At 38.6% G+C, this 71,584-nt stretch overlaps 4 protein-coding genes and 1 long non-coding RNA gene across 18 annotated transcripts; 2 read left to right on the top strand and 3 right to left on the bottom strand.

Annotated features, from left to right (window-relative positions):
• Window positions 1-17,963: 17,963 nt before the first annotated feature.
• Window positions 17,964-29,727, top strand: LOC147870821 (uncharacterized). 4 transcript variants are annotated; one of them, XM_087341881.1, is made up of 6 exons: window positions 19,944-20,152; window positions 21,950-22,117; window positions 25,999-26,150; window positions 26,557-26,740; window positions 28,095-28,182; window positions 29,683-29,727. In XM_087341881.1, exons 1-4 carry the CDS (start codon window positions 20,150-20,152, stop codon window positions 26,624-26,626), a joined length of 393 nt encoding a protein of 130 aa, XP_087198007.1. In that variant the 5' UTR covers window positions 19,944-20,149; the 3' UTR covers window positions 26,627-26,740; window positions 28,095-28,182; window positions 29,683-29,727. The 4 variants fall into 4 exon arrangements, with proteins under 4 accessions (XP_087198008.1, XP_087198009.1, XP_087198007.1 ...); XM_087341882.1 differs by lacking the exons at window positions 19,944-20,152; window positions 29,683-29,727 and adding an exon at window positions 17,964-18,062 and having other exon boundaries at window positions 28,095-28,262; XM_087341880.1 differs by lacking the exon at window positions 29,683-29,727 and having other exon boundaries at window positions 28,095-28,262.
• LOC147870819 (ryanodine receptor-like) lies at window positions 28,455-43,899 on the bottom strand. 8 transcript variants are annotated; one of them, XM_087341867.1, is made up of 12 exons: window positions 43,664-43,899; window positions 43,184-43,369; window positions 42,990-43,095; window positions 41,414-41,579; window positions 40,118-40,288; window positions 39,501-39,671; window positions 38,038-38,162; window positions 37,049-37,249; window positions 36,164-36,333; window positions 34,892-35,082; window positions 34,042-34,185; window positions 28,455-29,385 (listed from the first exon to the last, which is right to left on the bottom strand). In XM_087341867.1, exons 2-12 carry the CDS (start codon window positions 43,205-43,207, stop codon window positions 29,304-29,306), a joined length of 1,551 nt encoding a protein of 516 aa, XP_087197993.1. In that variant the 5' UTR covers window positions 43,208-43,369; window positions 43,664-43,899; the 3' UTR covers window positions 28,455-29,303. The 8 variants fall into 8 exon arrangements, with proteins under 8 accessions (XP_087197993.1, XP_087197994.1, XP_087197992.1 ...); XM_087341868.1 differs by having other exon boundaries at window positions 43,756-43,899; XM_087341866.1 differs by lacking the exon at window positions 43,664-43,899 and having other exon boundaries at window positions 43,184-43,657.
• LOC147870820 (uncharacterized) lies at window positions 38,605-39,779 on the top strand. Its single transcript, XR_015533150.1, has 2 exons — window positions 38,605-38,919; window positions 39,482-39,779. It is a non-coding gene; the product is annotated as an uncharacterized LOC147870820 (long non-coding RNA).
• A 520-nt stretch (window positions 43,900-44,419) lies between the features above and the next one.
• On the bottom strand, window positions 44,420-58,160 carry LOC147870818 (TBC1 domain family member 1-like). 4 transcript variants are annotated; one of them, XM_087341878.1, is made up of 7 exons: window positions 57,988-58,160; window positions 54,730-55,001; window positions 51,817-51,947; window positions 51,256-51,395; window positions 47,698-47,859; window positions 46,686-46,843; window positions 46,377-46,514 (listed from the first exon to the last, which is right to left on the bottom strand). In XM_087341878.1, the coding sequence occupies exons 1-5, from the start codon at window positions 58,006-58,008 to the stop codon at window positions 47,836-47,838; spliced, it is 588 nt and encodes a 195-aa protein (XP_087198004.1). In that variant the 5' UTR covers window positions 58,009-58,160; the 3' UTR covers window positions 46,377-46,514; window positions 46,686-46,843; window positions 47,698-47,835. The 4 variants fall into 4 exon arrangements, with proteins under 4 accessions (XP_087198005.1, XP_087198004.1, XP_087198002.1 ...); XM_087341876.1 differs by lacking the exons at window positions 46,377-46,514; window positions 46,686-46,843; window positions 47,698-47,859 and adding exons at window positions 48,796-50,505; window positions 50,599-50,755; XM_087341875.1 differs by lacking the exons at window positions 46,377-46,514; window positions 46,686-46,843; window positions 47,698-47,859 and adding an exon at window positions 48,796-50,755.
• On the bottom strand, window positions 58,123-65,950 carry LOC147870817 (ryanodine receptor-like). The gene is made up of 7 exons (XM_087341874.1): window positions 65,227-65,950; window positions 65,033-65,138; window positions 64,283-64,376; window positions 62,319-62,501; window positions 61,016-61,187; window positions 60,032-60,110; window positions 58,123-58,319 (listed from the first exon to the last, which is right to left on the bottom strand). The coding sequence occupies exons 1-7, from the start codon at window positions 65,248-65,250 to the stop codon at window positions 58,123-58,125; spliced, it is 855 nt and encodes a 284-aa protein (XP_087198000.1). The 5' UTR covers window positions 65,251-65,950.
• Between the last annotated feature and the right edge of the window lie 5,634 nt (window positions 65,951-71,584).

Raw genomic sequence — 71,584 nt, 5'->3', positions numbered from 1 at the left:
TTTTATCTTCGCGTTTCATGCCATTTGCAACCATTTTCCATTTTTTAAAATTTCGAAATTTTTTGAAATTTTCAAATTTTTCGAAAATTTTCGAAAAATCAAAAAAACGTAGGAAATCGTCCAAAAAGCGCACAAAACTAAGAATTTTTGAAAATTTTGAACTTTTAATTTTTTTCAGAATTTTTCGAAAATTCTTCGTTATGTGCGCTTTTCAGAAGATTTGCAGCGTTTTTTGATTTTTCGAAAATTTCGAAAAAATTGAAAATATTTTTTCTAAATTTGTCCTGACAATTATTCTCTGTCAGAAGTAGAATATGGCAGACCTCGACCCCGCTATTGTCTACTCCACACATTATCAGCCGTACTCTGTCTGTGCCTCAACCGGTATCTGCTTTACACGGTGTGATTCACCAGGTCTCGTCATGATTCCGTCTCTGGTTAACAGGGTCTCTGCGTGAATCGGCCTGTGCCTCACCGGTCTCTGCTTGATACGGTATGTGCATCAGCCTGTTCATGCTTGACTCTGTCTCTGCCTCACCCGAGCTCTGCTTCCCATTTCCTGTGACTCACCACGCCTTCGCCTTATTCTGTCTGTGTCATACTTCTCTCCTTGCTTTCGGTCTGTGCCTCACTCGGTCTCTGCCGAACCACGTCTTCCACAGACGGCCTGGCCTGGCAGATGTCGGGTGATACAGACGACGATTCCTGCAGAGAGCGAGTCCGTCAGACACCGCGTCCGACAGAGAAAGAGGGCGGCAGAGACCGGGACGTGCACAGACAGTCCTGGCCGGGATAGTGAGGAGAAAATTTTGATAGAAAATTTTCAAATTTTTCTAAAAATCAAAAACGTAGGAAACCGTTCAAAATGCACACAAAACCAATAATTTTTGAAAAATTCCGTTTTCAAAATTGTTGTCTAAAATTTCAAATATTCTTTTTTATCTTCGCGTTTCATGCTATTTGCAACCATTTTCCATTTTTTTAAAATTTCGGAATTTTTTGAAATTTCTCAAAATTTTCAAATTTTTCGAAAATTTTCGAAAAATCAAAAAACGTAGGAAATCGTCCAAAAAGCGCACAAAACTAAGAATTTTTGAAAATTTTCAACTTTTAATTTTTTTCAGAATTTTTCGAAAATTCTTCGTTATGTGCGCTTTTCAGAAGATTTGCAGCGTTTTTTGATATTTCGAAAATTTCGAAAAAATTGAAAATATTTTTTCTAAATTTGTCCTGACAATTATTCTCTGTCAGAAGTAGAATATGGCAGACCTCGACCCCGCTATTGTCTACTCCACACATTATCAGCCGTACTCTGTCTGTGCCTCAACCGGTATCTGCTTTACACGGTGTGATTCACCAGGTCTCGTCATGATTCCGTCTCTGGTTAACAGGGTCTCTGCGTGAATCGGCCTGTGCCCCACCGGTCTCTGCTTGATACGGTATGTGCATCAGCCTGTTCATGCTTGACTCTGTCTCTGCCTCACCCGAGCTCTGCTTCCCATTTCCTGTGACTCACCACGTCTTCGCCTCATTCTGTCTGTGTCATACTTCTCTCCTTGCTTTCGGTCTGTGCCTCACTCGGTCTCTGCCGAACCACGTCTTCCACAGACGGCCTGGCAGATGTCGGGTGATACAGACGACGATTCCTGCAGAGAGCGAGTCCGGCAGACACCGCGTCCAACAGAGAAAGAGGGCGGCAGAGACCGGGACGTGCACAGACAGTCCTGGCCGGGATAGAGAGGAGAAAATTTTGATAGAAAATTTTCAAATTTTTCAAAAAATCAAAAACGTAGGAAACCGTTCAAAATGCGCACAAAACAAATAATTTTTGAAAAATTCCGTTTTCAAAATTTTTGTCTAAAATTTCAAATATTCTTTTTTATCTTCGCGTTTCATGCCATTTGCAACCATTTTCCATTTTTCAAAATTTCGAAATTTTTTGAAATTTCTCAAAGAATTTGAGAATTTTCAAATTTTTCGAAAATTTTCGAAAAATCAAAAAACGTAGTAAATCGTCCAAAAAGCGCACAAAACTAAGATTTTTTGAAAATTTTCAAATTTAATTTTTTTCAGAATTTTTCGAAAATTCTACGTTATGTGCGCTTCTCAGAAGATTTGTAGCGTTTTTTGATTTTTCGAAAATTTCGAAAAAATTGAAAATATTTTTTCTAAATTTGTCCTGACAATTATTCTCTGTCAGAAGTAGACTATAGCAGACCCCGACCCCGCTATTGTCTACTCCACACATTATCAGCCGTACTCTGTGCCTCAACCGGTATCTGCTTTACACGGTGTGATTCACCAGGTCTCGTCATGACTCCGTCTCTGGTTAACAGGGTCTCTGCGTGAATCGGCCTGTGCCTCACCGGTCTCTGCTTGATACGGTATGTGCATCAGCCTGTTCATGCTTGACTCTGTCTCTGCCTCACCCGAGCTCTGCTTCCCATTTCCTGTGACTCACCACGTCTTCGTCTCACTCTGTCTGTCATACTTCTCTCCTTGCTTTCGGTCTGTGCCTCACTCGGTCTCTGCCGAACCACGTCTTCCACAGACGGCCTGGCAGATGTCGGGTGATACAGACGACGATTCCTGCAGATAGCGAGTCCGGCAGACACCGCGTCCGACAGAGAAAGAGGGCGGCAGAGACCGGGACGTGCACAGACAGTCCTGGCCGGGATAGTGAGGAGAAAATTTTGATAGAAAATTTTCAAATTTTTCGAAAAATCAAAACCGTAGGAAACCGTTCAAAATGCGCACAAAACCAATAATTTTTGAAAAATTCCGTTTTCAAAATTTTTGTCAACAAATTCAAAAATTCTTATTTATCTTCGCGTTTCATGCCATTTGCAACCATTTTCCATTTTTTTAAAATTTCGAAATTTTTTGAAATTTTTGAGAATTTTCAAGTTTTTCGAAAATTTTCGAAAAATCAAAAAACGTAGGAAATCGTCCAAAAAGCGCACAAAACTAAGAATTTTTGAAAATTTTCAACTTTTAATTTTTTTCAGAATTTTTCGAAAATTCTTCGTTATGTGCGCTTTTCAGAAGATTTGCAGCGTTTTTTGATTTTTCGAAAATTTCGAAAAAATTGAAAATATTTTTTCTAAATTTGTCCTGACAATTATTCTCTGTCAGAAGTAGACTATGGCAGACCCCGACCCCGCTATTGTCTACTCCACACATTATTAGCCGTACTCTGTGCCTCAACCGGTATCTGCTTTACACGGTGTGATTCACCAGGTCTTGTCATGACTCCGTCTCTGGTCTGCGTGAATCGGCCTGTGCTTCACCGGTCTCTGCTTGATACGGTATGTGCATCAGCCTGTTCATGCTTGACTCTGTCTCTGCCTCACCCGAGCTCTGTTTCCCATTTCCTGTGACTCACCACGTCTTCGTCTCACCCTGTCTGTCATACTTCTCTCCTTGCTTTCGGTCTGTGCCTCACTCGGTCTCTGCCGAACCACGTCTTCCACAGACGGCCTGGCCTGGCAGATGTCGGGTGATACAGACGACGATTCCTGCAGAGAGCGAGTCCGGCAGACACCGCGTCCGACAGAGAAAGTGGGCGGCAGAGACCGGGACGTGCACAGACAGTCCTGGCCGGGATAGTGAGGAGAAAATTTTGATAGAAAATTTTCAAATTTCTCTAAAAATCAAAAACGTAGGAAACCGTTCAAAATGCACACAAAACCAATAATTTTTGAAAAATTCCGTTTTCAAAATTTTTGTCTAAAATTGCAAATATTCTTTTTTATCTTCGCGTTTCATGCCATTTGCAACCATTTTCCATTTTTTTAAAATTTCGAAATTTTTTGAAATTTTCAAATTTTTCGAAAATTTTCGAAAAATCAAAAAACGTAGGAAATCGTCCAAAAAGCGCACAAAACTAAGAATTTTTGAAAATTTTCAACTTTTAATTTTTTTCAGAATTTTTCGAAAATTCTTCGTTATGTGCGCTTTTCAGAAGATTTGCAGCGTTTTTTGATATTTCGAAAATTTCGAAAAAATTGAAAATATTTTTTCTAAATTTGTCCTGACAATTATTCTCTGTCAGAAGTAGAATATGGCAGACCTCGACCCCGCTATTGTCTACTCCACACATTATCAGCCGTACTCTGTCTGTGCCTCAACCGGTATCTGCTTTACACGGTGTGATTCACCAGGTCTCGTCATGATTCCATCTCTGGTTAACAGGGTCTCTGCGTGAATCGGCCTGTGCCTCACCGGTCTCTGCTTGATACGGTATGTGCATCAGCCTGTTCATGCTTGACTCTGTCTCTGCCTCACCCGAGCTCTGCTTCCCATTTCCTGTGACTCACCACGTCTTCGCCTCATTCTGTCTGTGTCATACTTCTCTCCTTGCTTTCGGTCTGTGCCTCACTCGGTCTCTGCCGAACCACGTCTTCCACAGACGGCCTGGCAGATGTCGGGTGTTACAGACGACGATTCCTGCAGAGAGCGAGTCCGGCAGACACCGCGTCCGACAGAGAAAGAGGGCGGCAGAGACCGGGACGTGCACAGACAGTCCTGGCCGGGATAGTGAGAAGAAAATTTTGATAGAAAATTTTCAAATTTTTCTAAAAATCAAAAACGTATAAAACCGTTCAAAATTCACACAAAACCAATAATTCTTGAAAAATTCCGTTTTCAAAATTTTTGTCTAAAATTTCAAATATTCTTTTTTATCTACGCGTTTCATGCCATTTGCAACCATTTTCCATTTTTTTAAAATTTCGAAATTTTTTGAAATTTCTCAAAGGGGTACCCTTTTGAAAATTTTCAAATTTTTCGAAAAATCGAAAATCATAGGAAATCGTCCAAAAAGCGCACAAAACTAAGAATTTTTGAAAATTTTGAACTTTTAATTTTTTTCAGAATTTTTCGAAAATTCTTCGTTATGTGCGCTTTTCAGAAGATTTGCAGCGTTTTTTGATTTTTCGAAAATTTCGAAAAAATTGAAAATATTTTTTCTAAATTTGACCTGACAATTATTCCCTGTCAGAACTAGGCTATGCCAGACCCCGACCCTGCTATTGTCTACTTCACACAGTCTCAGCCGTACTCTGTCTGTGCCTCAACCGGTGTGATTCACCAGGTCTCGTCATGACTCCGTCTCTGGTTAACAGGGTCTCTGCGTGAATCGGCCTGTGCCTCACCGGTCTCTGCTTGATACGGTATGAGCATCAGCCTGTTCATGCTTAACTCTGTCTCTGCCTCACCCGAGCTCTGCTTCCCATTTCCTGTGACTCACCGCGTCTTCGCCTCACTCTGTCTGTCATACTTCTCTCCTTGCTTTCGGTCTGTGCCTCACCCGGTCTCTGCCGAACCACGTCTTCCAAAGACGGCCTGGCAGATGTCGGGTGATACAGACGACGTATCCTGCAGAGAGCGAGTCCGGCAGACACCGCGTCCGACAGAGAAAGAGGGCGGCTGTGACCGGGACGTGCACAGACAGTCCTGGCCGGGATAGTGAGGAGAAAATTTTGATAGAAAATTTTCAAATTTTTCGAAAAATCAAAAACGTAGGAAACCGTTCAAAATGCGCACAATACCAATAATTTTTGAAAAATTCCGTTTTCAAAATTTTTGTCCAAAATTTCAAAAATTCTTATTTATCTTCGCGTTTCATGCCATTTGCAACCATTTTCCATTTCTTTAAAATTTCGAATTTTTTTGAAATTTCTCAAATTTTTCGAAAACTTTCGAAAAATCAAAAAATGTAGGAACTCAGATAAAATAATTTAACCACCAGGAATATTTTGGTCATAAAATCTTCGTTGGGATGAACAAGTTTATTCGCTGTATCAAGTCAAAACTTGAACGTGGCAACGAAGGGCCGGATAAAGTTGGAGTCTGCAGTCGACAGCAAAGGCAACTGCACATCATCGACTTGCCGCCAGAGGCGCTGGCTCGCATTTTCGAAAACTGCCCTTACGACGTCTTGGCTAGACGAGTGAGGCCCTTGTGCAGACGATTCTGCGACGTCGCCACTTTAGTTCTCCATCAGGGGTTCTTGACCTTGGGTTCCAAGATTGATCGAGCTATGGTGGATGCCGTGTCTCGTTCTGAAGAAGGTCGAACATTGGGAGAACTGGTGGTAACGACTTTTCCTTTCACTTCAGCTATGGTGGATGTCGTGCCTCGTATAAGACAAGGTCGACCAACTGAACAACAACTGCTGATGGATTAACATTGCATTGCGCTGATGATGATGAAAGTTGAGGTAAGAGAGCGGGGAAGGGCCGAATCTTTGTGACGCGCGCTGAGTCACGAACAAACCCTTGATAGTGTTGACGAGGGTCTAACATTTCTGCTTCTAAAAGAAGGGCGTAACTCCTGTTGTCTGACGCGGACTGAGACGGGGCAGAATCAGACGCGTTCCTGAAAACTGCTCTAGGCCGAAGACTGCTCGTTACATCAGCAACACGAAGCTAAGAGTGCACGTGGTTTAAGACCACAGTCAAAGCGACGTCGAGCTCTTAATCGACCAGAATAAATTGTCAGCGACCTAGAAACTGGTCGACAATCAGGTTACAGTTCTGATACTGTTACTACATAGGCGTCTTTACGGAACAGTGAGACAACAATATTCATATGTTTGAGAATCGGGTGTTGAGGAGGATATTTGGGCCTAGGAGAGAAGACGATGGGGCGTGGAGAAAACTGCATAATGACGAGCTTAAAAATCTGTACTCCTCCCCCAGTATTGTGAGGGTGATTAAGTCGAGAAGAATGAGATGGGCTGGGCATGTAGCGCGCATGGATGGGACAAGAGGTGTGCACCGGGTATTGGTTGGGAAGAAAATCCATGAGGAAACAGGCATGCCTCCAGGCAAACAAAAGTTGCAATGGGAGGTACGTATGTGCATTACCAGTGAGATCTCCGTATTTGTTATCAGTTTATTAATGATTCTGGTCTCTAAATGTGTTTTTTTACAGTGAATGTCTGCAGTAATTGAGGGTTGACGTAGCACAGATGATTACAAATAATGGAAAATCCAAGAATTTATGCTACATTCAGCCCTGAAATCCACTTCAGTATGCTATAAACTTGTGTTCTTCTGACTGTTTTTCAAGAAGTTGACAGTTTCATCATTTTTTGGTTTTATAAGCTGCTGGTAGAATCAAAACTGCTAACAAAATATATTAATTTATTTTAAATTTCTGCTGTTCGTATGTCAATTTTGTATTTGTGGTGGAATTTCCTTCCTTGGAATTCTGTTATAACGTGTAACTAATTTCCTTATTTTGGACTTCATCCAACATCAATTGCGAGTTTTTAAAATGCCTTAAGAGATCACATTTTGAAGAAAGGTGCATCCTTCAAAGTATGATTTTTTAAATTATTTAAAAAACTTACAACAGACAATGGATAAGGCCATAAGAGAGAGATTAGTAAACAGTCATGTTCACAGAGTCTGCTGCACTTGAATTTTACATGATTAATTCTGTACATTGACTGCAGATTGCTGGATAGATAATTTATGTAGTGCAAGACATTGATTTTGGCAAGAGACGGAAAGTAAATAAATTCTGCCAGCCTCTAATATGTAGAGTTAGTAATGGCCAGCTGCACTGATGTCCGAGCAGTGTAATGTCATTTTTAGCTTGAAATTGTTATGATGACTGAATCCCATTATCCTAATTCTTGCTTTGCTTCCCACTTCTGTCCAGAGAAGAAAGTGTCTACAGTAACAATTAAGTTTCCTTGTACAATTCTGTGTTGCAGGGTTTGTTTTTTAAAAGATTCCAATTCCTTGGCATATTATATCATCGTGCCTGGTACAGTCATCATTTTGCAACTGAAGGAAAGAGGTGGCAGGAAGAAATAAGCACCACAGATCATTTAATTGGTTACTATTCAGTACCTCTAATTTCAGATGCTCAAGCTTGGTAGGTTTCATTCATACAGAAATCACTGATTACCCCATTCACATAATTTGATAAGGTAATCCAAAATTCGAGTAGTCGTGGGCACAGAAATTGGAAAGGAGTGATGGTTTCATGAAGAAGCACCATTGGGATAGCTGTGATGTGGTGGCACGCTAAAGTGTTGAAATGCAATGTGCTGAATTCTCCATCGATCGGGCGTTCTCCTCGTCGGTAGTCAAGGCGTCGGCATTGTAGCTTCTTGGCGGATGCCAAGGTGACAGTGCTCGTTGTCTTGCCATCCGGCTTTAACCTCTTCAGGTTTGTGAAATCTCATCTGAAGGGACGGGCAAGGTGAAGGATGCTGCTCTGAAGATCATTCCAGGAGATGGTTTTGAGTGGTACTTCCAAGAACTGTACAGCTGATGGCAAAGTGTATAGTTGCCCAAGGACAGTACTTTGAGGGCAGTGTTGTGTAATCTCAAATTTGCATTATCGGTTGGTGACAATAAATCCACATCAGAATTTTCTGAACCAACTTTATTAATGGAATGCAGCATTCCCTTCACAAATTGGATCCAATTTCTTAATTGTCTTAACAAAAAAATATAAGGTGAGATAAGAAGATATCTGTCTTCTGGGTTGTTGCGCTGTGTAGTCTGGTTAACATCGACCAGACTACACAGCGCAACCCAGAAGACAGAAATCTTCATACTCACCGCTGTGAAAACCTTTCTTTCTGAGGTAAACAGGGTTACAGTCTGAACGGGATCATCACTTGGTCTGTGCTGTGCATAGAATCAAAATATTGCGTACAGTAGCAGACCTTTCCTTTTTAGTACGCATATTTCCTAGTTCTCTTCCTAAATTATAAAAAGGAAGCACGGCTATGTATGAATTCTCTTTAAAATCTTTTTTCAAGTTCATTTAAAAAGTGAATTTGTACAATAAATGTAGGTGCATGATGGCAATAAGAAGTCGTGGAAAAAAACATCTGGGATGATTACAGTCGGATTAAGCGTGCTGACATGCGGACAGGCTGATTGAAGAAAACAGGTTCGCAGATGCGCCTCACTATTGCTTTCTGAAATGTTACTCTATCAGAAGCATTTAAATTAATCACGGATTTTTCTTGAAAAGTTGATGTCTATTCAGCTGTCAAATAATTCCGTACTAATGGAACCTCTACGGCCAGTACTGTCAACAGCCCAGTGCTTGATCCTAACTATAATGTCCATGTTACATTCCCACACACATTCCAGTATGAAGCCGTCATCTGTGCCCGACATAAAACAAAATTACTGCACGTGATTGAGTTTATTACCAAGTCACACTACGTTTTTTCCAGTGCCTTCTTAGTTCCTTGTCATTCTCAATGCCTGAACATATGAAGATATTTGGATTAATCAAATTAACAATTTAGTTTTTTAGGAAATGGTCTGTCCGATAACAATAGTGAATGAATAGTTAGTAACGTGTGTTCGCTGAACTGTGCAGGTAAGCGTGAATAATGAACTGAGCAGAACAAAATTTCAAGTGCACCTAAATCATTTCCACTGACTTCAAGTCTATATTCACGTTATTGCTGCATGAGCTGGGCCTAGCGGGAAGGAGCGTTGTCAGATTCCTGTTTTAGCAGCTGTTCACAGAGATGACTAAAGGAATGGCTAATTCAGGCATTAGGTGGTTCTCAGGTGCATTTGCAGATAAAAATCATGTGCCTATCAGCTTGTCTGCATGTAACAACCTAAGAACTGCTGAAGAGGTTTTCATCACATCAGATGCTCGGCAGGTTTTACCAACATTTGTCTAAATGTGTGAAACTGGACAACCATTACAGGCAAATATCTAGATGCCTTCCTGCACATGAAAATGATGGGAAATCCCAGCCAGCCAAACAATCACACGAGGAAATTCTCACCCAGCAAATGTGCAGATCAGAAAAAGGGTCGTTGGTGCCTTCCATTCACAAAGGGCAGATTACACTGAATATACCAGAATTGGTAAGAGTGAATTTCCTGTCTTGCTCAGAACATATTTTCCCTTCCAAATAGCGTCGAATGAGAGGGCCATTGTGAATAATGAATTGAAAAGGATGTGCAAGGAAGCGATTGTGCCCCAATTTAAGGTATTCCGGAATTTGCCTGAGGGACTCGCTCCTTGTGCATGCCAGCCTTAGAAAGTGCAATGTTTTTCTTTCCTGAAAGTAAACACATTTATTTTATGTAGATTATCCTATACAATATACGAGTATGTGAGCAAATCTAGATCATAGACTGGAAATATTAAAACTATTCCTTGTCAAAGACCAAGGCATGGAGGGGGGGGGGGGGTAAATACTTAGCTTCAAGCCAATGGTATCCATTTGATGGCCCTAGGGCCGGAGTGGACCAGCAACTAAGATAGAAGACTTCCTGCGACAACAAACTGAACGCCAATCTATTCAGCAGCACAACCACTACAATGAGAACCTGTTTTTCTACCACACACATATTTTAACATGTAGCAGTCTGTACGCCCGTCCTTTGAGGCCGATAGAATATTATATCCCCCCCCCGTAATAACAGTGAAAATAAAAACTGACCAGTGTTTCATACCAAATATTTAGGCGCTCATATGCTCTAATCAGTGATAAAAGGTAAACCTTGACGACAAACAACTACTGAAGTTGCAAGTCAGAGTCAATCTGGCGGCGGCAGTTTAAAAAGAAATTCCCTCGCTCACCCGGTTGTCTCGGCTGCAACTTAGTCTCTATACAGGAAGAGCCAACTGGCTCCATATCATGGTTAGCGCCATTCACCAAACCTGAAAGGGTTATAAAACAAAAGCAAAATGAAATGGTTGGGGCATAAAGATAGCACTACGCCACAAAGTCGTACTCTTAAAACTCCATATTACGTGGATAAGCAGTGCTTCTGGGGACCACTGAATTGTTACAAAGTGTCAATGGCAAGAATACAAATTGCCTAACTGGAAATTGAATCTGGGAGTAGTGAACATCCAGTCGATTTGTAAGTAATTACTAGCATCCACATTGAGGAACAGAGGGATAACAAGACATTATAATAGCTAAATCCTATCTTTCCTAGCAGTCTCTACAATACACCTTACTTTCTGATTCACTAAAAGTGTGCGAGAATATTATCTGTCAGGCACCGCCTAATAACTGATAAAACAATTTAATCCCTAATCATATTCTCTATGAAATAGTAGTCTCTTCACTCTAACAAGAATAGGTGTGTCGGTCTAGTAGTATAACTTGTTCCTTGCTGCACACAGTCAACTTTATGCTCCGAGCGGAAAGACCTCCGAGCACCACTTGCATAAAAAATAATCTAATCGACATGATGAAGTAAGGCATCCTGGCTTCCTTCTGTCTATAGCCTTTCATAATTCAGAGCTCAAGTAGCTATAGTCATTCTCTGAACCATGCAATATATGACAGCTTCCGAGGATTAAATTTGTAGGACTGCATTCATTAGGAGCTTTGCCAGTAAGGATAAGAGAAAAGTGTACAAGCCCATACATAGAAACTGGTTTATTGAACAATACAAACTTATATAATCACTTACAATTTATGGCTACTGATCGTTTCCTTCTGTAGACTGAATGTGCTGATAGACTCCCATTTCCTCAAGCAATCCGTCATCTCCCAAGTTCGCTGCTTATGCCGGTTTTCAAATATCTATTGATATCCCATACACACGGCCAAACAAATGTTGTCCCGAAATTCACACAAAACAGATGTATCATGTATTAAACAACTTTAAATGTACGCCCCCTCTTTGGAGGACTAGCAATGATGAGCAACATCTTAATTGTCAGCCAACCAACAGGAAGTACCTCACCAGGCAAAAGACGAACAGAAATGGGGTTCTTCAGCACAAATTTTGGTGTTGGGATTTCTGCTGCAAGTGCAGGTCCCACATCACCTCTCAGTCTCTTCAGACAAAGGAAGGAATTGAGTAAAAGTCATGCAAAGACAACAGCTTGGTCAGGGTGTGAGAATGCTGAGCCCAGGACATCATGTAAGCTCCTACAGCCTGTTCTGAAATAAATGTGACTCCTTGGGGCAAAATAAATACTCATACCAACATAAAAAAAAAACAAATGCCCAACACGTGACTAACAGGAATGTGTCTTCCCCCAAATTCCTAATTTTTCAACCAAATGAAACTTTACAATAGCATTTACCATACAAAGTCATGATACATTGTATTACAACAAAATCAGTCCGATTTTTGTATCACACTCTCTTTCACACATCCAAGATGCAACACTGTGTTGTAACTCGATACATCCATCTTTTCAATTTATCTCTTGTTGGCTTACGGGTTTTCACACCACGGCAGAGGCCATGTAACATCTTCTTGGCTTACGGGGTTTTATACCGCGCCAGAGGCCATGAGCACTCATTCAGAATCATTCTCTTGGGTTTCAGTAGGGAAATAGTAAACCAAATATAATAATTTCAGATTTAGATAAAGTCACAATATTAATACATCTCCAAAACCCTAATCATGGCCAAAATTCGGCTTGAACTGACTGACAGCTCCTGGTCAACATTCTCACTTATGTGAACACACTTTTCCTTTGTCATAAACAACTTTCTTTAAATGGCGTTAATTTAACTGGAAGGCTAAGTGACAAATAAAATTAGTATATACAGAGTGATCAAAAAGTCAAGCAACGTGTTCCTGGTACATGGTATAAAAATAAAAAACATTGAAATCAGAAAACAAAAACAGTTATATTGTGTGTCAGAAATATCCACTGTGCTCAGCGATTCACTCTTTAAATGTCTGAAAAAGCCAGTTAAGTGCAACTTTGTTATAGAAACGGTTCATCATACAATATTCTCGATTTCTCTGGCACAGGTGAATCAGAAAATGTATCATTCTGGAAAGTTAAGTTCAAGCGAGATGCCATATGGTGTTTGATGACAAACTCGTTACACTTGATAAAGATATCTTTGCACAACATACTGTTGTAACGACCTTACAACATGATGTGACCTCAGTGAACAATAATTACACATGAATTACTCTACATCATAAGGGAGGTTCACACGAAGTCGTGGACCGGGCGAGAACACGACCAAGAGCACCGGAGGTCGTGCTCACTACCGAGTGGGAACTAGTGGTCGTTGCACAGTTGGTAGTATACGACCTTGAAGACAGCGGTCGTAACCACTCCGGCATGTTGGAGTGATCAGGACCGAGTCAGTCGTGTGCCATTTTCAAACACCGCGACTCTGAAGGTGAGAAGAAGCATTTGCGAAGTCAAGTGGGGACTGGAGACCGGCGTTGTTAAGCAGGTCGTGTGACTCACTCAAATAGAGCAGTGTTCTCACCTGGTCCACGACTTTGTGTGAACCCCCCTTTACTCTCAACAGCTGCTCAAACCTAAAGTATAAACATATCAGGTAATAGTTTTGACATCAAAGAAACACTGAATCTTAATGTGACTTAAGAGTCTCCTTTGTTCCACAGTTTTGTTCTGGAAGGCTGAGGCAAGAAATATGAATAGCCCACAAAAGGCTGGTTCTGTTCCATCTTGGCTCACAGTGGTTGCTGCTTCTTCATCTCAGGTGAGTGCTTGGCTCATCCAAGTTGACGTCTGCCGATGCCTTCACCCCTCCATCTAGTCTGTACACTTATACACTCCTATATAACACAGATTGGTAACTGGTACAGTACACATTAAAACGATGGAAACTTTCGTCTAGAACTTGACAGTTTAAGGCTTTCAGTTTCATTTGTAAATCCTGGACATCTTTAAACTGAAATTCACTAAAATCCACAAAGCTTTCACCAAATTAATTAGTGATAATGAACTGCCGAGTGTATGAAATTCCTCTTTTGAAATAAGCACTAATCATATCAGGCTGATACTGACTGTAGGTGAAGTTTGTGATAATTTCTCCCTCACTAGATGGCAAAGTACTCATTGTGATAACAGTTGTGCAGTGAGTTTGTCAAGGCAAATACATTAATTTCTAGTCAATATTCTGCCAGTGTTCTGGTAGACCATGTGGGATTTGAGGTTTTCATGGCGGTGAGTCTGAAGATAGCTGTCTTCTGGGTTGTTGTGCTGTGTTGTCTGGTAGATGTCCAACATTTCAGAGGTCCATGCTGCCTCCATCATCACGGCCATGAATAAGCCATGCGAGTGGAAAGCGCTAGATTTATAGGAACAGGACATTAAAAGGAATGGCCTAATCCTAACCAGTGGGGACTGGTGTCAGAATGAGGCAGGGGGTGGGAACCAACAGGAAAGAAGGAAAAAAGGTCTAGGAGACAGCCCTTTTGAGGGCCTCAGGGAGTCCATCTGGTGGGACACACTGGAGTTGGGTCAAGATGCAGGGGGGAAGCAGGAGAGTGGAAGGAAACACTGGGCGGGGCCAGATTTGTCTGGAAAATGGCAGAGTAGCGGTGGGTGGGATAAGCAATGCTCTCTGGGATGGTTCCAGAGCCTTAGGAGGGAGTGAATGAGGGGCTTCCATGACCGGCTCAGGCGAAGTTCATCCTCCCTGTTGACGTTGGGATGCAATTCAATTTTGATGGCCTCCCTAATCATCCAATCCATGTAACCAGATTTTGTAGGCAAGGTAGATTTATAAGCAGTTTTCTTAGCTTCCACAAGATTATGATCCGTTGTTTTTTGGACTATGGCATAATAAAAGCCCATACACTGTTCAAAGTATGAAGGATGCAGTATGACTGATGAAAAATGAAGGCTGGCCACCTTACAAAAGAAAGTCACATGATACACCATGTTGCACTCTAAAAGACTACAAAAAGCATCCGGACGATCCTGCAAGTATGGACCTGGAAAAGACTGAAAAACCATTTCTAATCCTTCCAAAGTATGAAGTGGAAGCATAAGGCTGTCGGACTAACCATCAATCAAGTCAGATGGGCAGCCTACAACGTTATTGAAGCTGAAGGGATAAATTATCCATTTATATATGAAAGTCAATGGCTGGTTGGTATTGGTGGTTGAAGAGTTAATAAAATCCCAACGTCAACACTGAAGACGTGCCACCTGTGAGTAAAAAACAGTGTGAAGTGCCTGGAAACAATCCATCTGCAGAAATATTTTCTCGAACTAGGCCCACACCAGTAGCCTCCATCACCCCCCACCCCCCGGCGGTTCATGTGGTGGATTGTATTTTGACAATAAGAAGAATACTGTTAAATGGATTCAGTGATGGATCAATTTCACTTCTCACGTGTGATGGGTGCGAGGACTCAGAAGATTGAATAATTACAGCACGTCTGCAAAATTGGCGTAAACGTCAATTTTGAAATTAACTATACGACAATACGGTGTTACAGGCCAATCTCATTTATTAAACCAGGCCACATTCCTTCACGTTTTGTATTCACTGCCAAGACTCCTCAAGAATGCAATTAAAACTTGTACAGTAGAATTTACCTAACGACAGAATTCACAGACTTACATAAACATCACTAAGTTACCTAATTTTAAATTTTAAAACTTGTTTCAAATTTATTAATTAAAACAACTAAATTCTGCCAGCAGTATAAAAAATTATCACTCTTAATCTGACTCTAAAGCCAAAAGTATACTAATAAATTTGAGGAGATTGTCGATAAGTATTAGCATACAAAAGTAACCTGAACTTCGATTGAAGTTACTCCCAGCAGGGAGTCCAATGATGGCTGTCTTTTGGGTTGCAGCACCGTGTAGTCTGGTAGACGTTTTCTATGTTTCAGAGGTCCTTGCTGCCTCCATCACCACGGCGAAGAATTGCATGGTGCTAAACTCAGAAGACAGCCATCTTCAAATTACCCCATGTTTCCCCAGCCCTTGGTAACAGGCCATAGTGAAGTGAATAGGACTATCACCTGCAACTAACTTTTCAGAATGCCTGTACTTGAAACTGTTGCCACAGCAGTCTGTACTCTCAAGACACTTCCTCAGCAACTCTTTGCAAGTTTCTTTATTCCTCTGAAACAGAAAATATCCAGAAATGTTGGCTGGTGACCGCTGCGCCCCCAGACCTTCACGATCGCAAAGTTCCATGGCTACGCCACTTCTTCTCGGAAACAGCGCTGCTGGGAGGCTGAAACAAGAACAAAACCTGCGGGACACGAGGCTTATGCCTCACCGCTGCATTTGCTTATGTTAGTGGGATCTAAGAAAATTTAATGTCTGTCTGTGGTAACTACAAAATAAGGAACCAGTGCGATTAACTATATCGACAAAGTAGGAATCAGTCCTATGGTTTTGGTGAGTTGCAACTCTCGCACTTGGTACAACTCATGGTATCCATCGGCCAACTTCAGAGGCACGTCTGTGATTATCCAAATCTAATTTTGGTTCCTAATGCATGGACATTCACTGAAAAAAAGTTGTGAGCACATGGAAACCATGAAGGAAAGTAAATTTGCAATCAGTGGAGAATGTGTAGTGCCCAATCCATTTGGGTACAAGATTGCAAATTGTACACAACTACATGCTAATGCAATAATAGTAAAAGTATGGAAGTTGTTTAAAGTGGCGGCCACTATGTTACACGGGCTACATTACAAGTTGGATAATTCAAAATGGTGAAGATAAGAATTCAGCTACAAAACATATTGATGTAGACCACTCTTTCCCACAAATAAATGACGTGGAAAACGGGAAACCTATGTGAATTCTGTTTCCTGTAAAGGCGATTATTTCCATAGGAAGACTTTCAGCGAGGGACAGTGCGTTCATAAGAGTTACTCAGACCAGGTAATTGCTAAATCATATTTTTAAACAAGTTCAATTGAGGTGTAATTTCGCGTTCTACATAAATGTTTCAACATTGGACCTTCATGTCAGCCATATATAACACCTCCATCCATTACGTATTATCGCAAACTCAACAATATGAGTAGTCATGGTTAAGACAAGCTAGATGCTATTAATTAGAAATACGGTCCAAGAAATGGATACCTGTAACAATGTTCAAAAATATGTTTGTGTTAGTAAAAGTAAATATTAGCAAATATAAAATACTTAGTGTTAAAACTGGGATCTAAGTGAGGAGACCGTACAGGGCATAAACATTTCCCGCGTAAGCTAGGCCAAGATAAAGCATTTACTGTTAATAAATGCAAAGTTATTTGTCCACAAGTACAAGGTGAAACACAACGTTACCATTGGAAATTAACCCTTTCACTGTTGTCAAGGGAATAATTGTTCCAGGTGGGAAATTCTGCTCTACATCAATCCCGTATTTTATGTAGGCAACATTGTATTCAATTCCTGTTTAAATTCGCCAATAAGGTGCCGTGTCTTGGACAACCAATGAGATGTCTGCATTCTATGACACCAGAAATTCTACAGCGTCAGTTGTTTGCAAACGTTTGAAGTAGTAACTGTCTTGGACAGGAAAGCACGTAGAAAGGGCAGTTTTTGAGGACTCTGAGCCCACAGTAGTAGGTAGTACTTGGCCTGCACGACACTATACAGAGGGGATGTTGAGCCCCCGGCCACAAACACAATGAAGACGAAGCTCGAATTGAAGTTCGTCAGCAAATATGAAAATGCCTTCTTGGTTGGCGTCAACTCCAAGCCACCGACTGTGGTTCCTGGAGGAGACCTGGTAAAGGCAGAGCGTGCCGTATGCACATTGACCAACACAACCGCCATTGCCCCAGGTATGTGATGGCTTTATCAGCACATTTAACCACATGTACCTTAAAAGAGACCACGTTCAGGAGTTCCTGAATGATGCGGTTATGGAAAAAGTAGAGTTAACAGAAGCTCGTGAGGGCCTTGAAGCCTTGGTTAGGGAGTGTGTGGAGGCTGGCGGGAATTCTGTTTCAGGAGAAGGTTCACAGAAGCAGTAAATGTCTCCTCCACTTTTAATTTTGTGTAGTGAATTAATTTTAGTTAACATATTGTAAATTAGGAACGTAGAAAATTGAACGTAGTTAGAATGAAGTATAGTAGACATTTGCATGTAGGAATGTGTTGATTCATTTCCTGTCTAGAGGAAAGCAGCAAGGCTAGTTCACCTTACTCTCAGGGGAAATGCAGACGTAGTCATTAGGCAGTCAGCAGAAGGGAAAAGTTGACAAGGAAAGTTGAAGAGAGATCAAGAACAGAAGGGATGAAACTTCGAAGATAGCAGGAGGTCACGAGAGTCATCATGACCAAGGTGCAGCTCATCGGGCTACTTTTAACAGGTGAGCGCTGAGGAGATGAATCCACGTACAGTACGGGTGGATTAATAAATATTCAAGATTTACGTAATTAGAGTGTACTAAGGATAAAGTGAATTAGACTAAATTAAGAAGGTAATGTTTTAACTTAAGTGTGAAATTTATGTAGAACTTAGTGTTAGAAATAAATGTGATAGTCTTAGGGAACAAGCTGTAGCCTCATGGACGTATTATCATATTTGGTGAGCATGTTGAAGCTGACATCAGCATCCTTGGGAACTTGCCAAGCCACGCTACCACATGAGTAAGACTAAACCCAAACGAATCTATCCAAAGTAGAACGTTACAATTGGTTTGCAGCGGCGGGATTATTCATTACTTTGTTATAAACACTTTCGTTTGGAAACCAGGACTGAATACTAGATGAAGTGTTTAAGAAGCAAAGTCAAAATCTACACCAGCACAGTTCTCCTGAAATAAAGCACTCCACAGACTATAAAGTAAATATAATCTACAAAAACAAATAGATGTTCCACAGGATCTAACAAGCTGTTCCATCACTGTGTACTATCATAGTCACTGTTACCAATGCAACGATGAGCTGAATCACAGCCGCGACAGAATGCTAAATGCATGCTCGCATCTACTGTTTCACTGAGTAAGATCACATATAATTAAAAATAATAAAATGATTTTCAGAAACCCTTGAAACTAAACCATATATCTGCCACTTTCACAAATTCAGGTTTTTAATTTTAATTACACAAGAAAACATAACCACTATTACATGTTTTTATAATAGCTGACAATTTTTGGTTAAAGGTACAATTTGGCTGCACGCGACAGAGACAAGCGACCGAGACAGGCGACAGAGTTACGAGACCGAGACTGGTCGCTTCCTGTCTGCTCTCTGTACAATCGTATGAAGTACAATTACGAGCGCGAGACAAAGCACAGGAGACCGCTCTCGGACCAGTAGTGTCTCGCGACGGGCTCAGGCAGCACGTGTGTTGTTGAGTAAAATAATGGCAGAAATTAAATTTACTGGTGACCAAGATGAGCAATTGGTAGAATCAGTAGCAGAAAACCGACCACTGACCACCGACAGAAAGATCCTTCTTCACGTCTGGTTTTGAATATTGAACTCATAGGTTTTCTTTGTTTCTTTCGCAACAAATAACACAGCAACACATCATCTTCTTCTTCGAGTAACGTTTTTAGAAGCATTTTTGTACTCATTTTTTACAGAATATGTACACGTATGTCTCAACAAAACAAAGAAAACAAACACTTTGCCGCATGTCTCGGTCGTCACCTCAAAAGTGTGTGTCGACAAGCTGCGATGTGTCCGTCTGCCGTCTCTGTCGCCTGTCTCGGTCGCTTGTCTCTGTCGCGTGCAGCCAAAGTATACCTTAAGGCAGGGGTGACCAACCCGCGGGCCGCATGTGGCCCGCCATGAACATTTTATTATTATATTATCTACGTTTACATGTAAGAATAATAGTAAACACAATAATAATAACTCGTTATGTTTCAATTTTTCACTCCAAAAAAAGTCTATAGTGTATCTAAATCTAATATGGGGATATATAATTTTATATGTGGCCCGCGGAGTTATGATGCATTTCCAAAGTGGCCCGAAAGATCATTTGGGTTGGCCACCCCTGCCTTAAGGTAAATTATTGTGGCGTATACGGAGCTGATGCAACAGCGGCTATTCCATCATCTTACCCCACCCCAAATATTTTATGTACGCAATTTTGTAAAGCCGTTTAAAATAAACAAATATCTTGATTGATATTTGTTTTTAAAATGAATTGTTTCATAATAGATTATGGCTTTATTAATACTTTATGCTTTAATCGTTTATAGATTAAATTGCTGTACAAATGATTCCTGTTTAAATTCGCCAATAAGGTGTCGTGTCTTGGAGGACCGCACCCATACTAACCAATGAGATGTCTGCATTCTATGCCGCCAGAATTTCTATATATCCAATGCACAGCGTCATTTGGTTGCATTGTCAGTGTGTGTTAAGTACTTGGGTGCTGGAAACGCTTAACTATTAAAACTGTTTTTTGTTATCAGTCATCAAATTATCTATTACAACAATGGTGAGTTCTATATTTTGCTCATTTCAGATATTTTAAGGAATTTTTGTGATTGATTGAAATGGTTTTCACGAATGGATGTGCTACCTCTGTGAAATACGTTATTACGTATGATTAATAAAATATAAGTTCTGGCATCTAATTAATGCGAAAGTAATATGAATTTCTAATTTTGTGTAATACGTTTATCATATTATCTAAATTTAATTAATTTTGCTTCCACGTGGCGGTGGCTCGACAGAAAGTTCTGAAGTGTATGTATATTGTATTGTGCTTTCAAATGATGTTCAGTTAGACAAAGAATATGTGGTAATTTGGCACTTATCAATTCTTCAGTTTTTGGGGAAAGTCCTCTGATGTTCTGATGGAAAACCAGGAGATTTTCTTTCTGGGTGGTTTCTAAGTTTTTGGTTGAAAGGCCTCTAATGTTCTGATGATATAACATGAAATTTTCATTTTGATTGTGATCTAATTTTAGAACTGGCTTATTTACATTGACTTGGATATCTTTCAGGAATTTAGTGATACATTTGGGCCTTAACCTAAAAAAGGCCTAGGTCTTACACCAGTGATAACAGGAATCTTACCAGTATTTGGTTTGCTCCTAATCTCATTGGCAATGAGTTGCACAAGCTTCTCCTTACCCCTTGAGTTTAGGTGCAATCCATGTCTGGTGTGGTCATATTTATTCACAGATGGCACATCAATTAATCTAATGTGCGATCTGTCCGCATTCCAAAGCGCACGCTCAAGTCTCACATTTGCACTCCTAACCCACTTGCTCATATGAGGCCTGTCATGCCGCTCGAGAAGGCCAACATTAGTATGTAAGCTTTTCCTGGCAATGCTGTCCATATAATTTTCAATCTTGTAATTTCGGTCCATGTCAAGGCTATTTCCCGGTCCTCCCACTATAATTACATTATCATCCTTAGTGAAATCCTTGCTTAGTGTTTCTAGTTCCCCAACAACATTGCCAAGTGTAGCATTGGGTTTGAATATATTTGTAACCATATATTCATCCCCTAGGACTGATTGAAGACGTTCACATAGTCCCCTACCATGACTACTGCCTAAGAGCAGGACCTTCTTACATTTTTTATTCTTAACAATTTGTTTTGCATCTTTTTCCTTTAACTGAGCAGCACCTTAAGGTTCCGACACAGTCAAAGCCTCAAATTTGTTGCGCAGTTTAACAGTAAATTTTGAACCCTTACTGGAGCAAAGACTTTTGTTTCTGCGTTGCGATTTGGCCTTAAAATCAGTCCAAAGAGTGGACGAATAGTTACATTTAATATTAGAGCTGTTATCAGCTTTAAAACTAGCAATCTGATCATATGCCAAAGCCAACTCCCTCCGTAGATCCAAAATAGTTTTCTCCTGTTCCCTAACTAACCTGGCCTGGTTACACATCAAACAAAACCATGGCTTAGCTACATCTACATTATTAACAGTGATGTTGGCACATTCCCAGTGGAACCACCAATTACAGTTGTCACATAATATACCTTTACAGACTTCTTTCTGGCAGGAGCCACATTTACCTGATAACTCATTAGACCTATTCTTATCTTAAAACTTACTCAAGTTACAAAGGCTTAGACTAAAGAGAACTATTAATAACAGTGAACAGATTGGAGATGTGGATCTAACTTATGTCAAGTTATTATATCAGGAGCAGGTGGTAAGTCTTTACAAAGCAAGATTCTTCAAATTTAGTGAAATTTGGTGTGAGTATAAGTTCTATAAAAAACGTGTCATTGTAAAATTATAACTTAAGGGTTTGTGTTTCTTCTACAGCAAAACCCAGTACAAGACGACCCACCCCTATCATCATCACCACCACAAGACCATGCAAGTCCTCAGAAATGGGTTCTAGCATCATCTTCTGTTTTCAAAGCACAACAAGCACAAATACTACAAGACCTAAAAAATGAAAACGCAGTACTACAACAACAACGAGACCGAGTAAGTCCTCAGAAACGGGTTCTAGCATCGTCTTCTGTTTTCAAAGCGAGATTCTGCAATTTTAGTGAAATTTAGTGTCCGTGCATTAAAAAAATTCTTCTCTGTGTCTGTCTTGCACGCGCATGCACTTTAAACCTAACTTCTGAGCTTGAGCTTCTCACAAAATGTACTGTTTTCTGCAAAACATAAAAATTTGCTTCATATTGAGTTGCATTTCATGGATCCATAAGACAGTCAGATGACGATAGGATGTGGAAAAAGTCATAATAATACAATACATATTATAAAGTACAATTCGTACCATTATATAAATTTCACATAATACAAACTAAGGATTCACCTAAAGAAATGATAAGCTACAAATAGATCTACCCATTACACACAGAAGAAAATTTACCACTTATTTGTAAACAACATAAATTCATTGACAGAGTAAAAAGAATGCGTAAGTAAGTGTCTTTCTGACGCTGCCATAGCTATATATAGCTATAATCATGAAATCTGCCTCGCATTTTTATTTGACATTCTTTCATATCAAAGGCTGGAAGATGTCTCACTATTTTATGGACTGTGAATTGTGTAAATTCTTATGGCAACTATAATTCTGGCCAATCTCATCTCTTGGATGGCAAGAATGTCAATTTTATAATCATTTGTTACTTCAATTAATTGTTCCAGCGCCCCACTTCTATATAATGAAAGCAAATTACACGTTCCTAATCGGAGTTCCATGTTCTTGCTAGGTTGTCACATTTTTTGGGAATTCTCAACAGAATTGCTTTTTCCAAGGTGGGGGTCGTCAACCCCCAACCTGGAAATCCAGGTCCCCGAACTTACATCCCCCAGGCACTGGGTAGCTCATGAACCTCGGGAGCGCTGCTCCCCGCACTCCCAAGACGCGAGCCCCTGAGAGGGTGAATTTGGGTTATGTCTGTTTATTTGTGGTCGTGTGACTGACATTAAGTGAAATAGTTTTATTTGTGGATTGACATTAAACTAAATTAGGCTTTAGGAAAGCCACACACAAGAGCGTTTTATATTAAGAATTGTAAAATTGTGAATAATGTTATAAAAGGGGCTAGAAAGCAGCATTACAGGAGACTTATAGCAAAATCAGACGACGAAATAAAAACAAAGTGGAACGTAATAGAAAGGGAGACAGGAAAAATATACGAGGCGCGTCCCAAAAGTAAGTTTCCCATTCGTCCCACAGCTAGCAAACCTTATATTGCGCGAAGCGACTGTGCGTACGTGATAGAGCAATGACGTAGCATGGCGCATGCACTAACGGTACTTCCCGCGTTCTCACAGTAGCATCGTTGCAGCTGTTGAAGATGGAGATTCTTATTCCAGCTCCCGCCGACTGTGAAGTGCGGTCAGTGATAACGCTAGGCCGCACACAGCTCGACGGACAGCAAGTCTCCTGCAGGAGTTCAGCTGGGAGGTGTTTAATCATTCACCCTACAGCCCGGACCTCGCTCCCAGTGATTTCCATCTTTTCCTACACCTCAAGAAATTCCTGTCCGGTCAGCGTCAGCGTTTTGAGAATGACAGAGAGGCGGAGATGGTTGTCACACAGTGGTTCCAATCCCAGGCGGTAGACTTCTACGACACAGGTATTCAAAAGTTGGTCCCACGGTATGACCAATGTCTCAATTCCGGTGGCGAATATGTTGAAAAATAGCTGGACACTTGCTGTATCTGTTGCAATAAATATTTCCATGAAATTGTGTTTTGTTTCTGTAAACGGCCCCAGGGAAACTTACTTTGTGGACCAGCCTCGTATTTATCAGATCAGACGCCATCTCTTCTAATAAACAATGAAAAAGTAAAGGATCCTGGAAAAGTGGCTTAAGTTTTTGAATATCACTTCTGCCCAAACACTTTGTCACTAGTCGAACTTCACAGAGGCGACGGGCTTCAATTTGAGAAAAGAAAACTCCCGTAATATTTGGTACCTTTTCGATGACGTATCGACGGATGCCAAGTGGCGACTCTTGTGAACGCAATCGATAAAACAGATTCATCACTCTGACGATGCAGCAGTGTTGCCAAATGGGTATCTCATTTGATAAAAGCTGCGACCCACACAGTTGCCAAATTGGCGAAAGAATTTTTGTGCGCGTTGACGAAACCGCGTAGAAATGGATTAAAATTGACTTTCAAACTTTGAAGCTGTTAAGTTTGAAATGCAGTGAAATTTAAGCACTATGTGCGGATGGACGAATGCCCACATTCACAATACTATAAGTAATCAGCCGCGTTAACTGGTTACAGCAGTAAACCGACGTTTCGGGAACAAACTGTGTCCCAATCTTCAGGGTTCTGACGGGACTGGATCCTCGGAAGTCACCTGTGTAACTTCCTGCTCGGGACCAGTGCACGCAGTTGCACAGGCGACTTCCGAGGATCCAGTCACATCAGAACCCTGAAGATGGGGACAGAGCTTCCTCCCAAGAATCGCGAAGGTCCCGGCTAGCCTCCGAATAAAAGTGAAATGTAAAATTTTCTTCCGATGTTGCATTTACAGAGACAAAACTTGGAATCAATTGATGAGAGGGATGGGTAGAAATAACGCAGACTGTTCTATCTGATAGCAAAGGAGATTTGTTGCCTCATTAGGTTATTGCTCTTACATTTGAGCTATTATCTACATTTTAATTTTTAAAAACTCCGATCTAGTAATTCTGAATTCTGGATAATTCCATAACCAATCGTAGAATGTCAGACACTTCGACGCGTGTAGTCGACCTGCGCCAACTTGCCTGTCGATTAATTTCGACCAATGAAAAATGCTGAAGGCAGAAACAAAGCAAACGCTCGCTGCGTGAGAGCGATTCTGTTCTTTGTTTGCAATCTTTTTATCCTCTCATGTTCACATACAAAGTCGCGCAGTTGCGACAGTCACTGAGTTGAGTGACTGAGGAAAATCTGAGGCCAAGTAGTAGTTGGCGTGGCGGGCGGCCGACGCAGTAGGAGGTAACATAACGATAAGTCAACTGGAGTACAACAGCAGGCCTTCTTTTGCTAACCCTTTTTGTCAATGAACTTCGTTTTTCTCTGGCCTCTGCAGTGCGATAACTCACATGGAAAAATTAGCGAAGAATTAAACCAAAATGTGACAATTAAATCAGACAAACATCGACATAAACAAACATTGGCACGCTGTAAATAATGAAGCTTAAGTTACCAAAGGAACGAAATGATTGGTCAATTAAATGAAAGTGATCTTTTAATCCTAATTCTAGATCAGTCGGGTAGGTCATGGGTGTGGGTTATGCTATTCCGAATTGTTTACAACTAAAATACTTTTGTGTGGGCTCTACGTCGATTGGTTACTCTCAACATTACTCATAAGTGGACCTAATGGTACAGTCACGTGATTTTTCCCAGAGAAATTACTTTCTTTAATTTCGAAAAACTACGCTAGAGGTGGGAGAGTCGAATTTATGCAGATTGTTCGTCCTTGAAAGACTCCACATTCACGTAAAGAACTCGGAAGGCGTCCGGCATTTCCTTCACGAGCGAGAATGAGGCACGCAGGCATTCAACTGCGTATTTGCCCTTAAAAGACACGCACGGAGAGAGAAATTAGCAAATCAAAATGACCCGGGTCTGAATGTAAGCAAAAACTCGTCTAGAAAACCGGATTTTCCTCGGTTCTTCCGGGATAATTGCCGGATGTAGGCTGAGAAAGCGTTTTTTATGAACTGGATAATTTAAGAACTTCTTATTGTCAGAGACAAATATTATTCAAAGGTAAATAAATATCCCGTTCAGGGTGCTGGAGTGTCCCTAAGTGACGCATAAATCATCGATCAAGATACGTAATTGCAGATCTTGATCGCAGGGATCAAAATATTTGCACTTTCACTTTACAGCACCCGTGCCTGAAGAAATTTTCCAAGTTTCTGGCGGTGGTCGTCTTAATCGCTGGTTTGATTAACCAGGGAGTGGCGGTTTATGCTGCCGTTATGGATGGCCGCACGAACACCGCCGGCTTCATTCTAATGGCATCGGCGTATTATTCGGGGTAAGTGACAGGTAGTCTTAGGTTTCCGTGTTCATTGCTCGCACGCTCATTCTGTTCCTGTCTAAGCCTTGAACGATCTACGAGATTCTTTGCCGCGATGATCCTGCTTGTAATAAGCAGACTCCAGTTTAAAATATGAGGACAGGACCAAGGGATCTTTATCTGTTTTACTTTGGCCTGCCATTTTAAGCCGCTAATCTACTGCACAGAAATCGATGCTCGATTGATCTGTTTGGAAATTCCTTTGGTCACAATTAATTTGTAAGTACATAGCAATAATATAATAGCGTAATTTCGATTCACTCGCGTAACTTTAAGTCAACATTTAATTTCAGATGTGACGGGTATCGCTTTGTTGTAAGTTACGAAATGTAAACTGACTCGCCTTTGTTTTTATTTCCCACAGCTTTCACGCTTCTACATTTGCCTCAGTCGCCACGAGTGCTGCTGCTTCCAGTGGCCTTGTCCCAGGGTAAACATTGAAACGGTCCGCCTTTGGGTGAAGATTCTCATATATACAGTCGGCATTGCTGCCAACATAATTGGCACATGCCTCCACTGGATCGAGTCAACGCCCAACTTGTTCCCCGGTAAGATCGAGTCTTGAGCCAGACACAGCTCAAGAGTGCGACGACTAAGCCACGTCTTCACCGCCGTCAGAACCTCCAATGTCGCCAAAAATCTCATTTCAGGAATTGTACACTTTATTTTCGTAAATCGTGATTTTCCGAGGGGTGGCCCATGCAAGAGTAACCCCAAAACGCACGTTTTAACGGAGCCTCGTATTCGAAATTGCACTTAAAGAGCAGTTTCAGAGGCTTTTCATATTCCAATACATTTTAATTATTCTTCCTTGTTCTGGGCCCCGCAAGGAGTTTCCTCCCTTGTGGGTTCCTAACAAACATGTTTTGATTTATTTCTATTCGACGCGTGCTGTATGCCCCGTCCATCCCTCCATTCCAAAAGCAAAAACGTATTCCCCCTCCACTTTGATCCCTGTTACTTCATGCTGATTCGCATCAACTGAGTGAGATTTCGGGTTCTCACGGCGAGAAGCGTGAAGATGGCTTTGCCACCAGCAGCGCACTGAAGATGGAGGCAGGATTTACCACAGAAGAGTCTGTAATCTGATACCAAATTATCATGGTGCATAAACCCACAAGATAACCATTTGAAACCAAAAAACAAAGCGGGATCACTTTGGCTGATGGTCAAATTGTCTATTTTCTTCTTGGGGTGGGAGAGGGGGGAACTCGAGTTGAATTAAGGGGCAATGCGGGGAAGTAGAGGAGTTTCTTTACACAGAGTTGGAGGGAGGGAAGGCCGCTGAGTGGAGTCTGTTATTTCTACGCAAATATGAAGGCTGTTGTGTTTCAGAAATAAATGCTCTTCTAGAAAGTGGGAACCTAGAAACGTATTATTGAATTGACGTACGAGAATCCTCCTTGAGAAGCTGGTGGTGGCTCAGCTGGCTTAGACGCTATCTGCAATTTATTTGATCGAAGATTCCCTCTGGGGATTGTTCTCGGCCACGTTAAAACAGGCCCTGGTTCTTTAAATATACATAATGTATGGAAATAGTTTTTAAGCTTTTTATAATTTAAAATAATTACACGTTGAACGATGGATCTTGCAAAGTTGTGTCAGAATTACCATTTTTGAGCTTTCCACATCATTGAATAGTTATTTCAGATAATAAGAAAGATGGTAAAAGCTCTGATTGCAGTGACGTAACAGAAAGTGTTTGGAAGTTTCTTTAGTGATGATTCACCATGTAACATAAGAACCAGAAAATTATTTAAACATTTCTGATACATTTCATTACATTTACCATAAATCAGATGTAAATGCGGTACTTTCAGGTTAACTATAAAATATTTGTGCCAGTCTGGTTTTTAAACGTGACTTAATTATTAGGAAGTAAACTTTATCTTGTGTTTGCAGGCACCAACAGAGAAAACAACATTCTTCCATCCGGGCTGAAATGTAACATCAAAGTTAGCCACCGTGAAAGTATTTTTGGGTGCACTTTGTAAGTTGTAACTTAATTGTTTTGGTTGTATGCTCAAACGTGTTTGTCTTGTCAGTGCCTCCCTTCGTAAATAAGCTTCATCAGTTTCATTGGATGCTGCATTGTGCAGAAAAAATTATGTTCTCTTCACATTTGACGGTATTATGACATTTGTACCTCAATATTATTATTTAAACAAATAATTTAAAATAACTGCACTTGCAAACATCTGTAAATTATGCTGGAAGGAAAAAGAAGTTCCATTCGCATTGCCGACATTCTAAACTGTGATATATATTTATTTATTTATTTATCAAGCCAATATTTACGTAGGATTTGAATAGCAGATCTTTGGTCTCCTTCTTACGCAAGCAGAATTAAATCTTACGAGTGTTTAGGTACGTCAGTGCTAGTTGTCAAAACTATAGAGGACAATCCTAATGCAACTATAATGACTCAAAGGAACATAGTTTAGCTGTAGATACTTTCTCTTTTGGAGAACTGCGTGATGAGTCTGCTTGTATAATTCAAAAATATCTTTTGAAAAAATATTTCAAATATTCAGTGTGAAATAATGATAACAATTTTTTATACTTGTACGAGTAAGCGTGTGACGCTCCGTGACAGCATAGCTGTAAAGTTGTTGCTCCATATCATTACTGTATTGAAGTTAAAGTGTTAGAAAATTTAGCTTTGCAACTCGTCGTTGGATATTATATGGTTACGCCATTGTAAGTACGTGATTCTAAATGGAGGTCAGCAGCACATGAACTGATTCCAATATAGGGAAATAAATATTCACAATGGAAGTAAAGTTAATGGCATTGAAGAAATGTTATGCAAATGATGAGAAAAATTAACATGTTCCATATGGACTGCCCTAAGACTAGGATTGAAGCCAGGCCTCCAGAAACTAAGTCCCAAATTATAGCATAGTTTTGGTGCCCTTTAACTTGCTTTTTGATTAAATATGAGTTTTATCCTTTGTATATGAATTTAAATATTTGCATTTTGCGTGTAGAGTTTTCATTTTCGTCTCAGTGTCTCAACATATGTTTTCATCTTAACTAATCTGGAAACACTTGATTATAATCCTCATCAGCATCATTGATCCAGGCTTTTGAATTGTAGTATGCTGGTAATCACTCCTGCTTTACATGTGTGAGGTCCTGAATTTGCACTTCATCCAGGAGACAGACTATCAGGAATTTGCCAAAATACCACCTGAAAGTAGACCAGGACTTCATGTTCTAAGTCTTTAACCAATTCACTATTTGTACATAATCCATAATGTTTCATTTTTACATTAAATAATCTCTTTAGCTGATACCATTAAACATCTTACCTTGTGGCAGTTTTGTATGTGCAGAATAGATTAATGGATTTTGTAAACTTGCAAGTCTGCATTTTGTGTTGGTACATTGAAACATAATGTTCACTGTAATCGCTGAAGTTTGGCAGTTTTATGCAATTAGAAGCAGAATGGGTGATTTTGTGAGTGAAGATTTTTCTGTCATGCAGATTCAGCGAGCAGTTGGCAGTCGAATGGAAGTGAATCTGAAGCTTGAGCAGGATGGGATGGAGGGTGTTGATGAACATGAGTGGGTGAGTGTAGTGTTTCTGAACCTACTTAAGTAGCTATCGCAGAGAATTGCCACTTTGCTGCATCCAAAATCAGAGAGTTTGTTTGCCTCCAGTGGCACTGTTTGTATGACGTCAGTTTTCTTAATTTCTTTTATATCACATTTGGCTGTAATGTAATATTATTTCTTCCTTTCTGTATCTTCTTCCTTTTCTCCCTCTACTATTTATCCTTATCTTTTTATATGAATTTTCTGTAAGCAAGGAATTGATATGTAACTTCAGCTTTTGGGTGAGAGCCACATTGAATTTTGGAAAACATTTCAGTTGCCATTTTCAAGATGGCTGCGAGATGGGGCAAGGGCAAGTTCACGAGGCTGTATATAGGGAAGGCAGTGAGTGGTGATATAAATTTGATGGGGCTGGTTGGTGGAGTGGAGGAATGGGCTGCTGTCCAATGGGAGAGGAGCATGTGGTTGAGGAAAGGCGGCGTTGACATTTTGGAGCCGACATGGTTCTGGTAACCATGTGGGTGGGAAGGATTTGCAGGAATTGATGCTTGAAATTTTTCATATTATGCAGAATAGTCCCAATGGTCAGAATTGACAGAGAACTGATTTCTGAACCTCTCGCTGGGGGGGTGTTCCTTATAGTCTGATGCTGCTGAGCGTTATGTATATGACATGCGAGACAAGTGGTGACGTGATGACATATGAATACCCAGTGACAGATATGGAAACGAAGGTTTTAAATAGTGGACGGCGGATATAGAAAGCACTGGATTGGGAAGCAGAAAGATATTGAGGGCCTTCTGTAGAAGAGTGGAAGTACAGGGGTTCAGGAACAAAGAATTCAGAAGATAAATAATTTCTGTAGATTGAAACTGTAGTGATTGGGGAGTGTTAGCTTGTACTGACAACAGTTGTAACTGGATATATTTGAATTTTGTAAATTGGGCTTTGGAAAGAACAGTCCGTGTGATTGAAAGACAACTAGTGGAAAAGTTAATATGAATGAAAACAAACGAAATATGTTCTTTGTTTATTATCATATAAGTAAATTTAAAACTGTCAGTTTTAAAATGGAGGTGTACATAACAAGTATAGTCTGCAATATCAGGTCATCTTACTTTTTTCATAGAAGTGACTGTGGTCAGTTGTTGGTTGCTGAGTTTGCTTTTATGTCTGTGTATGCTGTAAATGTACTCATTAATTTGTGACTGTACGGTGAATTGTTTTTGGTTGGTGGGTTTGTTATAGAATTTAAGTGATAACTATGTTAAATTTTGGCCCGTGTCTCTTGTAATTGCCCTGAATAATTATTATGTGTGGCTGGTAAAATTTTTGTCTTTTTTACATTGTGAATGTTTTTGTTGTACGGTATTTAGCTTTGGGTATCTCTAGTTGGCTTCCGCCTGTGCCCTTTTATGAATTTGTAGATGTCAAGACTGAAGAGTCTGTAATTTATCATTTTATGAGCTTGATTCTCTTTGTAACAGTCGGGAGCTGCAGCTGTAGTGGTTGCAGGTCCCCCATCTGCAGTAACCGTGAGTCGTGGTTCTGGCAGAGCATCTATACTGGCAAGTTTTCGCACTCAAAACAGGTTACCTGTGTCAGTTCCTCCTCTGCAGGATGTGGAGGAAGAGGAGTCTCCCAGAACTCTTGGTTGGGGCTATGCACTGCTGAATTTAAAGAGGAATAGATCATCGTAAGTTGTGTTTGACCTTTGACCAGCAAACTTTGAACACTGGGTAAAGCAAACTATGAATATGTGTTGTAAGTCAATTTCAAAATTTCTAATGCTGCTGTGGGCTGTCACTGCCTATTCCCAAACTGACCCACTGCTAGCAAACTACTGAAGCCTGAAATAAACACATGTAGGGCTGCCCTTATGACTGAAGTTGAGAACATCTGATGCATTTGGATGTAATTTGGTATGGACGTTATGCAAGAGGCGACTACCCTAAAATTGTACCTTACAATTTCTTACGGTTGATGCTTTTAATTGGTACAAGAATAAGCTGTCTTTCTTAATTAGGACCATTGGTGTAATTATTTTAGTGAATCAGAATATGGGAAAATTTAAAGAAAGCTTAAATTTCAAAATTAAAAGACTCTGAAATTTGTTGACAGAGGAAGGAAAAACTAATTTATCATATTTTATAAATATGGTTACCATTTGATATTTAAGATATCCACCAAACTCTCATCCCAGACTCAAGGATTGCAGACTTTTTTTTAAAGAGGGATGTTATGTCAGTGCATTGTGAAAACGGGTACCTTAGAGTACAAGAAGATTTTTATTTGTGCCACACATGTAAGAGTGCGCGCAAGGAGTGGCTGTTTAGCAATCTCACCATTCTTGTTGAAACAGCAGAGAAAAAATTTAGCCTCCCTGCTTGAGACAGGTTGATGCTTTAAATGCTGACCGGACATTGTGAGCTCTTGAATAAGAGAAATTTTGAAATAATTAAGTACAAAACAATTTTGTTCACATGGAAGGACTTTTCTCTTTCGTTGCCACTTTATGTTCATATCTTTATACAACTTTTTCATGTTTTAAGATGTATAAAGTCTTCATTGTATAAGGTATCATGTAATTATGTTATATAATATACAGTGAAACCTCTATCCATCATTCCCGGAACTATCGTTTTCCCGGATGCATCGTCCGTTTTGTTCGGTCCCGAATACATCCCATATAAAATAATGTTACATTTTCCCGCTTCTATCGTTCCTCGAACTATCGTTTTATCGCATCGATCGTTCAAAAATCTTAGTCCCGCCCCACAATTTTCCCGCAATGATCGTTTCTGAGAATTTAAAATGCTGGGTTTTGAGATAAATTAATACCGAAAGACGCACAATGTTTTTGGAATACGCAGTAGCGGTAACCTGTTATGTCGCCCAACCAGCACAGATTCTTTTGGAATGAGGGGTGCTCATTGTCAGAAATTTTACGAGTTAAATTAGGGTGCACTCATATTTCGTTCCAGCGATGCCAGATGGCATGTGCAGTGTGAATTTCTTCACAAATGCTTTTATTACAAGTACAAAGGAAAGGCGGGCGGCACTTTTCATTCTTCTGATTCATCTCCTTTCCAGCGGTTCAGGGTCTTCTACAGCTACGTTTCGTTGAGTTCGGCAGTAATAGTATTTCCATTCTTCCTGTTATTGTCCGCAAAGGGGGTTGGAGTGGTGAGGAAGACGAAGACGACGAATGCGAGCCCGAAGCTTTGCCGAGTTTTGCCGAAGCACACGGTGCATTGGCAAAAGTGAAGACGTTCTTTTATGCGCGTAATATTAGTGAACGTGACGAGGAAAACATTTTGAACGTGGAAAGGGCTCTGTTTGGCCTAAAACGTGAAGTTTCGACAAACCAGTTGTCCATTAAAGACTTTTTTGGTAAAAAGAAGTAACTTTGAAAGAGAAACATTGTTTTTTTTAAAATTTTTAATGCTTTCCCGCATCTATCGTTTTCCCGCATTCATCGTTTTTATTTCCCACCCCCGCCGAAAACGATGCATCGAGGTTTCACTGTATTATCAGCAAAAATAATGAGCCTCATTACAGGAAATGTGACTTCTAACAGACCTGGTACTGCTCCAAGTGTTCTGAACAGAGTTATAATAATGAACAATACACGTAACGTAATGTGGTCCGCAACCCAAATGTCAAGTCCGAAACTGCAAGAAACTCTTATCACCCAGGGAGCAGCTTGCTAGAGGCGAAGGCGATGCTGCGTGCGTCTACGTATCTACGATGGTTTTTCATCAATACCATATGCGGACATATTCTCTACTGTCTGTAAGAACCATCCACCACAAACACCCCCACGTTGGAATTTGGGAACTACTGCCTCACAATAACATCGGACCAATTCATCAGTCTGCCTTCATATGGAGTTTCTGAACATTTTCTTTTTTCTTTTTCCATAACATCATTATTCTCCAGATCTAGTCCCTGCAAGTTACTGTTTTCAAGAATGAAACCCTCTTGAAGACATGTAAGTTCTATCAAGCACAGGAGGTGGCACATCAGGTCACAGGAATTCTTCCAGCAGTGACACAGTCACTCACTATTTTGAATGTGTGACCATGATAACTAGGAAGCTCACATGGGAAACAGTATATGAATTTTCTGACCATCTCCCACACACATATAAATACGCAGAAGGAAACGTACATTAAGGCACAAACATCACACAGATGAACGTCAATTCATGGACTAATACACGATATCTATATTTTCAATGTGTATTAAGAATACACAGAACACGTACAGTAATATTCACTCTTACCCAGCAGTGTTTGCCCAGCCAATCCTAAGACGTGGCATCATATGGGTTGTCTGTTCAACATGGTCCACTGTTACTTCAAAATACCACTTCTGGTACATTGAAGATCCTTTCACTCTTCCCACAAAGATGTTTGGTCTCCTCACACTGGAGGTACAAAAGGTTTCAATTATGTATCATAACCTTAACATAAAATTATCAATTATTAAACATTTTATAAGGAATTACATTTTATGTGGAATCATAAGTCTAACTTTTTGATCCATGGGATGTTGTTATTTTTTTATTTAGTGTTCTGTCTGACGACAGGTCCATATGAACAGGATCCTTCCATCCTTTTCTCGGACTGGGACCTGTTCATATACGTTCTTGGCAGATGATCCAGAAGTGGTTTGCCATTGCCTTCTTCTGTGTGTGAATGGAGTAATTGTTGGGATGCCACGGAGGAAAACTCCGTGTTGCCTAGACCACGGCCTTGCCCAACACAAGTTATAAATTCGGGCACCGCCGGGAGTCGAACCCGAGGTCCCAGGATTACAAGGCCAGCGTTCTAACCGCTAGACCACCGTGTATAGAAGCATATCTCTGTGTGTCCTTGTGCATGTGTCTCTGTATTTTTTCTGTGTGTACACACATTTGCATGCAAAATATTTCTTCACATAACATAACCTCTACACTGCCTTGTTGAAAAAACCCTCATATTTCTGGTTGGAGGAAATGGTGAAAAACCAACACAAAATCAAAGCACTGGCCTCCCAGGTTGGGCTTTGATAAGAGGCTGCTGATATAACATTTAGTGACTAAATTAAACAATTACAACACATTTATATAATCAAACGAAATTGTGACTGACCTTGCAACACGGTCCACCAGTTGTGTCTGCAATAGCAGATTCTTGCCAGGAAGCAGGAAGTCGCAGATATTGTTCTGTGAACTCCTGACTGCAACACCGTTGCCAACACATAGTGAACACAATACGTCGAGAACCTTGGGGTCTCGGCCATGCTTCTCCAGCAGAGAAATGATGACTTTAATGTGCTCATCCTGAAATAAATGCAATATACTTTCAAATAGTACATGTAATAATATAAAAACATATCTATTCTTTGTCATTGTGGTGAGAAATATACATAACTACAATTACAGTGAAAAATTCTTATATTGAATTTCACGCTTCAAAAAGAGTAAGTTGGAGAGAAAACGGAGAAAGCGAAATCGGTCCAGACAAAGATATAACTGACACTGCTGTTTTACCCATAGGGCAGTTCAACATTAATTTGCAGAGAAAAGTGACAAGATATAAAAATGCTCACATCCATCAAGCTCTACCAAGAAAATAACATAATTGTCAAATTTGCAAAGTTAAGCCACAATGTGCTTCAAAAGTACATTCAAAAAACAATTAAAATTTAAGGTTTAAATGCGTCATGTTTGTGTTTTATAATCAAAATATATAATATAATTCAGGTCTATACACAAACAACAACAGAGCACATACTATAATAATGTACAAAACGGATGAATAAATTTAAAGACTTGCATTGTATTATAAAGTAGTTTTAAAGGAAAAACCTGAAGATGATGCTTCGCATCGAAACATGTAGTAAATGAAGGCGCATTATTGTAACATCGTTGTAACGATGAATAGCGCAAATTTTAAATTTTAACATCTGTAAATAAAGTTTGTGTATAGACCTGAATTATATTATATATTTTAATTAAAATTTGTTAATGGCTTAATAAATAGGTGATTTAAGTTTTACATCCTGTAATTCTTAAACAGAAAAGTATGAAGGAAAGAGCATGAATGTTTATTTTCACCAGAACAGAGATGAATATATGGCAAATCCAGGAACTTAAAAATACCATAACACTTACAGAAATGGCAGGACAGTATGAAAATCCCCTTAAACCTACATAAGTTGCTATTATCTGACTTGTACAGGGATCCATACTTGACGCACTCCTCTCCTTTCACCGACAAGTTTTTGCATATGATGCTAATGTTGTACGGAGTACAACGCTTCAATGAATGCTATTTACATTAACTACTTCCGTACGACAAGGACTTACTGCATTAGCCTACTGACTATCTGTGCATTCTCAGTTCACAAGCAAAGCTTACCCTCATCATGTTCAGAGCTTCAGAGGAATCAATCAGCACACAGTGCAGTACATCCAGCATCCCGGTGCCTTCCCCAGAAGCCTGTGAGCCCAATCTACCGAATAACCAGTTCAATCTGTTTGTGTCGGCAAACTGGGTACAATTAGTGTGATTCCCCTTGATGATTGCAGCTGCACAAAGCAATAACAAATGTCAGTGTGTTAGCTTACCACTTTGCGCACATAATGCATACCGAATCGGAGTGAATGTGTACGCCAACATTTTATTTGTAAGACACGTAATGCAGTTTGTAGTTCTACATTGGTTTTGCACTCTTAATATACTTATTCTTGTAGTTACAGGCACTGATATTCTGTGTGGTGAAAAATATTACGTTGTTTTTATTTGTTTATTTATCTTTAACATATGAATATTGTGATTTGCATCTCACTCTTTAAAACACTCATTTTTTGAACGGTCTTATTATCTAAATCTTATTTAAATTATGAGAAACCAATCACAAAATGGCCTTACCAAATCATCAAGATGCCAAATGTGGCATCTGATACTCGAAGACAAAATCAAGTCAGTCAGTGCTGTAAAAGCACCCTAAAATCTGTTGCCAGATAAATGGAGCACAAAAATGATGCAATAGTGAATTCAAATGAAAATACATGAATATGCTGTGTAAGCAGCTGTTCAGTCATCAAACTACTGGAACACATATTTTCATTATTAATGCTAATACAAAATCAGACCTCCCGCATCTAAGAACACTTCTACAAATACATAAACAGAATAAGAATAACTGTTATTACATAATAAAAATTCAATAAATTAAGAATACAATGTGCATGTGTTCAGGTAATATTATGAACTGTTATAATAATATTCATGATGACTCACCGAGCAACTGATACAAGTAGCCGGATATAACATCCCAGTTTTGGCCTGCTTCATCACCTGTCAGAGACACTAGGAAACCTTGAGAGGTTATGACATTAATTTTGTCTATGGCTTCTAGAATTAGATCGAGTATTCCTTCCTCCTGGAACAGATCCTGCCGATTCCTTAGGGCACGGAGACGATTCTGTTTCTCTTCATGTTCTTGAATTTTGAATATAAAAACCTTTATAAAATTCAAAGTATGAATTATGCAATTATACTTTAGTCCACTTTTAAATTTAAAGCTCCTCATAGTGCAATATGTTAACAATAATATATATTAATAATCATTAAGTATTAATAGCGCTTTTAAATTCTTTATTATTAAATAATTCCAATCTCCTCTTCTTCAAAATTGTATAGCAATGTGTTGTGTTTCTGTATCCAACTGGATATGAACAAAGCACGAAAATAAATTACTGATATAAAATAACCAAACCTTAATTCACCAACCTCCAACTCTCAGAAGTATTTATGTAGAAAAACAATGCAACAAAATTCCCACTGATTTTATATGAAATTATGTACTATCATGTGTCCCGCGCCGTAGCCGCGCGATCAGAGGCATCGTGCTTCGGACCGGCGATACGGAATGCGCGCTGGTTCGAGTCTCGGGGGAGAAGAAATTTTCTTGTGAGCTTTCGACCAGCGTATGGGACCGGTGCCAACCCAGCATCCTGAGGAAATTGGTGAGCTACAATGAGTAGCGTAATCTGGTCAGGAAAGCTAGCAATGGCTGGGGGTTCGTCATGCTGACCACACGTCACCCTATATCTGGTTGGATGATCGTTCACCTCTGCTTAGGCATGTGAACGTGAGGCCAGCAGTCAAGTTAGTCGGCTTTGGCTCTCTGGAGCTGTTAAGCCACGGATTTATTATTATGTACTATCATGTTCTTGTACCTGTAAAATACAAAGTGGATAGAACTATTAACAATAAACTTTAATTACCCATTTCTTCTCCAGGCTCAGCAAAATAGTTAATCAAGTCTTCAAGGCACATCACCATTTCACCTAGATTCACAGACTGGAAGAACAAGGACGCACGTCTGTAAACCTGCAGAGCTTCCAGGCCCCTGGAACAAAAGCACGACAGCTACAATAGGAAGCCATAGACTGGAAATCCACACACCAATTTTTTTATTTTGAAAATTCCACAGGTAAGAACAAATGTAAGACATCAATGACTTAGATGTAAATTAAATTTAAAAACACTGAAAATGACATGCGTCAGTCTGTCTGCCTGCCTGTCTATGCACGTATTTACATTTGAATATCATCACATGCACGAGTGTGCATGTCTCTCTCTCTCTGTGAACGCGCAAGCGTGCGTATGTATTGCTCAGTATTTTTGCAGACCCACACAGGGCAGAGAAAAAGAAGTTGCGGGGAATCAGAATGAAATTTGTACTGTTGTTATGAGTCTAAACAGTTCTCAGAAACAAGTGGCCATTGCAAACTAATTCTCAAAACAATGTATCTTATGTAAAATAATGTAATGAAATTAGTGAAGTTCTGTGAATGCAGTTTTATTTTATTTGTTTAGTGTTCTGTCTGACGACAGGTCCATATGAACAGGATCCTTCCATCCTTTTCTCGGACTGGGACCTGTTCATATACGTTCTTGGCAGATGATCCAGAAGTGGTTTGCCATTGCCTTCTTCTGTGTGTGATTGTTGGGATGCCACGGAGGAAAACTCCGTGTTGCCTAGACCACGGCCTTGCCCAACACAAGTTATAAATTCGGGCACCGCCGGGAATCGAACCCGAGACCCCAGGATTACAAGGCCAGCTTTCTAACCGCTAGACCACCGTGGCGGAGTTGTGAATGCAGTAAGAAATATTTTTGAGTATCCATGTATTTTGATTATTCATGCATCTTATCTTCATTAGCCTGGAGAATCAGAAGTTTACCACAGCAAATTAATGCTTGTACATTTTTAAATTTCCTTTCAAATTTTTATAAATAATTATTGATCGAATAAAGATGACATTAATTCAGACATTTATGTACAATATAAGTTCAGACTATCCTATAAAAAATTAAATATGAAATACGGCCCTTTGGTCTCATTTTAATTAAGTTCTTTATTATTAGTGTGCTGCTTCAACATCCAAAAGGCCTATTACAGATACAGCACAATAATAAATACAAGAAGGTAACAACATATAGATTATACGATTAAATATAATTTTAAAGCTATCTCAAAGCTACAATTAACTTTTATCATACACGAATACAGAATTTAAATGTTGCATTATCAGATTACTGGCTTGATGATTCAGCAATGATCGTACTACTGCAATGCACGGCCAAATGAATTGTGCGTAAGCCATGATGCAAGGACAATAAAGGTTAAAACTCTCCCTCACTCATTCATTTTCCTTGTTGCAGTACATCAGAAGACACATACGTGATGAAGTCGGTGAAGAGAGAACCGCACTTCCGAATCACACGGGCCATTCTAGACTCTTCTTCTTGACTACGGCTGAAGTCTAAACCATCATCCATCTTTCCTTCCTCATGGAGTACAGCTTGCTTTTCCTCAACTTTACCAACTCCTTTCTTTTTTTGTCTCGTATGACTGAAAGAAAGAAAGTGCAGTATTGGAATAAATATTTTATAAAAATTAATTTATCATAGTGTGAATGCTAGGCTGTGACAGAATCTGCTATAAATATTTTACAGCTTATTTTCATTTATTTTATTAAACTTCATAATAGTGCAATGATTCTACGGTGTCCTTAACAAGATTTTTTCTTTGAAGAAACATTTTAAATTTTGCTTCTGAACAGTTTCAGTAAGACAGTATTTGGTTTCTCCATAACTGCATGTTACAATGCCACATTATTATTCATTGTGCAATGACTGTCAGGTAAAACTACAACTCTCTTTGTCAACACTTATTTAATATAATATAATAATTTCAAATTCTTATGTTACAAATCTGGTAACTTGAAAAGTAAACACCTTACTTTCCACCATATCTATTATGACCCAATTTAGTTGACGGACAATACGTATACAGACCTTGTACGAGAGCCACAGCCCTGATTCTGAGTGCTGCACAATGACAGTACTGTCACCATATTGATGATCGGAGCTCCGATCACTTCTAGATCCTTTTCTTCCAGGACCACTTTTAGGTCATCCTTCTCTTGTCGCAAACAGAAAGTGGACGTGGCAAGTGCAGCATCATCTCTGCGTGCAAAAATGTTACATGCATTTTTCCAATATACAGATGAATATACTCTCATCCTAACTTTCAAAGCAAAAGCTATTAACACCAGTTGCCCAGCTGTTCTGTTCAAGAGCGTACGATATTACAATACGTGTAAACTCATTAAAATCATTTGTTTTCTAATTGAGAGAAATTGGAGAAAAAACTGTAAGTCATAAACCTATAATAGTAAGGATATTTTATACTTGAGTTGTAGTAAATCTTTGCAAGACTGTTTACTCTTGGGGTCCTTCTAGTTAATATTATAGGGTTTATAATTACTGATGGGTCAGGCATTGTATATAATGCATGTAGGCCTCAATCTCATGTAATGTAGAAATGAAACTGCTTCAGATTCTGAGGAACAAAAACTAAAACATCATTACCACCTCTGCCCAAGTTCTGTTTATATGAGCATATGCACAGAACGACTGTAAAGTCATGCAACCCATTCCTGACACACATTCTATTCTAAAAAAAATAAATTAAGCTGAAATCAGAAAACAAACAAAAATACATTTTATATTATATGTTGCTAATGTCCATTGTGTTCGGTGATGCACGCACTCAAGCTTTTGCTCAAATTTAATGAACTGCAGTGTAGAGTTCCTGTTACAGAAAAAACAGTTCACCAAACAAGAAATTGTCAATTTCTTCGGCACAGGAAAATCTGGAAATCTAATCATAAACTCATGCTGGCCATTTTTAGTAAGAACGAAATGGTCGAACACTTTTTTGCAACTCTGAAGAAATTATCCTTGCACTTCAACTGCTGTAAGGCGACTTACGGACTAGTGCGAGGAGGTTAAAACATGACATGCCATGTGTGGGCCTTGTACACTCACAGCAGTATTGTGTTTTTATTAATCCAGTTAAATTGTATTGAACTGCAACCATCAGCAAATATTTTAATATGGGTTATGTGACTTCTCAGTTGCCAGCCATCTCTACTGGCAGTAGAATCCAATGGTTCAACACAACTAATGCAAATGTCAACCACTGGATACAACCCTGAGCCAGTTCCACCAACTTCACAACCTATTTCTGTAAAATCCATACTTCTCTTATTCTATGGTTATGCTATTTATCTTCCATAGTTAACATACTTTCTTACTAGGTAGAGCTCATTGTTCTCATTAACTCCCAAGTATCGAACAGTAGTGAGGTGGCGGATCCTCATCGGATGATACCAGTTCATGAAGCCGCCTGCCCATTTGGTTCTTGCCAATTCCAGTCGCCACAGCGACACTGCCACCCTCATAAACAACAATGCTGAAAAAATTAACAATTAATTGCATACAACAGATCGCCATGGCTGTGCGTTCTATGATATGGACCATTCAGAATGGAATCACAGTTTTCAATTCAGGTTGAAGCATGTTTCTAAGTACATAACACAAAAAAACAAAACAATTTCTGTGTTCATTTCCACGTGCGTCTGCCAACGGAGTAACTATCACGTGGCCACTCTCTGTCTTCATACCCCAGGTTTCTGTTACAGACTTGTACCACGACTGGCTACACAGAATTACCATACCAGCTGTTTAAAAATTTAAATTTACCATCACAAACCTAACACTTTGGACATGAAGGGTAAATCCCGTTTTCCTAAATAATCAATTTCTAACACAATTAGAATGAAAAAATTTAATTATAAAAATTAAAAATATTCCAGTGAGATCTGATAATTTCAAGATGAGTATGAAGATGGTTGTTTCTTGGATATAGCACCATGTAATATCGTGTATATCAACCAACATTTCAGAGGAGCTTATTGCCTGCATCATCACTCTGATGACGGAGATGGTAAGCTCCTCCGAAACACAAGTCTATACCTGCAAGACTACACGACGCCACATCCCAGCAGATAGCCATCTTCTTTAAAAACAATCCCTTTCTAAACATATAAAGGACCATACCTCATAACTGTATTTCATCCCTTCCAATAACACAAATCTTACTTTTGTCCAGGTTGGATCGGTCCAAGTAGATGGAATGGTGAGGCATTCATCACCCCCCATGGAAGAACCTTAACACATAACCACCAAAGACATAACCTGAAATATGAATGTGCATTGTCTCAGTTACGCATCTTGCTTCAGATAGCACTAAACCATTCAGTTTCCGTTAACAAATACAACCTATAATAATATCATCTAAATGTATATGCTGAGCAGTCAGTTTTGTGTAACTACATGCATGCATCCCCCCCCCCCACACACACACACACACATACATATATAACAGTTGTCATGTCCACAATATAATACAACTATATTTTAATGGAGGTTCATAATATCATAAAGCAGAATCTCTTCAAGTTAAGAATCAGACTTCAAAGTTATTTTTGGCATTGATCTACTGAGGTAACAACTTCTATATTGTCATTGAAATCACATTTACCAACTTAAATGAAGTGATCAATTTGAAGTATAAAATTTAAAACTGCCAGTAAAATGAAGCATTTGTTGCAACTATAGATTTGAAAGGGACAATGTTTTTTTTTTTGGGTTGTGACATCAAGAAGACTCATAGGAAGACACCAAATTTCAAAGACAGTATGTTTCTCCAAATCCACAGAGCACCACAACTTGGAAGAACAACACCATCATCTTCTATCTATACTTTATAGTATGCCTGATTATAATTACTCTCTAGTGAGCTGAAGTGCTGTATACATACCTACATACTTCATCCTGCTGATACCAGTTCCATACGGTTGCACAGACCAGTGAGACACGTGAAAAGATGCGTTCACCACAGACAGGTCATTTTCTTTAGCTGTTCGCTTTAAAATGGCAAGAATGAGACAATTACAGGTTTTATTCCAACATTACGGCCAGGTTTTAAACCAGGTGTGGGAATATCCAACTTACCATCTTACTTCCCTCTAAAAGCATCTTTCAAACAAATGTTTTGCTCCTTCTACCAACTTCTTCCACTTCCCAACCAGTATCTCAACTTGTAATTGTAGCTCTGCTGCAAAGTTTCGGTCAGCATTGTTCAGCAGTTTCTGTGTTGTTATCATTTGGCTGCAGTGTTTCAATATCATCTTGGAGAGCCTGTATAAAATTTATACAGACTCCACTGTATTTTCTGTTTTTGTCTTACTATTCTGTTATAAAATTCACAGCTACAATAATTAATTTATAAGGGTGTAGGATAGAAATCACCAACATTCTTCTCTCTGTAATTCAGCCTCTTCCTTCAGAAACAGAAACTTGTTCAACTGATCGTAAATTTGATTATTCTTATGAGAGTTGAAGACTCATCACTGTGATCACAAAATCCTGTTATATATTCTGAGTCACTTCAAAACAGAAGTCATTTAAAGAAATAAATATCAATATAATTACTCCTTTATGCCACCACATGTTCTTGTACTTGTGTCGAAAGTTTTGAAGTGCATGTATATTGCATGAAATGACATGTTCGAAATAGTTCTTACTTTAAGTCCTCCACACAAGGGAAAGATAACACACATAAATTCAACAAATGCTCAAATAACGTCACATTAACTTGCACGACCTCGCAATATATGACAGAAGAAATGCAGTGGACAGAAACGACACACAACAGTTACGCCATTTTCTCGTCCGCAGGGATGGCAACATCTGAAAAGCAGCGGACACATCCCGCCATTGCGGGAGAATGAGGGATATTCGATTATCATTCTTTGCGCACTGTAACAGACTCTGCTGCCATCTACCGACCACGGATCTGAAGTAGATCTACGTCGAAGCACACTCCGTTGACCTGCTGTGTGAAATGCTGCCTGCAATACCTCACGTACTGTAATATATGTATGCCAGTAGTTTCTTAATAGGTTTCCCAAACTGTCTCCTTCCTTTACATTTCTGGATCAGAACTTTGTATTTCTCATATGCCGCATATATGTTCCATGATCGCCTATCACATCCTTCTTAATTCAACTGCACTAAAAGTTTTAATTAAAAAATAAATTAAGAAGCTTCTTATTATGTAATTGTTCCCAGTATTCTGTTACCGGATCTCTTCTAAAATCTCAAACATATTCCAAGACCTGTACTCTCAAACTCTCTTCTCTTTTATGAGAGACCAAGTTTCACACCCCAAAAAACAATAGGCAGAAAGACTCTTGCATACATACATACATCTTTATTACATTCCATGGATCCATAACTTAGTCAGATGACAATAGGATGTGGAATAAGTCGTAATAATAATACAATACATGTTATACAAATACAAGTCATATAAATGTCACAAAAATACAAACAAAGGATAAATTACGACTTACTTTTAGACATTAGGGATTCATCGACAGAGTAAAAGGATTGTGTAATTAAGTATCTTTTCAATGCTGATTTAAATTGTGCCTTTTTATTTACAAGACTTGTGAGATTTGATGATAGACTGTTGAAAATTGGTCTATGAAGCAGATTTTTATTCCTTGTGTTGACGTGGTGTATAGTTTGAAAGAGTTCTTGGTTATTTACAATAAAGTTCATTAACAAGAATATGTATTCACATGGAAGAGCTAAGATCTCTAATCTCTTAAATAGACTTCTACATGAATTCCTAGGTCTTACACCAGCCAATAACCTAACAATTTTCTTTTGTAAAGTGAATATCTTTTTGATGTTTGATGAATTTCCGCCCAAAATTATTCCATATTTCATTAAATAGTTAAAATAGGCAAAATATTCAGATCTGAGTGTGTCAGAGTTGCTGACATGCAACAGAGATCTAACTTAGGTATCAGTTTATCAATATGATTAGTCCAATTTAGGTGATTATCAATTTGCAAACCCAAGAATTTTGTGTTTATTGACTCTTGTATATACTTCCCACTATAACCAATACTTAAAGCAAATTGTGGAGAGTTATTTGTTATAAATTTTATTAGATTTAGGGCCAGTTTGTTAGCAGTAAACCATCTACTCATTATGAGACAGAACTGTTTGATGTTGAACAGAAATCATTAAAATTTTTATTTGAAATTATGACGCTTGTGACATCAGCAAATAGTTTAATAGTATGTACTCTTTGCACAGAGAAAATAAAGTTAATTTACAAAAGGGAGGTGTGTATGTCTGTCCTAGCCACTTATTTGTATATTTGAAGTCTATAAAAAGTGGATGTATTTTGACAAACTATTATATTTGAAGTTTCATTAGATCCATCTACTAATTCTAATTTTCATTACCAGCTGACAATAATAACAACCATTTCATATAAACACCAATATACATTATGAAACATAATTGACAAGAATCTCACTAATTATTCCTCTGAACAAAAAACATTCTGGAAAAGACTTGTAAGAAATAATTGGATACACATTTTTATGTAAATTTAATTTTCTGGTAAATTATCAAATACATAAAAACATAAGACGCGTAACTTGAAAATGTCTGTAGAAGTTGCTTACACTATCACGTGTTCTTTGTCATGTATCTTTTTTGATTCATAAAATAAATATGTCAAGTGGAGATTATGTTATCTGTCAATATGTCCATTCAAATGCTTTATGTCAAAAACTGCTTGGAAGATTCTGATGGCTGAATTCCAATGTTTGGAGTTTCCAGCAAAAGTTGTCTTCAGAATGTAATTCTGGTTATCAATCATTTGAATATTATTTCTACTTTACACAAAACAAAAATTAAATTTTCCTAGTAGCTTATCATATAAGAAGTTCATGCACGATGTAATATGTACTTTCCACTAAGTTCTACACCTCTTATTAGAACTATTTTATATAGTATACATTTTATTAAAAAAGCACAGGTAATAATTGATGTCACTAGTGGAATAAGTGTATTATATCTAGTGCACAGGAAACTCAACTACCATACTTTAGGTCCAGTTAAAGTTTAGTTTTAAATTTTGGATTTCAATAGCTGAAAATTACCAACACAGTTCAGTTGACTATGAATCCATTAATGAAACATTATCACTGCTCAGTCAGAGACTTGAGGTGAGTAATGAAAGGGCAATGGCTGCAAATGAGGCACATAAATTAATGGATGTCAAGCATGGATGAAGTACAAACTGTCTCACCTAAGTCTATAAGGATGGCATGCTGATGGGAGGTGAGTTGTCGTAGCAGGTTCTCGTACGGGACGTGATAGTTAGGGAACTTGCTTGTATCTATTGGAGCAACTTTCAGACAGTACTGCTCTGCCAGGAAGTGCCAAACATCCCCACGCTTGCTGCGTGGAACTCCTGCAAAAACATCCAACAATCTTGTGAAATTAAACACTTTAGTAAGAAAGCTCCTAACAAATTTATTATGCAGAGGTGATACAAAGAGTGATTATGAATTATCTTTGCACTTCTAGACATTTTATTCTAAAAAAAATCTACGCTCAATAATAACATTTTCAGGATGTATACCTTAAGTATGAACTGTATGCAGAGAGATAACTGTATGTTGTGGTTTCATGAAATCCCATCAATGAAGGCAATGCAGAGATGGTTTTGAAGAGAGTCTGGGCTAACCTCACCTGCCAAACCATCCACTTATGCTTCATACAAGCCTGTTTCTAAAATAACTGTGAACAGAATGTGAAATGCATTCATATATTGCCCATGGTAACACATTTCATTTTCATTGCAGTGTGACAATTTCTGAACAGCTGTTTGCCCCTAGGTCCCTGCAATTTCTTTTTGTGTCGGAAGGGGGGTTGTTTGACAGACTGTCTACCCCTGCACCAATAATTCAAAACCAAAATGACATCAAAATTCACATCTGAGATGATGATGTATGTGCAAATGTGCAATCTTTGGAATGAGAATGACAATCACTTTGACACATGTAGAATCACCAGCTGGGCTCACATTGAAATTAGGTAACTGACTTCAAAACGAGTTTTTATTCATGCCCTACAAATTTCATTATCGTGCATAGCTTACCTTTTTAAAAACATTTTTTAAAAGTGAAAAGAATATTTATAATCATCTTGTATTGTGAAATAAGGTGATTACGAATGGTATGTTACATGAACGAATTGGTCATGGCTTATTTTAAAACACCAATGTGATGTCTCCTTCAACAGTACAAGGAAAAAAACATTAAAAAATAACAGGCTGGTATTGAAACCAGTAACTCCTCAAATACAAAGCAGCAGTATTAAGAAATACAACACAATATAATGTTAAGTCTACAGATGCTTAAGTATAAAATGATGAAATTTGGCTTTATTAGTGTACTTTACCAAATGCCACATATTTGTCAGTGAAGTTCCCTCTCTGTTCATAGTTATGTAAGGGGTAGGATAACAATCCTTCCCAACCCTCTTCAAATGAGTATAACCCCAGATTTAACTTTATTATTTCTGAGATTAAATTATTTTAATCCTGTCACTGAACTATTTCTCCATTATCTGCTATTATCTCATGTCTTCACCTTGCCTGATGGCTTGGAGCAGCATTTTGGAGTCACACTGAGTTGAGACGTGACTCTCCTTGCTCACCAAGAGATCCCACACCTCCATTACTTCTTGCACACATGAACCTATCTCATCATATTCCAACTTGATGCGCTTCACTGTCGCTTCCTCCTGTCGGGCTGCCAAAACAATGGGTTACTTTACAGTGTCTGATGATGTAACCAATCCTGTGGTTGTTAATTATTATTCATAATTCAATAAAATACAAAATTAGTAAACTACAGCACAGCTCTGATTATCTGGGGCCCAATTTATCCATGGTCTCAGACTGCGTAATTACATTTTCCTTATCTTCACTTTACTTCATGGGAAATGAAAATGACTTTGATTACGATGACCTTTTTACAAATTTGTGAGTATATAAAAAAAAGGCCAACAGAAATATCAAAACAAAATCTATGGACTTGCTTACAAAATGACTTCAAAAAAGAATGTTTAGTATGTTTTGCAATAGGAATATGTATGTTAATATGTACAAATTTGTGAAAGTTCCTATTTTGCTTACACGGATGATGATGATAATGCTAATTAAATATAATCTGCATTAACTGTGTTTTAGATTATCTGGGCCCTTGCCTCCCACAACTACCATGAACAATCAGCGCTCTACTCTAATTTCAATATCAACATAATAATTGCACATTTATTCCAACTTAAAAATATACTGTGCAAAGGAGAAATGTTATTTCCTGGCCTCGTACTGGAACATTACAGGATAAAATGGTGGAATTTTTGTTAGCAGTATTAAACCTCTAGGTTCTGCTACCTGAGAGTGAACGCATTAAATACGGACTTCATTGGATTCCGGACGTAGTGGGAGCACTTCCTAATCACTAGGTCCTATTATCAGAGTTTAAATTTGTTGTTAGAGGTGGATTGGATTGAGGACAGATTCTAAAATCATATTTTAGTGTTACCTTTCGATTCTAATACCAGAGAGTTTGGTGTTCAGAAGAAGAAATTAGATTAATCAATAGCTGTTTCTTTGTGTATGCTGGTATACCTTCATATTCACAAGGTGATTAGATCATTGCAAATAAGGTTATAAACTCTGATAAACAAAAACTATGTATTACTTTCCACTTTTCACAACTTTTACACTTAAACTACTAACATTACTTATCTTTCTTTATAAAAGCACGAGTGTGTGGAAGATACGAAAAAAATTATGGAAACAAATGCCTGCAAACCAAAATTTCAGAATAACAAAAATAATGTTCATCTCCTGCAAAAGAATTGAAAAATATTTTATAATAATGAATAATGATATAATAAAATATCAGTGTAATGCAGCCAAACCCCATTGCTCTTTGAAAATGTGTTAAAATGTCCAAGTAGCAGCAACGACAAATGGCATTACAGGATTAGAAACACTGCTGTTTATTTTAAATAGCATGTAAAATATTCACCAGATGTCACAAGCATACAAATCTCTGTACATACCATAATCTGGACATCAATACAAGATTAAAATAGTCTGATGACAATTTTTACACATTGCAAAACAGATTTCCACATCTAATTTTGAAACACAAACCAATAGGAAGAAGAAATAAAGGACGCCCTTTAAAGAATTCCTGGACGATTGAGGCCAGAATGGGTCATTAGGCCCAAACTCCTTGATAGTTAGATGATGATGATGATGATGAAATTTTTTTTTTTAATTTCCCTTGTAGCAAATGCACAATATGGTGCAAAATGATGATGCAAGTGATGATATTGTGCCAATTCTGGATTGTGCATGTGACAATATTTCAGAAGTAGAATCTGGTTATACTCAAAATGAAATTGGTGATAATCATGAATTTGATCACAAAAGTGACTCATCAGACAGAGAAAAAAAGTGATGAGCAAGCAGAATCAGTTGTCGCAGCAAGATGTGATATGAAACAGCAAATGGAAATATCTGATTCATCTCCCCAAATGGCATGATGTTCAAAACATCACCAAAATACTTTGTGTATACGCATGTGTGCAAAGAATGCATAATAACCTTTATCACAGGGGATTTAAACTCCCATCATGTGGGGCTGTAAGCTGGATTTTAACTTTAGCGTGAAATAGTTTACCACTACGCTACTGCAACACATGATCAGCTAGACCAAGCATAAAACTTGGTGCACAGATGATAAAAGATAATATACATAATCATGTAAATGCTAGATCACTCTTGTTTATGTTTGGATTGCAGAATGAATGATTGAGAATATAATTACAAACACACAATGTGCCACTTCCTCCATCCATCCAATGGCTCTAGAGCCCATATTGGGCCTTGGCCTCCTAGTGCCAATTATTTGGCAAAATGCATTGATGTCTGTAGAAACAATTAATCCGAAGTTATTAATATGTTTATATTGCCTTACACCATCATTAAATTTAATTATTATAAATATAATTTGTCAGTTCATAAAAAATTTGTTTTAACCAAGATTTTAAAAAAAATAAATAAAGCATGACAATAAATTTTTCAAGTAATGTTGATGATAATACAGCGTGTTTCAAAAGTAGCTTTACAACTTGAGGGTGAGACATTGGTAAACTGATAGAAGAAACATATAATTTCAGAACATAGAAATGTAGTCAAACACTTCAAGTTTTATGTCCATCAGATATTTATGGTTCAATGTGACTTCCATTTGTTATGTAGTCAATTTCTTGCCACACGCGGTGTAGCATCTCTGGTGTCACTTCAGCAACTGCGGTGGTAATTCGAGTTCGGAGTTCGGCCACATCTGCAGGTAAGGGTGGCACGTACACTCGATCTTTAACAAATCCCCACAAGAAAAAATCTAAAAGTGTTAGATCCGGGGAACGAGGTGGCCATGCTATTGGTGCGGCCTGACCAATCCACTGACCTGGGAAACGGTTGTTGAGGTACTCGCGCACTTCTCCGAGGTAATGAGGGGGTGCACCATCTTGCTGGAAGTGAATGCGTCCTTCCTGGTCATCTTCGTCAAGTTGAGGAATGAGGAACTATTGGAGCATGTCCAGATACACAATGCCGGTAATAGTCTTCTCCATGAAAAAGAAGGGGCTGTACACTTTATCTTTGCTGAGGGCCCAAAACATTAACTTTTGGACTGTCATGAACATGTTCCAGGAAGGTACGTGGATTTTCACTACCCCAAATCCTGCAGTTGTGGGCGTTGACCTTACCAGTGACATGGAACGTGCTTTCGTCACTGAAAATTACCGAGTCCAGAAATCCTTCGTCGTCTTCAAACCCGCCGCAACATTTCCGTACTACAGTTTACGTGCGTGAAACTCGATGTGTTTGGCTAAATTTGTGCATTTAAAAATATTGCGCACGTCCTTTAAATAAATTTATATTCTCCTGCGAAGTTGTAAAGCTACTTTTGAAACACGGTGTATACTGCATGAAGCTCAATTACAAACAGGCAGAAGAACAAATTTGTGAATATTGACAGCTGACCACATTTCCTGTTTCCTTTGTGACTGTTTATTATACAGTTCTGTTCTAAAACAAGCATTATAATATTTCTGACAGATACCTCGCAGCCTCGCATTCTCCTTCTCCATCCGTATAAGAGCAGCAGTTGCTGGTTGATAGCTTTTTTCCACAGAGCACGCAGTTCTTCTCTGTCTCGCTTCAGTGGGTGCTGCTTTATACTGATTAACCCCAGGCCCCTCTCTGCTTGAACACAACAAACGGATGAGAGAATCACAACAGATAATCACAGAGCCTCTTAGTCTAATACATTTCCTGGGCGTGATGCTGACAAGAGAGAGAGGAGCTATATGGCGTGCAGTGGGATGGCTTTACTTTACTGTATTATATTTATATTTATTCCATATAACCACTGCATCTTTAGTGAAGGAAATGTCTAATTTCAGGAGACTGAATCATTCTGAGCCTCATACAGTACTCCACTACTAGCAACAACTACTCAAGAAATAAGAGGACAAAATCACTTGTTGAAACTGATAACAAATCTGTCTGGTCCTGACAAAATCCAGCAGTTAATCTTCATTAAAAGTTATGAAGCAAATTATACTTTAAGCCATAAAAATTTGTCAGTGCTGGTTCCAAACGAAAGTAAACTAAAGTTTACCAGACAGGTTCTTGTTAGGCGTCAGCATCCGATTGAAGATGGCTTGGCGCCATGATCCAGATTGCCTTGCCACATCCTGATTCAGCTCCTGTGTTGGTGATGTCTTTGAGGTGTGACCAACTTTCAGGAATCTGTTCACAAAATCAATGTTTTGTTTCAATGCTTGGTGTAAAAGTAATCTGGAGAAATTACAGTTTTCAGTTGAATACACTGTGAAAATTCTCTCCTATCTCCCATGTTTCAGCTTGTTAAATACTGCAAAATTTTTGAAGGTATAACAGAATTTAAAACCCTAAACATGTGTCTGTCTCTAAAATGTTAAACTACTGCCCTACATTTATGTGGGCGATTGCTCTACGAAATAACAGTTATGCAATTCCTGAATCAACAAATCAAACGACACTGACAAGCTTATTTTCAGACAGTGTACACCCACAATGTTATTACCTAGATATTTCACATTCTTTTAGATTCATTTATTATTTAATTTTTCAATACTATTAACAAAAATATTTCAACAGACGTGATCTATTTTGTTTTTGTATGATATTCTGGGGGTATAGCTGGACCACCTTGCTTCCAGGTGATGTAAATACGGAGGCCTGGTCTTCCAGGTTGGGGGGGTTGGGCATGGGGCTAACACCCCCACCCTGGTTTGTAGCGTCCATGATGAAGATGATACTCCACATTTTGCTGTATTTATAAGATCTTCAGGTGACCTACAGTTATGTATTTTACTTAAGTAATGGTACAGAGTTAGTAAACATACAACTGTAACTTCTTCATCTGTTATTACTTCTCATTATGTACACATTAATTACAAAATATGTTACAATTTCCTTCTTTAAAAGTGTCATAAAAATATAGAATATACGAATTCTTAAAACTTTATACTAGCCAGACTGTTTTTCATGGCTTTATACTCATAATTTTTATTCACATATTATAGTTTAGTTCTGTTTTCATCATTAAGTACTCTTCCATCCCCAACCTGAAACTCTTTATTACAGTTTTTGCTTAAGATAGTTTGGTCCTGAAGAACATTTGAGGTTAAATTTATGTCTCTCGAAGCATCTGATATACTGATGTTTGAGTGAACTCCAGCATTGAATGATTGGGGTTAGTGCACGTTTGTTTCTATGTCGATTTAGTTGACAGTTTCTGGATTCTTAGAATATAAAAATCACGTAAGTTACTACTATCAATGTGCTGTCTGTTCAGTATGCTTGAGATTTTCCCACAGTTAATTCTGCAAAAATTTTGGAATATTTCAAACAGTCCTCTGAAAGAAGCTGTTCTTCTCTTATTCTACCACAGAATGCCAAAACTAGATAAAAATATCTAAATATGCTTAAAAAAACATGAAGTTTCTGGTGATAGATAATCAAAGGAACAAATTTTAATTTCCAGCTTTGCTTAAAATATCCACTAACTTATGAAACTGTTGTATTTTTTACTGAGAAAGAATCTAACCCCTTTCAGAATTTGCAAATGTTTTATCATAACGCAAACCTATAGACCACGCAACAGTTAATTTCTCTTTCCAGACATGTGTTACAACCCCTTGCAATCTTATTCTCATACATACATACATACACTTCAATCAGATCACCCCTCACCCCGTCAAAATGTAACTCTGTTTTAGTCAGTTCCTGCAGCATTCTCGTCCTCACAGGACAAGAGCAATGTATTCTCATAATATGCAAATTGTCTCATAAATCAGAGGAAGACATTATACTACACCAGGGGTCGTCAACCTGGTCCGTACCGCCCACTAGTGGGCGATTCAAGCTTTCATGGTGGGCAGTGTGGGTTTTTGTCCGTTGTTACAAATTTGGTTCTTCCTTCATATAACGAATACACTGCTAACAACTTCGCGAGTTTGACTTTTTAAAATATGCTTTTGCAATTTACTTTTGAATTCCATCTCTAAAATTTTGAATATAGATAATAATTCACCGGGCACTTCTCGAAGTAAACTCGTGGATGAAGGAGCAACAAATGAGCTCCGTATCAAAGGCATGAGTTTAGTGCGCATAACGGCCATCATTCAGTCTTCGAGCTGTACCTCTTTCATGGTGGTGGGCAGTATGTGCAGCACCGGTGGGCGGTAAGGAAATTTTACCATCAACAAAGATACAAAAGTGGGCTGTAGGTATAAAAAGGTTGACGACCCCTGTACTACACAAATCATGTCCATCACTGCATTTGTAATTGTCATATCACACAAATATCCATTTCAGTCACACACTTTGTAGATCTGTATCCCAAATTGTTTACTGATCCTTTCATATTTATTATCTGAAAATGAGACTTTAATATTTAGCATGAGAATCACCGACATAATTACTCTCATTTTCCAAACTGTGTTACAGTTTTCATCTTGTGTATTATAAGGTTAATATTTGTCACTGAAATGGAGAGATCTCAGAATACAAAAATCTGTCTTGTATATGAGGGTTCAGAAAGATGTTATAGTACGGACTGTATCTTTGCTGATGCTCCATCTGTACAAATATTACATATAAATAACTGTATTTCCTGCATAGTGACATCAGTAAACATTTAAGATTAGGGAGGAAGTGGCGATGAAACAATCCTTCAAAGAAAAGGTTTTATCCAATTTTCACAGAAGAGGCTCTTGCAAACAGGTCATGAGAGTACAATCATTACATTTGTAACAAAGTAAATGTCCATCTCTAATTCTAGAAGAATACTAACATGACGGTATACACATTAATGATAACGTGGAAGAAATTTTATTAACAAAATGTAGATTTATGTAGTTTAAATTCATCAGGCATTAGGTTTGACTGTTTATAAGCTAAGAGTTCCATATAAACATAACACTTGAGAACAGACTTAAAAAAGAAATTCTATCAACCAACTGACAACACCACAAAAGGAACTCACATATTCATCATGGGACTGGTCTTCTGCTGTCCATTGGGAGGAGTGACGGAATTCAACTGTTGCTGGGAGTTGCTGGCAGAAAGGCTGCCATTTGACTGCTTTTCTTGTAGTTCCCGTTTCATTGTCTCGCCTTCTGCAGCGCCCACTGTAGAAGAACGCGGTCGCAGACCACTGGTACCACTGTCTGTTATGTTGTTCTCAGGTACTTCCAGTGTTGGAGCTGGTGATGAACGGGTAGTTGGGCTAGCGTGCCCTGAAGAGGATGGGGGATCCTGGGAAAACAATATGTTTTCTGTATATGAGTAAAATGCACTATCTTTCAGACAAGATATCTGAACCTTGGGAAGATTATGTAAGAGTGGTCTAAAGAAATGCATAATAAAGAGCTTCAGAACTTAGTACTGTTTGGGTTATTAAATCAAGGAGGATAAAATGGGTCAGACACGTAATGTGCACAAAGGATATGAGAAATTCACATTAGAATTGTGCTCAGAAAACATGAAGGGCATGTAATGGATTCAATGACTCAGGTTAGGCTCCAGTGGTTGGATTTATGAACGTAACAGAGATCCTTTGCACTACGTAAAAGCAGGAAATGTACTGGATAGCTGATTATAAACTTTTGAAAATAATCCTTGCAGGGTGGAGTTTGTTCATGATCTTATCTTGGGAATGTTGTTTCACATATATATGTACATAGAAATGGAAGTAGCTTCTTCACAGCTACACTTGGAATTTGTGGACAATCTTCCTTCAAACTGACACAAAAGTTACCAAGAGGAATGTTTATTAATGTATCTTTCAAAACCACGGCCTGCTGAAGTGTCATATTTCTTATATCTGTTTCTAATAACAAACCTTTCTCTGTGACAGAGAACGTACAAAGGTTTCATAACCACTGAAAACGTTCACTGCAACTTGTAGGTCTCATACACGTTCAATTGTATCTGAAAGAAAATCATCACTTATCCAGCTCTCAAGTTCATTGGAAAAGTCATCCAATGGTTGAAAACAGCCAGAAACATTTTTTTCAACCAGTACACGTCCTCCAAAATTCTATTTTATTTATATATAAATTTGTTCACATGCCAAGATAACTGTGATAGTCACACCTTAAAATTTTGTTCACGTATCTTCGTAAGAACGTCCGCTAGGTACGCTACCCTCTGGAGTCACACAGCATCACACAGACTGTTTGTTGTTGGTCATCCAAATAATGTTACACATATACTGACACTCAGATTTCATGTCACTATGAATGACAGTCATCACCACTCTTCTGCCAGTCCTAACTTTATAAAAACTGGTAAAATGTATTGGGAGATGTGAAGTTCATCTCTAATTTGCACCGTTTTCAATAAAGTACTGCTGCACACATCCTAAATATGCATGCTGAGGGCATTAAAAATGCACACAACAATGACTGATAACCTTGTTTCCCTAAATTGTTACAGTGTGACTTAAAAGTGTAATGACGCAGTGTATCAAGTTAACTATATTGCCATAACAGCAAAGGTATTTGACAACTGAGTCAGTCCACCATTTGACAAAATTCTTTCTTAGAACCCTTGAGATTACTCAATATATTGCCAGTGTTCTGTAAAGTACAGTCTGAGTAACACTAGACTAACCCATTAAAGGCTGCAATACAGAATTACAATTCAGTGATTTGCTAATTCCGTGGTGCAGGAGTTGACAGTTATTCAGCCAATCCCACGTGCGCAGAACTTGTAGGTTCATCAAAAAAAACCACCACTGGACACAATCCATAATTAGTTCAGTACAATTTATATGCTCACATGCTAGTTTCTTAAGATCCATTTCGAAAATACTATTCATGTCTGATTCTACCATGAAGTGTTTGAAACGAAGTCATCTGTTTTACTGTTTAAATCATGATGACCATATTATAATCCTTCATTAATCATACTACTACATTAAATGTACATCTTATGGAGTTCAATGTAATTCTCTTAAATTCTGCATTCATTTCTCTTAGTCACAAATATTCTCTTCAATTCTTTGCTGCTGAACACCCTTAAAGATTTTTTATTCTTTCAAAATGAAAAACCACTTTTCCTGTTCACATAATTATTTTATTTTATTTATTTAGTGTTCTGTGTGACGACAGGTCCATATGAACAGGATCATTCCCTCCTTTTCTCGGACTGGGACCTGTTCATATACGTTCTTGGCAGATGATCCACAAGTGGTTTGCCATTGCCTTCTTCTGTGTGTGAATGGAGTAATTGTTGGGATGCCACGGAGGAAAACTCCGTGTTGCCTAGACCACGGCCTTGCCCAACACAAGTTATAAATTCGAACCCGAGACCCCAGGATTACAAGGCCAGCGTTCTAACCGCTAGACCACCGTGGCTGTTCACATAATAACAACAACAAATAAAGTCAATATACAATGTACACCAACTACTCAATTTATAGAAGAGAAATATTCATTGGAAGTCCCTTTAAAGTGAACACAAAAATAAACTTATTAGTATTAACTTACATTCAAAGAAAGTTATATATATCTCTCTCTGTCTCACGTGCGCACTCACACACGAGAGTCAAGGAAGATAAGTATACAGTTCACAAATGTTTATAATAATGAACAGCAATTAATTATAAATTAATGGAGATGCAAATAATAAGATCATGTGAGATGAGACTCTCAAAAATGACTAAGCACAAAGGAGGAACTTGGCTACATGCAAGGTGGGAGTAATGGTGATCAGGGGTGGAAATTATGTTGTATGTTACTTCTTGTCATGTGCTTCTGTGTAATAAAAAATCATTACACAAACTGAAAAAGTGATACTGATTTTTAATTGCGTAAAAATAGAATTTCATTCATTAACATTTGTAAAATGGGACGTTAGTTTGTTCTCAACACAGAGTGCAGCTCTCATTTCTAACTGTAGTTTTTTATTGCAACAGCATCTCACCTTGGATGCCTTGGGTTATGTCAGGGCAGTCCGTGTGGAATTTGTGGTGCACAAAGTGGCACTGAGACAAGTTTCCGTCTAAGTCCTTCACTTTAATCAAGTTCCATATTCACTCATGTATCATCTGGGGGATGGAGAATGGGCCCATTAGCAGCCACAGTTCCACAGAGACAAAGTCTCACCCCATCATAAGAAGAGACTACGATAGTAACAGCATGACGAAACATGAGCAAAATTATTTTGAAGTACTTGAAAGAAGCAATACGGCAGAATTTTAAGTTTCAGGTACTGATCCAGTAACATGCTATTTTACCTTACACAGTGCAGCATTCATTGGCAGACTCAATTCCTTCACAACTGGTCCAAAATCATCTCGTGAGCCCTTGCGCTTCAGCAGCTGAGGGAACGTTTGGCCTTCATGAAGATGGTACTCCCTCCCAGGTACTGATTAAGGAACTCGCTGAGTGTGGCGAGCTTGCTTTCCTTCATAGTGTGCTCTTAGCAGCATCATGAGAAACTCATTCTGCTCACGGAGACTTGAGGTCTCTACTCCTCGGAATTTAGTTAATATCACAGACTGCTCTTCTTCTGGTAACAAATCCAGGCGACGGAAGATGGCGGCTTGTGTGCGCTTGTCATTCAAACCTGAAAGAGAATCAACAAATTGTTTCTCAGAAGTTGTGCGCTCACTAAAATAAAGTGTGCATGTGTTAGATACAAGCGTAATATGGCGAAGACAAAGTAAATCAACTGTAAAGAATTTTTATGACTACTTTAGGTCTGATGATCTAGGAAGAATTCAAAATATCTTTGATCCAGCAAAGAAAACTGCAGATACTTCAGGAGTATTGCTTACATCAGTTCATGATACAGGCTGTCCCAAAAAGATATATACAGACAATCAATGAATTTTCATTGCTTGAAACTCAATCAACCCTCCACCATTTGTGTATATGAATCATGGTATCATCTGTTAAGTGTCGACCACACTAGACTCCCCTCATAAACATAACACATGAAGATGAATAACAAGGCTAATAATCCATATTATAATGTGCATACATATTTTTGGGATACTCTGTATTTTACAGGACACTAAACAAGATGTAGAGAGGACAATTCTCTTTTCTACTCCAAGATAATATTAAAGGCAGTACTATTGATGTCAATGAGCCGGGATAGCTCAGTCAGTATAGTGACTAGCTACGGGCTGGACGGCCGGGGTTCGATCCCCGACGGGGGCAGAGGATTTTTCCTCTAGCCTCTGCGTCCAGACCGGCTCTGGGGCCCACCCAGCTTCCTCTACAATGGGTACCGGGGTCCTTTCCCGGGGGTAAAGCCGGCCGGGGCGTGATGCTGACCACTCACCCCCATCTAGTGCCGAGGTCAAGGAAGAGAGGAGCTATACCTCCTCTCCCCCCAAACGCCTACATGGCGTATAGTGGGACAGCTTTACTTTTACCTTTTACTATTGATGTCAATTAGCGCACCTTAAGATACACAAAGCTAATCAAGAAAGAGACAATGTATGCTGTCTTATCACATTCACTATTGGGAATTTAAATGCAGGCTTATATTAAATGCCTGGGCTCATGCAAGAAGTTCTGCACTGTCTGAAGACAAAAAAAATATATTTTGCAAATTAAAAAGGAGACAAATGTTATATAATATCATTAGTAGACTTAGAGAGTGTGATACCACGTGTAGCAACAGATTTTAGTGTCACTGATTAAGTCACCACACAACAGCGTGACTTGAATTAAAATTATTTAAAATCCAGCAACAAAAACCTCACTGACAGTGAGAAATATGTTATTCTGGAAATTTTTAAATTTATAAATAAAGTTGTTTGTACTATTGTTACAGTTTCTAATTTTTATTGCTACTTATAATGTACTATGTGTACAAAATAATAATATATGTTATTAAAAAATGTTACTGGGGGGGGGGGGCACATGGTGTGATCACATGACAAGCTTTTATTGTACATTTTTAGAATTTATGGCACTCAGTCTCAAAGAGGTTTCGTGTCCTTGCCTAAATTAAAATAGAAAAAGATAGAACTGTACTAGTAACTGGTCCTTCTAGGAAACAACTGCTATGTCTGCAAGTCTGGAACCACTGAAGAGACAGGAATATAAGAAATATGTCTGGAGCGACATTCAATGTAATGATGTTCATACCTAGTTTCAAAACAATCTGTTCAGTAGAAACATTTCTGACAGTACATCATTGATCGATAAAGGAACAGACACTGGACTCATAAAAATAACCCTCACATGAGGCAGTCAACATTTTTGTTTCAAGTAAAAAATATTACGATATATATTACGAACATTATCTCATTACACACTCACCTTCTGCTTTGGCACAGAGCTTGTGGTACCACACCATTGGACAGTGTTCACAGGATAGCACTGGCAGCTTCTCACGTTGCTGAAAGTACACAACATACAGCATTCTCATCACAAAATTCTATAATTTTTATATCAGATGTTTAACACATTCACTCCCAGGTACTTGGCTGCTGGTTTACCTCTCAGTCATCTTCAGTAGTATTTCATGTTCTACAGATATGAATGACAAATGACCTACAAATTTCAATGAATTCCATTAAGGTAACTGCATGCAGTGACAGAATAAAACTACATGCTCAAAGTGTGTTCTGAAAGCGTTATGTTTTGACTTCTAAAGGCATGCTGCTCTTTGACCAGGATCATACAGCGACGATAGGAATATGCCCTGATAAGACAAAAAGCGCCTTTCTCAGAAAACTGAGAACACAGTTTCACATCCTGTAACTAGATAGTGTATGCAGGTACCTTTCGAAAGTCCTTGAATCACTGATCGACTGCCAATCACTTCTCAAATGTAATACTTCAAAATGTTAGAATTTTGTTAAAAATGGCTTAGCTGTGTGAGCATGTTAAGAACACAGAAAAAAGTCAGATTATAATTAATTCTAGGCTGTGACAGAATCTGCTATAAATATTTTACAGCTTATTTCCATTTATTTTATTAAACTTCATATTAGTGCAATGATTCTATGGTGTCCTTAACAAGATTTCTTCTTTGAAGAAACATTTTAAATTTTGCTTCTGAACAGTTTCAGTAAGATAGTATTTGGTTTCTCCATAACTGCATGTTACAATGCCACATTATTATTCATTGTGCAATGACTGTCAGGTAAAACTACAACTCTCTTTGTCAACACTTATTTAATATAATATAATAATTTCAAATTCTTACGTTACAAATCTGGTAACTTGAAAAGTAAACACCTTACTTTCCACCACATCTATTATGACCCAATTTAGTTGACGGACAATACGTATACAGACCTTGTACGAGAGCCACAGCCCTGATTCTGAGTGCTGCACAATGACAGTACTGTCACCATATTTGATGATGGGAGCTCCGATCACTTCTAGATCCCTTTCTTCCAGGACAACTTTTAGGTCATCCTTCTGTTGTCGCAAGCAGAAAGTGGACGAGGCAAGTGTAGCATCATCTCTGCGTGCAAAAATGTAAAATGTTACATGCATTTTTCCAATACAGAGATGAATATACTCTCATCCTAACTTTCAAAGCAAAAGCTATTAACACCAGTTGCCCAGCTGTTCTGTTCAAGAGCGTACGATATTACAATACGTGTCAACTCATTAAAATCATTTGTTTTCTAACTGAGAGAAATTGAAGAAAAAACTGTAAGTCATAAACCTATAATAGTAAAGACATTTTATACTTGGGTTGTAGTAAATCTTTGCAAGACTGTTTACTCTTGGGGTCCTTCTAGTTAAATGTTATAAGGTTTATAATTACTGATGGGTCAGGCATTGTATATAATGCATGTAGGCCTCAATCTCATGTAATGCAGAAATGAAACTGCTTCAGATTCTGAGGAACAAAAACTAAAACATCATTACCACCTCTGCCCAAGTTCTGTTTATATGAGCATATGCACAGAACGACTGTAAAGTCATGCAACCCATTCCTGACACACATTCTATTCTAAAAAAAAATAAATCAAGCTGAAATCAGAAAACAAACAAAAATACATTTTATATTATATGTTGCTAATGTCCACTGTGTTCGGTGATGCACGCACTCAAGCTTTCGCTCAAATTTAATGACCTGCAGTGTAGAGTTCCTGTTACAGAAAAAACAGTTCACCAAACAAGAAATTGTCAATTTCTTCGGCACAGGAGAATCTGGAAATCTAATCATAAACAAATGCTGGCCACGTTAAGTAAGAATGAAATGGTCGAACACTTTTTTGCACTTCTGAAGAAATTATCCTTGCACTTCAACTGCTGTAAGGCGACTGACGGACTAGTGCGAGGAGGTTAAAACATGACGTGTCATGTGTGGGCCTTGTACACTCACAGCAGTATTGTGTTTTTATTAATCCAGTTAAATTGTATTGAACTGCAACCATCAGCAAATATTTTAATATGGGTTATGTGACTTCTCAGTTGCCAGCCATCTCTACTGGCAGTAGAATCCAATGGTTCAACACTGCTAATGCAAATGTCAACCACTGGATACAACCCTGAGCCAGTTCCAACTTCACAACCTATTTCTGTAAAATCCATACTTCTCTTATTCTACGGTTATGCTATTTATCTTCCATAGTTAACATACTTTCTTACTAGGTAGAGCTCATTGTTCTCATTAACTCCCAAGTATCGAACAGTAGTAAGGTGGCGGATCCTCATCGGATGATACCAGTTCATGAAGCCGCCTGCCCATTTGGTTCTTGCCAATTCCAGTCGCCACAGCGATCTAGCTTGACTCATTACACTGCCACCCCCATGAACAACAATGCTGAAAAAGTTAACAATTAATTGCATACAACAGATCGCCATGGCTGTGCGTTCTATGATATGGACCATTCAGACTGGAATCACAGGTTTCAATTCAGGTTGAAGCATGTTTCTAAGTACATAACACAAAAAAACAAAACAATTTCTGTGTTCATTTCCACGTGCGTCTGCCAACGGAGTGACTATCACGTGGCCACTCTTTGTCTTCATACCCCAGGTTTCTGTTACAGACTTGTACTGGCTACACAGAATTACCATACCAGCTGTTTAAAAATTTAAATTGACCATCACACACCTAACACTTTAGACATGAAGGGTAAATCCCGTTTTCCTAAATAATCAATTTCTAACACAATTATTTATTATTAAGTGTTCTGTCTTACGACAGGTCCATTGCTCTGCGCAAAAAGAGCTCTCCAGTTGTCCCTATTCTCGGCTTCTAGTTTTAATTCCTGGAACGTCATCTTCTTTCCTTGTTTAAGGTCGTCGGTTAGCTGTATCAGTCTTCTTCCCAGTCCTCGCTTTCCTTCAACCTGGCCTTCGATGATATCACTCAGTAATCCATTCCTTCTCATAATATGTCCCAGCCAGTTGGCTTTCCTTCGTGTAATCGCCTGCAGAATGTTTCTTTGCTCGTTGACTCTCCTCAATACTTCTTCGTTGGTCACTCGATCCGTCCACCTGATCTTCTCTATTCTCCTCCAACACCACATTTCAAAACTCTCCAGGCATTTCTGTTCCTTCTTCCTGAGTGTCCAAGTCTCTGCTCCATACGTAACACTTCACTAGTTTCTTCTTCATCTCCAAGCCCAACTTGCTAGTGAGAAGTATCCTCTTCTTGACGAAAGCTGCCTTGGCCATGGCTATCCTTGCTTTTACTTCCTTGGTGCATAGGGTGTCCGTCGTCCCAAGTACTTGAAATGCTCCACATTCTCCATCTGTTGGTTTCCAATTACAACGTTCAATGGTTCTGCTCTCGGTGCTGTCCTCATTACCTTTGATTTTTCAATGTTGATTTCCATTCCATACTCTCTACCTGTTTCCACTAACTTGTCCATCATGTTCTGTAATTCCTCCTCTTACTTCGCCAATATTTCTAAGTCGTCTGCGTACTTTACAGTCGTTATGACTCTTCCTCCAGTTTTGAAGTCTCCAGAGCTTCCTTGGCTAGCCATTCCCCGTACAGGTTAAAAAGAATTGGTGATAAGCAGCATCCCTGTCTTACACCTCTACCTATCTCAACGCTGTTGGTGTCTCCTGAGTCCAGTCTCACTTTGACTTTTTGCTGCATATACAGGTTTTTGATTAGTCTTCTATCTCTCCAATCAATTCCAATTCTTTGTAGGATCCTCATTAATTTCTTCCATTTTACTCGATCGAAAGCCTTCTTCCAGTCGATGAAGCAGGCACATACTTCTTCCTTCCTTCTTCCTTGACATCGAGCTAACACAATTAGAATGAAAAAATTTAATTATAAAAATTAAAAATATTCCAGTGAGATCTGATACTTTCAAGATGAGTATGAAGATGGTTGTTTCTTGGATATAGCACCATGTAATATGGTATATATCAACCAAACATTTCAGAGGAGCTTATTGCCTGTATCATCACTCTGATGACGGAGATGGTAAGCTCCTCCGAAACGCACGTCCATATCTGCAAGACTACACGACGCCACATCCCAGCAGATAGCCATCTTCTTTAAAAACAATCCCTTTCTAAACATATAAAGGACCATACCTCATAACTGTATTTCATCCCTTCCAATAAAACAAATCTTACTTTTGTCCAGGTTGATCGGTCCAAGTAGATGGAATGGTGAGGCATTCATCACCCCTATGGAAGAACCTTAACACATGACCACCAAAGACATAACCTGAAATATGAATGTGCATTGTTTCAGTTACGCATCTTGCTTCAGATAGCACTAAACCATTCAGTTTCCGTTAACAAATACAACCTATAATAATATCATCTAAATGTATATGCATGCAAGTAGTAAATTATAGACCATTCAGACTGAGCAGTCAGTTTTGTGTAACTACATGCATGCATCCCCCCCCCCCCACACACACACACACACATACATATATAACAGTTGTCATGTCCACAATATAATACAACTATATTTTAATGGAGGTTCATAATATCATAAAGCAGAATCTCTTCAAGTTAAGAATCAGACTTCAAAGTTATTTTTGGCATTGATCTACTGAGGTAACAACTTCTATATTGTCATTGAAATCACATTTACCAACTTAAATGAAGCGATCAATTTGAAGTATAAAATTTAAAACTGGCAGTAAAATGAAGCATTTGTTGCAACTATAGATTTGAAAGTGACAATGTTTTTTTTTTGGGTTGTGACATCAAGAAGACTCATAGGAAGATACCAAATTTCAAAGACAGTATGTTTCTCCAAATCCACAGAGCACCACAACTTGGAAGAACAACACCATCATCTTCTATCTATACTTTATAGTATGCCTGATTATAATTACTCTCTAGTGAGCTGAAGTGCTGTATACATACCTACATACTTCATCCTGCTGATACCAGTTCCATACGGTTGCACAGACCAGTGAGACACGTGAAAAGATGCGTTCACCACAGACAGGTCATTTTCTTTAGCTGTGCGCTTTAAAATGGCAAGAATGAGACAATTACAGGTTGTATTCCAATATTATGGCCAGGTTTTAAACTAGGTGTGGGAATATCCAACTTACCATCTTACTTCCCTCTAAAAGCATCTTTCAAACAAATGTTTTGCTCCTTCTACCAACTTCTTCCACTTCCCAACCAGTATCTCAACTTGTAATTGTAGCTCTGCTGCAAAGTTTCGGTCAGCATTGTTCAGCAGTTTCTGTGTTGTTATCATTTGGCTGCAGTGTTTCAATATCATCTTGGAGAGCCTGTATAAAATTTATACAGACTCCACTGTATTTTCTGTTTTTGTCTTACTATTCTGTTATAAAATTAACAGCTACAATAATTAATTTATAAGGGTCTAGGATAGAAATCACCAACATTCTTCTTTCTGTAATACAGCCTCTTCCTTCAGAAACAGAAACTTGTTCAACTGATCGTAAATTTGATTATTCTTATGAGAGTTGAATACTCATCACTGTGATCACAAAATCCTGTTATTTATTCTGAGTCACTTCAAAGCAGAAGTCATGTATAATGTATGAAGTCCTGAAGATTATATAAATTGTATGAAATGACACGTTCGAAATTGTTCTTACTTTACGTCCTCCACACAAGGGAAAGATGACACACATAAATTCAACACACGCTCAAATAACGTCACATTAACTTGCACGACCTCGCAATATATGACAGAAGAAATGCAGTGGACAGAAACGACACGCAACAGTTACGCCATTTTCTCGTACGCAGGGATGGCAACATCTGAAAAGCAGCGAACACATCCCGCCATCGCGGGAGAATGAGGGATATTCGATTATCATTCTTTGCGCACTGTAACAGACTCTGCTGCCATCTACCGACCACGGGTCTGAAGTAGATCTACGTCGAAGCACACTCCGTTGACCTGCTGTGTGAAATGCTGCCTGCAATACCTCACATACTGTAATATATGTATGTCAGTAGTTCCTCAGAAATGTTAGATGTGCTATTATCATTCTATTTCTTAATAGGTTTCCCAAACTGTCTCCTTCCTTTACATTTCTGGATCAGAACTTTGTATTTCTCATATGCCGCATATATGTTCCATGATCGCCTATCACATCCTTCTTAATTCAACTGCACTAAAAGTTTTAATTAAAAAATAAATTAAGAAGCTTCTTATTATGTAATTGTTCCCAGTATTCTGTTACCGGATCTCTTCTAAAATCTCAAACATATTCCAAGACCTGTACTCTCAAACTCTCTTCTCTTTTATGAGAGACCAAGTTTCACACCCCAAAAAACAACAGGCAGAAAGACTCTTGCATACATACATACATCTTTATTACATTCCATGGATCCATAAGTTAGTCAGATGACAATAGGATGTAGCATAAGTAATAATAATAATACAATACATGTTATACAAATACAAGTCATATAAATGTCACAAAAATACAAAGGATAAATTACGACTTACTTGTAGACATTATGAATTCATCGACAGAGTAAAAGGAGTGTGTAATTAAGTATCTCTTCAATGCTGGTTTAAATTGTGCCTTTTTATTTACAAGACTTGAGATATTTGATGGTAGACTGTTGAAAATTTTGATCCTGCATAATATGCACTCTTCTGAAAACATGAGAGACTGGCAATTGGTCTATGAAGCTGATTTTTATTCCTTGTGTTGACGTGGTGTACGGCAGAATTATTTTGAAAGAGTTCTTGGTTATTTAAAATAAAATTCATTAATGAGAATATGTATTCACATTAGAAGAGGTAAGATCTCTAATCTCTTAAATAGACTTCTACATGAATTCCTTGGTTTTACACCAGCCAATAACCTAACAATTTTCTTTTGTAAAGTGAATATCTTTTTGATGTTTGATGAATTTCCCCCCAAAAATTATTCCATATTTCATTAAATAGTGAAAATATGCAAAATATACTGATCTGAGTGTGTCGGTGTTGCTGACATGCAACAGAGATCTAACTGCGTAACATGCGCCACTTAACTTAGGTATCAGTTTATCAATATGATTAGTCCAATTTAGGTGATTATCAATTTTCAAACCCAAGAATTTTGTGTTTATTGACTCTTGTATATACTTCCCATTATAACCAATACTTAAAGCAAATTGTGGAGAGTTATTTGTTATAAATTTTATTAGATTTAGGGCCAGTTTGTTAGCAGTAAAATATTTACTCATATGAGACAGAACTATGTTTGATGTTGAACAGAAATCATCAAAATTTTTATTTGAAATTATGACGCTTGTGTCATCAGCAAATATTATGGGTTCTGTTAAAGTATTTATTGTTTTTATTGTTGGAGGAAGGTCATTTACATATATTATAAAAAGCAAGGGCCCTAAAATTGACCCTTGGGGAACTCCATGTTTTGTTCCCCAGTTTGTGAAAATATTTCGTTTGTTTTTAGGTGCTTTTACTTCGACCTTTTCTATCTGTTAAATAGGATCCAAACCATTGCGCTGCTATTCCTTGAATGCCATAAAATGTAATTTATCCGATAAAATTTCATGATTTACACAGTCAAAAAGCTTTTGCTAAATCACAGAAAATTCCTCCAACTTGCATTTTTTGGTTAATAGATTTAAGCACGTTGTCTGTTAGCTTGAAGGCCGCATCTTCAGTGGATACACATTTCCTGAAGCCAAATACACATATTAAACGTGGTCGATGGTCGAAGTCAAAAAACCGAACCGATCCATTTTAATGTTATCTTCCTTCCTATATCGAAGTCAAAACAGTTTTTAATAGGCGCTACACTGAGATGCAAAGGGTCGAAAGATTATCATCGTAATTATTAAACAAAAATTTACGTGTTTCGTCCAAACGAGTAACACCGAGTTTCTGTCACTGTCAGAAAGGAAAATTATTCTTTGTACAAGTGGCTGCATTGGAAGTATAATCCCTATGATCTCTAATTTTAATTATACTGGATGGACCATGGATGTTGTTCTTTTGATTCTTTAGCACAGTTACTCGAAGCATGCACTGTTTTATGTCGTCTATATTCTTACGCTGAGGTATCGGATTCGTGTCCCACCTGCGGCCGTTTCAAATCTCGGCTGATTGAGACCAGTTTAGATCCTGGTGTAGTCCATATTCGACATATGGGAGAAAAAGTGGCACTAGGACAGGATTTTCTCCATATCTAAGAATTCTTACAGCCTGTCTGATTAAAATTTGGAAAATGAGTAATTTCACGGCTGACAGAATGAATTTTATCATCTCAAGGATTCTGATCTTTGGTTTCTGGAATTTGCAAGGCTAGGATTTGAATTTCGGTATGTAGTTATGAAGAAGGAATGAGAGGGAAATTTATGAAAGAAACCAAAAAAAAAAAATATATATATATATGTAGTGTTTGGGCTCATCTGCCTCGGGTGTCCTCATATCGATTATTGGAAGTTGGCGCTTTTTTGGGGAGAATATGTAAGTGGTTCTTTGTGTCGTCTTAAAAATACGTCTTTGGGTCGCACTCACACGGACGTCTGCGAAAAAGATTTGTGAAGTGTAATCACGAGACAGAATTATTCATTAGTTAGTTAGTTGTAACAGATACATTAATTTTGAATTTTTTTTTAAAAATTGTGCACTTCGATCGCACTTTCATGTATGTAGGCCATCCTGTTTTCAATCGTTTAAGGGATTACGTTAAGTCATACCCCAGCCATGTTATATTATCTGTCTTTTGACAGTCAGTATAGTGACTGGCTACGATCTGACTGACAGGGGATCGACTCCCTAGAGGGGAAAAATCATATTTATTCATTTATTTATTGGTCTGAGTACTCTACACAGAAGACTGTCCTTCTAACCCTGGGGTTTAGCTAAGAGGGCCACTAAGTTACACCCTTTTTATATAGACCGACTCTTCTAACTTAATTTTGCTGGTCTATTTCTGTATTTACGTCCAAATTTATTCAAGTAATTTAAGAAAACGTACGCAAAAGAATGGTGCAATAATTTATATTTGCTTTTATTGTATGTGATATTTTCGTTACAACTGCAGATGAAGTAACGTTTTCGTAGAATATGTAAACATAACCTAAATTTATTTACAGTTAGTTACGTATTTACGAAACATGAGTTGAAAACGTGCTAGTGACGGGGGCACAGCCCCAACCCCTTCCATGACCCCCTGTTCCCTGAATAACACTGAACTCAGGCACATTAAACAGTTGAAGGGAAATTATAATAATCTTGAAGAATTTAATTCTGTAAAAGAAGTTAATTTGAAGTACATTCATGGATTGAAAGGAATGTCAGAATGCTGTTAGCGAATGAATCCTTGAATGATATTTAAGAATCCAGTCCGTACCGCGAAGAAAACACTTCACTTCACCATTACAAAGATCAACTGGCTAACGAAGTTTAAGAAATTGACCGCTGATTACGGCGAGAACCACACAAAGCACATAAAGACAAGTGTTACTGATTGTTGGAGCAGTTGGTACGTATACTTACCATTCCATTTAAAGGTTTTAAAAGTAAAGTTCGGAGGTATTAGTGCCTCCATCTTCAGGGCTAGATTTGAAGTTTTCTCAGCGGTGAGAATGAAGATTCCTGTCTTCTGATATGATGCGCTGTGTAGTCTGGTAGATGTTTTTCTAACGTTTCGGAGGTCATACTGCCTCCATCTTCAGGGCGAGATTTGAAGTTTTCGCAGCGGTGAGCGAGCTCTTAAATGTTCATGAGACTAGTGATATTAGACCTATTAAATACATGCAGCTGAACTGTTGGTGCCAGAACCTAGCTTAGATGAAGTTGAACTGGCCATTGGGACGTTGAAAAGTTATAAATCTCCAGGAATTGATCAGATTCCAGCCGAATTAATTAAAGCAGGTGGCAAAGGGTTGCATATGAGGATCCATAAGCTTATTCAGTTGATTTGGGATAAGAAGGAATCCATAATTATTCCTATTCATAAGAAGGGGGACGAGACTGAGTGTGGTAACTACCGAGGAATTTCTCTGCTATCAACCTCATACAAAATTCTATCAAACATTCTTTTGGCAAGATTAACCCCATATGCGAATGAAATTATTGGGGATCATCAGTGTGGGTTCAGACGAAACAGATCAACGATTGATCAGATCTGTTGCATTCGTCAGATACTAGAGAAAAAATGGGAGTTCGGTGGGACCGTACATCAGTTATTTATAGATTTCAAAAAAGCCTATGACTCTGTGAAGAGAGAAGTGCTATATAATATTCTTATTGAATTTGGTATACCAAAGAAGCTAGTGGGTCTAATAAAAATGTGCTTAAATGAAACCTGTAGCAAAATTCGAGTAGGTAAATATGTATCTGAGACATTCCTCATCAAGAACGGTCTAAAACAAGGAGATGCTTTGTCTCCCTTGCTCTTTAACTAGAATACGCCATCAGGAAGGTCCAAGATAGGCAGGAGGGTTTGCAATTGAATGGGACACATCAGCTATTGGCATATGCTGATGATGTTAATTTATTGGGGGACGATATAAATACAATAAAGAGGAACGCAGAAGTTTTCCTAGAGGCTGGTAGACAAGTGGGGCTGGAAGTAAATTCAGAAAAAAACTAAGTACATGTTAGTATCTCGTCATCAGAAGACAGGCGGGCAAAATTATCTTAGGGTGGCTAATAAATCCTTTGAAAGGGTTACAAAGTTCAAATATCTGGGAACAACAATAACAAATCAAAATGACACTCGTGAGGAAGTTAGGAGGAGACTAAATTCCGGAAATGCTTGCTTCTTCTTAGTTCAAAATATTTTGGCTTCCGGTCTGATTTCTAAGAGCCTGAAAATTAAAGTATACAAAACAATAATCTTGCCTGTTGTTTTGTATGGGTGCGAAACATGGTCTCTCACTCAGAGGGAGGAACACAGATTGCAGGTGTTTGAGAATCGGGTGTTGAGGAGGATATTTGGGCCTAAGAGGGAAGACGATGGGGCGTGGAGAAAACTGCGTAATGACGAGCTTAAAAATCTGTACTGCTCCCCCAAGTACTGTCAGGGTAATTAAGTAGAGAAGAATGAGATGGGCGGGACACGTAGCGCGCATGGATGGGACAAGAGGTGTGCACCGGGTACTGGTTGGGAAACCTGAAGGGAAGAGACCTCTAGGGAGACCTAGACGTAGATGGGAGAATAATGTCAGGCGGGATCTATGGGAGATAGGAGTTGAAGGACACTGGATTTTGTTGGCCCAGGACAGGGTCCGGTGGAGGGCTTTGGTTAATTCGGTGATGAACCTTCGGGTTCGGTAAGCCATCTGGTTGTTTGGGTCCACTATTTGGGAAGCCTGAGGGGAAGAGACCTCTGGGGAGACCTAGACGTAGATGGGAGGATAATGTCAGGCGGGATCTATGGGAGATAGGAGTCGAAGGAAACTGGATTTTGTTGGCCCAGGACAGGGTCCGGTGGAGGGCTTTGGTTAATTCGG

Source organism: Zootermopsis nevadensis, unplaced genomic scaffold, assembly GCF_977971745.1.
Source record: "Zootermopsis nevadensis isolate Lab colony 2312 unplaced genomic scaffold, Znev_1.0 Znev_ptg000095l, whole genome shotgun sequence".
NCBI lineage: Eukaryota > Metazoa > Arthropoda > Insecta > Blattodea > Termopsidae > Zootermopsis > Zootermopsis nevadensis.
Note: the sequence above shows the minus strand (reverse complement) of the source record. Positions and strands in the feature narration are given on the sequence as shown.

What these genes read in the sequence shown, in the direction of transcription:
- LOC147870821 (XM_087341881.1), top strand. An exon ending in TACAACAACAACGAGACCGA is followed by an intron (nt 22,118 to 25,998) that starts GTAAGTCCTCAG and finishes TTCACTTTACAG; the next exon opens with CACCCGTGCCTGAAGAAATT. An exon ending in GCATCGGCGTATTATTCGGG is followed by an intron (nt 26,151 to 26,556) that starts GTAAGTGACAGG and finishes TATTTCCCACAG; the next exon opens with CTTTCACGCTTCTACATTTG.
- LOC147870819 (XM_087341867.1), bottom strand. Translation starts at nt 43,207, where the DNA reads ATGCTTTTAGAGGGAAGTAAGATG. An exon ending in CAGCAGGATGAAGTATGTAG is followed by an intron (nt 41,580 to 42,989) that starts GTATGTATACAG and finishes TAATTTTTTCAG; the next exon opens with CATTGTTGTTTATGAGGGTG. An exon ending in TGAGCCTGGAGAAGAAATGG is followed by an intron (nt 37,250 to 38,037) that starts GTAATTAAAGTT and finishes TCAAAATTCAAG; the next exon opens with AACATGAAGAGAAACAGAAT.
- LOC147870818 (XM_087341875.1), bottom strand. Translation starts at nt 58,008, where the DNA reads ATGAATGCTGCACTGTGTAAG. An exon ending in ACCAGTCCCATGATGAATAT is followed by an intron (nt 51,948 to 54,729) that starts GTGAGTTCCTTT and finishes TTTTGTGAACAG; the next exon opens with ATTCCTGAAAGTTGGTCACA. An exon ending in GGAGAATGCGAGGCTGCGAG is followed by an intron (nt 50,756 to 51,255) that starts GTATCTGTCAGA and finishes TTCATGGAGAAG; the next exon opens with ACTATTACCGGCATTGTGTA.
- LOC147870817 (XM_087341874.1), bottom strand. Translation starts at nt 65,250, where the DNA reads ATGCTTTTAGAGGGAAGTAAGATG. An exon ending in CAGCAGGATGAAGTATGTAG is followed by an intron (nt 64,377 to 65,032) that starts GTATGTATACAG and finishes TTCATATTTCAG; the next exon opens with GTTATGTCTTTGGTGGTCAT. An exon ending in GCTCTGTGCCAAAGCAGAAG is followed by an intron (nt 58,320 to 60,031) that starts GTGAGTGTGTAA and finishes ATTCTCTTTCAG; the next exon opens with GTTTGAATGACAAGCGCACA.